The sequence below is a fragment of the Felis catus genome, chromosome F1 (genome assembly GCF_018350175.1).
Source record: "Felis catus isolate Fca126 chromosome F1, F.catus_Fca126_mat1.0, whole genome shotgun sequence".
In the NCBI taxonomy this organism is placed as follows: domain Eukaryota; kingdom Metazoa; phylum Chordata; class Mammalia; order Carnivora; family Felidae; genus Felis; species Felis catus.
In genome coordinates, this window is record NC_058384.1 from 33452561 (window position 1) to 33524649 (window position 72089).

General features: G+C 46.0%; 1 long non-coding RNA gene across 1 annotated transcript; it reads left to right on the forward strand.

The window, feature by feature from the left end:
* Positions 1-18152: 18152 nt before the first annotated feature.
* On the forward strand, positions 18153-49690 carry LOC109495663. The gene is made up of 4 exons (XR_006591822.1): positions 18153-20558; positions 23822-24042; positions 42244-42398; positions 49415-49690. It is a non-coding gene; the product is annotated as an uncharacterized LOC109495663 (long non-coding RNA).
* The last annotated feature ends 22399 nt before the right edge of the window (positions 49691-72089 follow it).

Here is a 72089-nt window from a genome sequence, read left to right on the forward strand (position 1 = left end):
CTTCCCCAACCCCCTTCCTTGGTCATTTTCAGCAGCGAACATTTAGAATGAGCTCTGGTTTTACTTTTCATCAAACCAAAAGTGACAGCAAAAACAGACATTTTTTTTTTCCAGAAAAGGAATTAATCTCCTAAACAGGGTGGTTTTACCCTTTTCTTTAAATACTTCTAAACTCATGAGAGAGAAGCACAGCGCACATTATCCATCAGAATGAAGCATCATCCAGCGCTGCTGAGTTTCATTGACTTTAAGATTGCCCTCTGAGCTATAGGCTTTTTTTTTTTTTTTCTTTCCCAGAGCACAGTTAGCAGGGATATTTTTCTTTAAATGGCCCCATTTCATTTGCATTTTTAAGCTTTCACTGCAGAGAGTAGAAGCAGTTGTAAATGGTTTCAAGGAGGTGGCTGGGATTTCTCCAAACTCAGAGCCGCCTGCCTGTAGCTTCTGAAATTGAGTGTCAGTTTCCCTCAGAGTAGAGAGATATTACTTCATATTTGTGCACGCGGTTCGCTGCTCTGCTCTTGGCTTGATGGTCTCATTTAGCCGCGGGCATTCTCCAGCAATGATTCGTTCTCCCCAATAAAATTAAATATCACCTTTCTCCTGCCCAGCCCACCCCTTTTTTTTTAATAAGACATTTTCTTGTTTAGACTGAAGCAAGACAAGGTGAGAACCTATGAGTTCTTCTCTGATTCCTTTTATTGCTTTTCTTTCTTTTCTTTCTGTTTTTTTTTTTTTTTTTTTTTTTTTTTTTTTGTGACAAGGAGAGAACAACAGAAAGGTAAAAGAGGAGGAAAATCTGCCATCGGAGATCTGACTGAAAAGCGATCCCAAGATCAAAGATCAATTTGACTTGTTTAAGATTTAATAGGAAAACCTTGGAGTGAGTATGGAATTCTCATGAGGGACAAAGGGACCCGCATTATCTCCGTGGTGATTCTTGAGTTCACACCATTTATCCAAATAACCCTTAGGTGCCAAAGTTTGTAGTGAAGCCCACAGGGCCACTGTGACCATGGGGTCCGCACACCTCCCAAGACATGTCAGGAGGAGCCTGGACTGAGTCCAGAAAGGGATGGGCAAGCAGCTCTTTGTAAGATGAGGAAACATCAGGGGAAGGGGCTCTGCTGCTTAAAAAGAGAAGGCAGCTTTTGATGACTCTGTAGCTATTGTCAGAGGCGTAAGCCACGATGCTTTGATCGATGGGATCCTTGAACCAAACAAGTTGAAACATACATGTGTTCTCAAATCTGGTGTAATATGCAGACAGCCTTCACCATGCTGGCGAGCTGCGTGCCTGGGGTTTACAAGTTGGGTGTTTAAAAACCGGAATACAATTTACTTGAAAATTGTCCTTTAATAGGGTGGTCAGGTTTCTTGGCCAGCTCACTGAAGTCCATTTAAGGCATACCGTTGTGGCCGAAATGTATTGCTAAGGGTCTTACTGGGATGGAGACAGGAATCGATGCGGTGGGGGAAGAGGAAGTACAAGCGATTTCACTCTTTTTTCCTGGACCTTGAGCCAAGTTCTGTTGAAATTTTGAAATAGACCCAGCATGTTTTTGGCGCGTGCTCTTATGACTTCTTCCTCCCCTGGTTGACAGGTCCCTGTGTTGCCCCGAGGGTGACTAAATGCAATGTGCTTAGGAATGGTATTGAAGAGGCTTCCTGCTTTGGATGATGGGTACGTGCCCAGCTAAGACTCTTCCTACTGAGATTCTGTGATCAGTTGGACAGAGTGGAGACAAAAGAGGCTCGGAAATTCAGTCTGATTTGCTTCTGCGTGATTCGGGATCAGGGTTATTCTTAGGTATTTCTGAGCTGTCCTGGTGGCATCTCTGCCAAAGTGACTTGAGAGCCCAGGGGTCCAGCTCAGTGACCACGAAGTTGCTCCCAAGAATAATCAGAAAATCCTGCGGTTTCTCATTAGAGGCTTCACATCTCGAATATCTGTTTTCTCAAGTGACTTCCAGTCACCTGCTTCTCCCCGCCCTTTATTATTGCTCTGTGTTTCCTCTCACCAGCCCTGCTCTTACCAAAAATTTATGTCTGTCCTCTGGAATTTCCACAATCAAGAAATTCATTCATAATCTCTGACTTCTCACCGACCACTCCCTCCACCTTCTTGCTTGAACCTGCCTCTCCCTTCTCAAGGGGAGCTGCACATTCTCCCACACCTCAGGGTCAGCAGGTGTCAGTGGCTCTGCTCCTTACTATGACTCCCCCGCATGACTCATGGAAACATTTCTGCCCCTTTAAGCCTCGTGCTCTTTGGCATTTCCTGCCCTCTCCTAGAGGTCACCAATGAAATGCCTACAAGTATCTGCCAGTACCCCAAGTGAGTGCCTATGGGGACTATAGTGAGCTAGAGACAGCAAGATAGTTGAAAAGGGCACAGGTTTTCCTTGGTTCTGGAGGTCACCGTGGAGGAAGATCAGCCCCACGTTGCTAGATAGTCATAGTTTTTAGGAGCAGCCTTCCAAAGAATCCAGATTGTTTTTTTTTTCCTTTTTACGTTTATTTATTTATTTTGAGAGAGAAAGAGAAAGTGCATGAGCAGGGGAGAGGCAGAGAAACAGAGAGAGAGGGAGAGAGAATCCCGAGCAGGCTCTGCACTGTCAGCACAGAGCCGGGCGCGAGGCTTGAACTCACGAAGGATGAGGTCATGTCCTGAGCTGAAGTCAAGAACTGGACGCTTAACAAACTGAGCCACCCAGGTGCCTCAAGAATCCAGACTTCTATATGCACTCTCCTGATTTTTAAGCGGTCAGAGGTAATTCATCATAAAACGAATAAGCAAAAAACCCTGTACCAGCCAAATAAAACCTGGCTGTTGGTCTGGTTTGGCCCATAAGCCTCTGATTCGTGATGTCCATGGTGTATTTCTTGGTCCTCCGTAACAATCTCTTAGTCATCCAACCTTTCACTAAAGATACCAGCACACGACTCACAGCCTTTTCCTGCACCTGAACCCCTTGCCTCATCTTGGCTTAGCTCAGTGGTCATGAGGAGGCCCCAACACGACTCCGACTTCCCCTGGGTCTTCTCGTGGACAGTGCCCTTCGCTTCCACTCCGCTTGAGCCTCACACATACATAGTCTCACCCTAGACCTTGTCATCTTCTAGGCCGTATCCTAACTTCTGACTATAATTTTTTGATCTTTCTACTTCTACTCCATCATTCACGCTATTTGTATCTTTTAAACTAGGGACTCTCAGATCCTTGGTCTCCCTGTACATACCTTTTTCTCTATATAAGCCCACCCCTCATTCCCTCTCCAGCTGCCTGTTACTTCAGCCTCCGTGTAGCCAATATCACTGCTCCACTGGCTTTCTTTCCTACTTGGCTGGCGAAACCTTAACCTTGGTTCTTTTTTTTTTTATTTTTTTTTTCAACGTTTTTATTTATTTTTGGGACAGAGAGAGAGACAGAGCATGAACGGGGGAGGGACAGAGAGAGAGGGAGACACAGAATCGGAAGCAGGCTCCAGGCTCTGAGCCATCAGCCCAGAGCCTGACGCGGGGCTCGAACTCACGGACCGCGAGATCGTGACCTGGCTGAAGTCGGACGCTTAACCGACTGCGCCACCCAGGCGCCCCCCTAACCTTGGTTCTAATGAACTGCCAGCCTTCTTTACCAGTTTCGCTGAATGTTGGAGAGAAACCCACACAGATCTGCAGATGAATTTCACTGCCGCTTCATGGTTCTCAGGCTCTCCTGGATCTCCACTGCTGCCCCGTAATCGTTCCATGGTCCCTTGGTCGGTCTCTGTCTGGCTCTCTACACCAGACTTTTTGTGCCTTCTTCACTCTTCTCCTCTCCTCCAATGTTTGACTTTCACAAGTTAAGCATATGGCATTGCTTACTACTTCACAGGGAAAGTAGAAGCCAACCGTGGGAACATTCCCTCTCCGCCATTGCACTTACTGCTACCGAACCTACAAATTAGCGACACTACCTCCGTGCCTCCTTCCTTGACTGCTGTTGTAATGGAAGAAGAGCATCCCCATTTGGGCTGATCCCTTCCCTTATCCTCTGGAGCTCTTCTCTTCCAGTCCTTAGTAGCTTGGCTTGGTAAATTCTCCCTCTCTGCTCCCTGAGCAGTCACCCTGTCCCTTTCCCTTTTGGCCTCTTCCTATCTGCCCTTGAACATGTGCACATCTTCCGTCCTGAAGATCCAACTGCTGTCAGGCCCCGTGGCCCTGTTCAGCGACTGCTTTCTGCTTGAACAGACCGATGTATCTGCTTTTCCTCCCCTTCTACGCTACCCACTGCAGTCTGGTTTCTGCCCTCATTACTCTACTGAAACTACTCTCAGCAAGGTCATCGATGACTATTTTATGGCTGAATCGGAGGGAACCTTTGAAGCCATTATCCTTCTGACCTCCCTGTAGTAGCTGCCACTGTTGGTCCTTCTCTGCAGGTGGAAAACTCATTTCCTGGGCCTCCAGGACCAGATGCAGCAGCTGAATTCCCTCCCCTCCCTCTTTAGGCGCCTTTATAGGCTGCCCTTCCTCTGCTTATTCTTAAATATCAGAGTGGGTTCTGTCCCAGGTCCTCTTCTGGTCTTATTCACCTGTGGTCCAGAGGTTACTCAGCATTCCGTGACTCACCTGGGGAAACTGAGCTAGAACAGGAGGGGTAGGGTGCAGATTTTGTGCTGGGGAAATGAGGTTGGCCAGGCATGATGGTGCCAAAGATGAAAAGCAAGGAAGTTTTGACTTGCTGAACTTGCCAACAGGTGAACAAGCATGACGTCAAGAATGTCAATAGTGAGTATTTTAGAAGTTTGAACCTTCCTTTGTGTTGTAAAGTATTTGCCTGGTCTTTGTCCTGGGTTCCTGGGATGGAGATTCTAAGCCCTTGGCATTTCCGGAATGATGGGAGTGTCTTTTTTATTCATGGTGGGCCTTTGGGACCACACTTGAATTTATGCTAATGAAGTGACTCATAGTGAGCCGCTAGGTAGTTTCAGCATGGGAGAGGGCCATGCTGGAAAGAACAATCATATAATTAGAGTACTGGGGCTTTGAGCTACATGATAGTGGTCCGGTCTTCGTGAATAGAGGGAATTGAATTTAACCACATAGCCAATGATTCAATTAATGATGCTTACCTTATGAAACCCCAATGAAAGCTCTCATTCTGAGACTCGGCTGAGCTTCTGGGTTAGTGAAGACATCAATGTGCCAGGAGGGTGGTGCATCTCAATTGTACTGGGAGAGACACAAAAACTTCCCATTCAGGACCCTCCCAGGCTCTGTTACATGGATTTTCATTTGGCTTGCGTGGGGATGTATATCCTTAATGAAAAAGTCTCATAAGAAGGACAGCACTTTCCTGCATTCTGAATTAGTGAGTTTGAGGGAGCCACGGGAACCCCTCAAGTTTAGCCAGCGGGGCAGAAGTGCAGGTGGCCTGGGGACCCCTGAACTTGTGGTTGTTGCCTGAAGTGAGGGCAATCTTGCTGGAGACTGTGCCTTTGACTCGTAAAGTTTGAACTAGCCCTGGGGAGTTAGTGACAGAATGGCCCTGCACTGTTGCAGCTCCCCAGGAGAAAGTGTGTGGACACAGTGAGGGAGTAAGTGCCTGTCACTAGAAGAGATCTGGTTATAGAACACAGAGGAATAGAGAGGACTGTGCAATCACAGGACATTGGAGGCAGAACTGACTTTATTTAGAAACAGTGTCTCTAGCTTTTTGGATAGGATAGCCATAAGGAGTTTTTATGAAGGCAGAAAGATTGGTCACTTTAGGCCTGGTCATACTTTCTTTTAACATTTTAACAGCATTTGTGCTTCTGAGTTCTTGAATCTGCCCCTCAAAATTCTAGAATACTGTATATTTCCAGGTTAAAAAATATGACTTTTTCTTTTGTCCCCTAGAAAAAGCAGAGAGCAGCCCTTGGGGATAATAATGATGCCATTTATGCTGTGCTCTCTTGTAGTTAAAATTGTGTCAGCCATTTTGACCCCTGATGGGATTTATGGTAGCTTAGATCTCTGTTGGAGAAATGAGTTTCGGGCAGTAGACAGGAGGAAAAAGGTTTCAGGCTAGGAGCATATTATTTTAGTGAAATGGGGAGAAAATTCACTTGAACTTTTTTTTTTTTTTTTTTTTTTGTGCTATAAAATCTGACTGTTCATATTCTACTATCCCTGTCTGCACCCTGATTTCACGGGGCTCCCTTGCATGGGATGCTGGCTGGTTCTGTCCTTATCAATAATATGAGCTCCCATGATGTGCTGACCTCCACTATGAGACTGGTCACTGGGCCAGCTCCTTACAGACCCTCTGTTCCTTCTTCCAACCTTTGCAAATCAGAAGTGTTCCCATTTTACAGACGAGGAAAATTGCATCCTAAACAGGGTGAGTCACTTGGTCAATGGCACCTTCTTAGAATGCTGCAGAGTAGAGCCTGGGTCTCCCTAGTGCCACTATAGAGTGCCCCTTTATGGGTGGAGAAGGCACTGAACCTAGAGCAGGAGGAAAATAATAATTAAGACCTGTTCTTATGCCTCCCAGGAGCTTGGAGTCAAATTAGAGAAACTGACCTTTATTTTCTGATCAAGGCACTGTTTTGGCACAGGAGTTGGCCGAATCGGGACTACTGTTAAATACATGGCCTACTGTTAAAGCTAAAAAAAGATTGCCAAGGAAGGTCCCCAGCAGTAGCTTAGTTTAGCAACAGCTTACTTTTACTTCTTTAGCCTGTAATGACCATTGCATATAGTTGAATTTGAGCCTTCTTGTCTTTCCTTTGTAACCAAGTCAAACCCCACTCTTACTACCTCCACGGCGTTGGAAGACAACACCGGTTTTAAAATTTCCAGATCGGGGGAAAAGAAAGTAACATTTATTCAGAGAACTTCAAACACTTAAAAAAAAATTTTTTTTTTTGGATACTTTTAGAGATCAAGATGCAGAAACCCCCTGTTCAGCTTCCCAAAGGTCTCATAGCTTTTAAGAATGAGCTCATGATTCACCCTGACTCTAAGGAAATATTGGTCACCCCTCTCAAGGTTCTCCATTTTGTATTGCCGGAATAGTAATCAAACCATGCTGGTGACACTTTTAACTTTTGCAAGTGTCTTCTGCTGTTATGTCCTTAGTAAATCTAAAAGCCCCAGCTATGAGGCAGGGAACAGGGTCCTATTTGATTGAGGAAAGTGAAGTGTAGGTACAATGTTTAGTGACTGAACTCCTAAGAGGAGAGATAGAAGGCGAACACAAGTTTTCCTCCCCCAACAACTTTTAAGTGGACCCCCTTTTCAATCAAAAATGAAAAAAAAAAAAAAAAAGAAAGAAAGGCCGCCTGGGGGGCTCTGTCAGTTAGGCGTCCAACTTTGACTCAGGTCATGATCACACAGTTCGTGAGTTCGAGCCCCGCGTCGGACTCTCTGCTGTCAGCACAGTCTGCTCCGGATCCTCCACTGCTCCCCTCCCCCCCGCCCCCCGTCCCTCTCTGCCTCAAAAATAAAATAAAATAAAATAATAAATAAATAATTTAAAAAATGAAAAAGGGCTGCCTTTGTGGTTCAGTCCGTTAAGCCTCCGACTTCAGCTCAGGTCATCATCTCACTGTTCGTGGGTTCAAGCCCCGCACCGGGCTCTGTGCTGACAGTTCAGAGCCTGGAACCTGCTTCAGATCGTGTGTCTCCCTCTCTCTCTGCCCCTCCCCCACTCGTACTCTCTCTCTCTCTCTCTCTCTCTCTTTTCCCCATAAATATTTAAAAAATATTTTTTAAAAATGAAAAAAAAATGAACATCAAAACCTACAGGAGCCAATCACGCACTGGGCATCGTTGAGCGAGATCCCCTGAAGTTGAGCGTTATTGTTCTTGTTTTACTGATGAGAATTGAGGCTCCGAGAGGTTGTGTAACGGCCCTGGGGTCACACAGTAAGTGGCAAGTCTGCTCTTTTCATGCCAGTGCACTGTCCTCTGGGCCTAACCTTTCTCTTAGAGGAACTTTCAGTTGAACTCAAGTTAGGAAAATTCATCTTAAAAAAAAAAAAATTAAACCCTCTCTTAGCCTCGTACACCTCTCTCTCCACCTTCTCACGTCTCACCTGCCCTTTCATGGGCAAGCCTTGAAGCAGATGAATCTATTTGGGCAGTCTCTTCCTTCCCAATACCCCCCACCCCCAACTCCCCCATCTTGCTACCACCATGCTTCTCTTTTGGCATCGGCAATGGTTCTTGGCGAAACTTCTAACGACCACCTCATTGCTATTCAACAACTGGCTTCTTGTATGTGTTTCTTTGGCTTCTTTCCAACCTTTGACACCAGCCCCCTGTTTCTGGAAATTCTGTCCACCCTCCCTCCCCCCCCCCCCCCCCGCCTTGGTTTCTGGACCAATGATTCCCACTAGTCTCGTTTTCTCCCATCTCCCTGACTGCACCTTCACTTTGCGGGTTCTCTTCTTTAGCTTTTAAGTGTCTGTGTTTCCCCAGAGCTCTGCTCCCGGCGTTCCACAGTATTGACTTGTCTGACCAACAGCTATTACATGTTCATCATCTGTCAGGTCCTGTGCTACGTGCTGGGGATTGAGACAAGGGAGCAGTGACCGAATGGTCCGATGTGTGAGAAGCCCATCATGCTCTGCTCCTGCCCCACTTGCCGTCCAGCCCCTCCCCCCCCCCCCCATCTGCTCTGTACAACTGTAGTAGTTCTCAGAACTCGATGAGCTCTCTCTTGCCTCTGGTCTTTTACGAGGCTGGCTTCCTCAGCTAGGAAAGCTTTCTGCATTTGTTCCTGTGTTTGCTTAGCTCTTTCTCATCTGTCAGGATATGGTTTGGGCATATCTCTTGTGAGAAGTCTTTTCAGACTTGTCCGAGGGGCCAGGATCTGCCTCTGTGCTCAAGTTCATCACAGAACGTACAAGCAGAATAACTGCCCTTGTCTTATTATTCTGCCCACTCCTTGATAATAGGAGCCAGGCCTTAGGTTCCTTCGTATTCCCAGCACCAAAGACGGTCCTAGATCTGTAGCTCTTTGTCATATTCCCAGCACCGATGTAGCTCTTTGTGGGATGAATGAATCAAGCTTGCCATGACTGGTCCCTCCTCCCTTCCAGCCAGGACTCCTGTACCCTATACCTACCCCCCTCCCCTGCATTGTTCATCGTATGCCTCATTGTCCTCCTTGACTGAACATGAGAGTCAGCTGTGGAGAAAAGAAATGATAAGCCTAGACCCTGCCCCATTTCACTTGAATTAGATTATCTAGCGGTGGGACTCAGACATCTGTATTATGTAACCCTCCCACCCTGCCAGGTGATTCTGGTGAGCGGGAAATAATCACGTGTAGGACACATCTCTGTATCTCAATGCCTAGCACGATGCTCTGTACATAGTGGGTATTTGATAATAAAGATATTTAGAATAATCTAGTGGAGCCCAAAAGCCTCGCTTTTGCATATTCAAATTCAAGGCAGCCATTTCCCTTCTCCAAGCACCCACACACAAAAAGCTGCTGAGATTTTCCAGGAAACTTAGCTCTGGAAGAATTTGGCTCCCAAAAGGGTATCGCCTAGTGTTTAGTCCCCTTTTTACAAAATAAATAAAGTTTTCAGAGCCTAAATTGGCTGTTGATTTATGTAACTAAGTGACACATGTTTTTGTTTTAACCTCCACAAAACAGTAGTCAAGTAGGTGGGGTTTGGGTGAGAAAAGAGTATATGGAAATTCCTGGCTTTCATTACATAAGAATTTATGATTTGCCGTGGTTTCTGGTAAATGCTGGCAAAAGTTTATTTGGCCTCAGGCCCTATAAAGGCACCCTGCTGTTTCCTTTCTGATGCTGCCGGCCTTTGGCAAGAGAACAGGATGTAGCCAAGTCCGTCAGGGATGGGGTAGGGCAGTGGAGAGTGGGGACAGAGGAGGGGTGACAGCACCCAGCCCTCTTTGCTCCGTCTCCTCAGGTCACATCTGCCCTTAACTCTTTGAAAGCAATTTGAAGTCTCAGTGATCTCTACTGCGTCATGAGTCAGATCTCTGAAGGCAGCTAATTAGGGGTCCTTCCCTCACTGCCTGTTGCCATTCCGGCCCCCAAGTTCATAGGACAGAGCTGGGATTGGGGGGGGCTTAATCACCGTGGCTGACTGAATGCGACGCCTGCCACCTTCGCCAGGCACTCCGTAGGAAAAGTTCACAGGCACAGACTTTTTAAAGCTTCACGGGAATGCTGCGGGGGAGTCGTTATACCCATTTTACAGACAACAACACTGAGGCTCAGAGAAGTTCAGTGACAATGTCTGCCTACTAAGCGGCCGGACGGCGCTATCATCCCCATCTCCTGACTTTCCAGCGAGGACTCCTTCCACCACCACCGAGGTGACCTATGTGGGCTGGGGCAAGGCAGCAGGGCCCAGGCAGGCTGGGAAACCGTTCCTGGAGTGGCCTGATGCAGAGGCGTGGGAGCAGAGGTGCCGAGGGGCCGAGGTCTCGAGCCGGGCTGAAGAGGTAGGAAGAGCCTGGCGCTGATCTCGGGCAAAGAAGTGGGAGCAGGGCTGCCCGGCTCCGGCTGCCTCGTCCTCCTTCCATTCCGGGACCTGGCAGAGAAGTCTGGAAGCTTCTTCCCTCTATTTGGAGCTTGGGGAAAACTCAGAGTAAACAGGCACATAAAACCTACCTGAACTTGTTATTATAACCCCATAAAAGGTTAGGAAACAGTTGACGGATGGGAAGAGAGAAATCAAGCGACCGCACGGTACAGTCGGCTTGTTTACCACGGCCTTCTTATTTATTGGCTGTGTGTCTTCCATTTGTCAGGCTATAACGATAGCAGCTTTTATGAGTAAGCAATTTTTTAATGAACTTGTTCCAAGTGTGTATTCTGTTCTTGGAACTCTCCGTGCTCTGAAGCAGCGTTATAATTAATGCCTCCAGTGGAATCGCCAGGCTCTATCCGGCTTTTATGTAGGCAGTCGCTCTTGGTTTCCCTCTTCCTCTGGTAGCTTCCAATGAAGAAGATGAAGGGGTGGAGAAAATGTAATAATGACAGCTTTTCGTAAAGAGCGTTTGTTCCGTGCTAGGTATTGTTCTAGCTATTATGCAGCCATCTGTTTATTTTATCCGAATATTGCTGGGTCTAAGGCGTTTTTGTAGCCCCCATTTTGCAGATGAGGAAAGTGGCTCAGAGGCGTTGAACAAAGTGTCTAAAGTTACTCAGGTCGTGCGTGGTCGAGACAATACGTGAACACCGGTCTGTCTGACCGCACGGCCTGTGCTCCAGACCCCACTGCTGTACGGGGTGGGCTGCTTATAGCAAGACATGCCAAAGTGGGGCAGGGGCGGGAGGAGGACTTGAGGACACTGATGAATGCTCTGGAGTCATTTGCCGTGTTGGCCCATGCAAGAGGTGTTGCAATTCAGTGCTGATGGCTCTGTAATTACGGATAATTTTCCGGTCTTTTGCTTTCATAAAGGGCAATACAAGAGTTTAGAGAGCTCCCGAAACTTGTTGCTGCCCATAACAATGTGACCTTCTGTCTTGGCTTAGGGCTGCGCCATTTTCCCAAAGCTAAAAAAATGTATCATAAACTGGCCTCTTCTCCGTGACACGGTCCGTTACCATCTTATTCAGAACCCTGGTCCTGCCCAGCTGGACTGAGGCTATGACCAGTCCCCTTCCCCTCCATCCTGTGCATTGTTCTTCCGTCATGTCCACCTTCGGCTTGAGCAGTGGGGGCCGTGGAAGACCGGCCCCGGGGGAGGCTCGGCTTCGATTTCTCACTCTGTGAGTTTGGGCCCATCGTCTAACCTCTCTGGGTGTCTGTTTCCTCATCAGTAAAATGGAAATAGTAGTAAGAAGAATGCCTATCTCGTAGGGTTGCTGGGAGGATGAAATGAAATGATGCATGCCAATGACTGGCTCATACAGTTTTTGGGGGGTTATTCTCTCAGCTCCTATGTAAACCCTGCAGTTAAGCGTTGGGAACCACTCTCAAACTGTTCCTAGTATCTTGCTTTGTTTCAGCAAATGGGCATGGAGTTTAAGGAGCCAGGCGGTCTCAGGGCCCTGTTTGTTCTTAATGCATTGTTATTTCCAATATCTCTTCATGGGGTGGAAAGATACAATGAGCAAATTCTGCCTTGGAGGAAGCCCCCCCCCCCCCCCCCCCCCCCCCCCCGCCCCCCCCCCCCCCCCCCCCCCCCCCCCCCGTCTCCCACTTCTCATATCGCCCCCCTGTGGCATGGGCCCCCCTCTCTTGTACCTGCTATCCTCTCGCTGACCCTGGGCTCCCCAAAGCTCCACCCTGGGACCCCCAGGCTCCTGGGCCCTTACCTCTTGATTAAGACAGAACCAGGCGCTTTGCAGAAAAGGGGAAATTTGCTTGGCTTGACCCAGGAGTGGATTTGTTTCCCTCCAATTAGTTGAAAAATCGAACTTGATCTATGAAGAAGGCAGATTTACAGCCTGAGCTGATACATGACTGCCCTAGCTTTCTTGTAATAAAAGATGAAATCACTCCAGTGGGAGGCTTAGGTGGACGTCGGGCTGGCTTTCTGATGACTGTTCCCTCTGATTTTCAGAGGCTGAGTGAAGCCGGCCAGGAAGATCGAATAGCCCTTCATAGGAGATGAGAGATAATCTGGGGACCCGAGGGGAAGAGGATTGGAGTGTGTGTTTTTCTTTGCTTTGCATCCCACCCCCTTTTCCAGAGACTTGATGGCGCTTCTCTAGATGCAGACATGGAACCGATCTGACCTCGGACAGAAGTCTGCGTGGACTGTGAGTCCTCAGGCCAGATGGCTGCCAGTGTGGCCTTAACCCCGGACGAAGGCTGTTTCTCTCCCCTTTCTCCGTCTTTCTTTCGCTGTTGCTTTTCTTTTCTTGTTTCCCCACTTTCTTTCCGCTGTCTTCTGCTGTCTATCTCTCGCTGTCTATTTACGTATCCTCCTCTTGCCCTTCCTCTCCCTTTTTCTTTTTTTTTTAATTTTTTTTTTCAACGTTTATTTATTTTTGGGACAGAGAGAGACAGAGCATGAACGGGGGAGGGGCAGAGAGAGAGGGAGACACAGAATCGGAAACAGGCTCCAGGCTCTGAGCCATCAGCCCAGAGCCCGACGCGGGGCTTGAACTCCCGACCGCGAGATCGTGACCTGGCTGAAGTCGGACGCTTAACCGACTGCGCTACCCAGGCGCCCCTCTCCCTTTTTCTTCCTCTCTTTCTCTTCCCTCCTCCTCCTCACCGCCACCGCATCTCATTTTCTGCCTTATTTGCTTCCCTCCTTCCCGTGGCTTGATTTCTGACACTCCTCTTTACGTCCTTTTCTCCGGGTGATTCTGGTTTCTAATACGGAGTAAGAGCGTTTGATAACGTTGGCCTGACCCTGCCTGACATCGGGTAAGTGATTCTCCTCCGGCAGCTTTTGATGTGGTCTGTGTGTGACTGATGAAAGCTGCCCAATTTGCTCTTCAAAGCTGTTTATAGTGAGCTTGGATGTGTCTCCTCGGCATGTCACTCTCTCTCCCCAGAAACAAGCCCAAATTAGAAGACGAAACCGTGGCGCTCCCCATTTGTTCATCATTCTCACAGATCCCTTCACGCACACAAGGGAGGGCCCACAGATACACAAACCCACTATCAAAAAAGTGTTGCTATTCCTGGTGTCCTCATATTAGAGGTTTTTATCCACAAAGACGGTTCCTTGGGCAAACTTTAATTTGCATACAACCACTTTCAGGGCACCTGGGTGTCTCAGTTGGTTGAGCGTTCGACTCTTGATTTTTGGTTCAGGTCACGATTCCCAGGGTCGTGGGATTGAGCCCCGCATGGAGCTTGAGAGTCTCTCTCCCTCTCCCTCTGCCCCTCCTCCCCCAAATAATAAAATAAAAATACAAATAACGAAACGAATACAACCATTTTCAGCCCCAAGGAGGACACTTTGACTTGGGCACCCGGTGATAAAATAAGAAGAAAAATGCTATAAAAATGCTTTTTTAAATACCAGAATCTAAACCCATTAGGCTACTAAGATGGGTCATGTTCCTGCACCAGCAACCTTCCACATTCAGCGGCTTGAAGGAAGAGGGATGGACAAAATACCCTGGAGAAGATCTTTCTTACTCTCAGTAGATTCCCCAGTTCTGCGAATCGGATACGTTAGGTATGATAAATACAGCACGCTGGGAAGATTGCTGAGTTTCGTGCCAGAATACCTGAGTTTAAACGCAGATTTGGACAATCATGAGTTAAATGATCTTCAGTAAACTTAATTTTTTTTTCAGTTTTTTTTTTAAAACAGCTTTACTGAGGAGTAATTTACATACCATAAAAGCCAGCTCTTGTAAGCGTACAGTTCAATGATTTTTAGTAAATTTATTAGAGTTGTGCAACCATCACGACAATGCAACTGTATAACATTTTAAACAAATCTTTAAGCTCTGCCCATTTTCTTTCTTCATCTCCAAATTGGACTTAGGTGGTGGATGGACTGCGAAACTGAGCACAATCCTTCAGTGCGTTGCAACGTGACTTTGTTGGTTCTCCCATCAAGAGTGGAATTGATTTATTCAAGCCCTTGAATCTGGGGCTGGCCTTGTGACTCATTTTATTTATTTATTTTTTATTTATTTATTTAAAAAAATTTTTTTTCAACGTTTATTTATTTTGGGGACAGAGAGAGACAGAGCATGAACGGGGGAGGGGCAGAGAGAGAGGGAGACACAGAATCGGAAGCAGGCTCCAGGCTCCGAGCCATCAGCCCAGAGCCTGACGCGGGGCTCGAACTCCCGGACCGCGAGATCGTGACCTGGCTGAAGTCGGACGCTTAACCGACTGCGCCACCCAGGCGCCCCTTGTGACTCATTTTAACCAACAAATGTGGTCAACGTGACCGCGTGGCAGTTCTGAGCCTAGACCTCTAAGGCGCTCGTAAGCTTCAGCTTACTCTCTTGGAAACCTGCCACCTCCATCATGAGTATTAAGGTTAGGCTACCTGCTGGAAAGTGAAAATTCATGTGGGGAGAGGCCCCAATTATTCTCGCCACCCCAGCTTAGGTCATCTTAGATCAGCTCCCCCCCCCCCCCCCCAGCTGCCCTCCAGCTGACCACAGGTGCTCTCCTGAGATATCTGGGCGGAACCCAGCCTAGATCAGCAGAATTGGCTAACCAACATGGAGACCCACAAAAAATAAGAGGTTACTATTTTAAACGACTAAACTTGAGGGTGGTTTGCATGACATCATTACTGTGGCAATAAATAACTGATACAGGGTAGTCACGAGAATCAATTTTTTAAAAGCCGTGAAAACCTCTAACACCCTGCCTATCACATAGTGAGCTCTCACTAAATAAAAAAAAAATCAATTTAACAAGCATTTACAGAGGACTTCATATATGAAAAGCACTATGCTTGAGGTTGTAAGCGATGCAGAACTGAAAAAAGACCTGATGTAATCCCTTAACAGTCAGTTCCAGTGGGAAAAATAATAGATGCTTACACAAACAATTATAATATAAGACAAGCTGTCACTCTATTACAACATTTATGTCCAAGTGATTTCTCCATTGTCTGCAATTAACCATGCTTTTCTTTTCTTGGTATTTTATTTTGTCTAAAAATGTGTTCAAGGGATACGGTTTATTGAAAAACCCCCAAACCAGCACACTGACCAAAATTAAGTCTTATTAATGTGTTCAAATACAGTGTTTGCATTTATAGGAAACAATCTATATGGAAGCTTGGTCATATGACATGCCTCATATAGCCAAAGAAACAAAAAGGCAGATATGAAATCAGAGCCAGGGTAGGGAGGGGAGAAAGGGTGGTTGGGAAAGTCTTAATTTCTAGAATGATCAGTAGCTTTATTTTTTTTTTTAATTTTTTTTCAACGTTTTTTATTTATTTTTGGGACAGAGAGAGACAGAGCATGAACGGGGAAGGGGCAGAGAGAGAGGGAGACACAGAAACGGAAACAGGCTCCAGGCTCCGAGCCATCAGCCCAGAGCCCGACGCGGGGCTCGAACTCACGGACTGCGAGATCGTGACCTGGCTGAAGTCGGACGCTTAACCGACTGCGCCACCCAGGCGCCCCTGATCAGTAGCTTTAAATCTAAGGATGCTTAAGGAGTGCAGCACAGCCTTGGCAGCTTGTTTTTCTGCTCACCTCCAAAATATTCTAGAGGTTTGGGAGGCTGGGATTAGAGTATGGAATGGGGGGAGGAAGAGGTGTGGTTTGGCAGACAGGACCTTTGGTACCCAGGAGTTTGGTTAAGCTCCAGCAGATTCCCTGAATTCATACTAAGGAGAAGCCCCTCTGGGTAGCCTCACAGTGCAGTGAGAAGAGCCTCGACTTGGGAGCCAGGGGTCCTACTTTCCCTGATCTTAGTTCTAGCTTTGGCACTAAAGAACACTTGTTGTGTGACCATGGGTTCTTTCCCTTCCTGGGGGTTGCCCTAGGTGATTTCTAAGGTCCCTTCTAGTTCAAAGCCTACAGGATATCAGAGCAAACTGAGGCAGATGCAATGCCCTTCTGACAACACAAGTGGATCCTTGGAAAATGGAGCTGCTCAGGAAACCCAAACAGAGGTCAACAGGTGAACCCTGCAGATCTGGGAGCCCGCCCCCACTTCCCCCCCTGAATGTGTAGGGCTCTGACCGTCCTCAAGCACTCCAGCGGTCCTAGATGCTCCTCAGCCTGTGACCTGACTGCTGGGCCAGCTTCCAAACCCCCGACCTGGCCTGTTGAAGTCCTCCTCCCTTTCCTCCTAGAACAAGGGCGTCAAAGTGGCATCTTAAAATCTACTTGAGCTCTAATAAAGGGCTGTTTTTTTATTTAAAAAAAATTTTTTTTTCAACAATTATTTATTTTTTGGGACAGAGAGAGACAGAGCATGAATGGGGGAGGGGCAGAGAGAGAAGGAGACACAGAATCGGAAACAGGCTCCAGGTTCTGAGCCATCAGCCCAGAGCCTGACTCGGGGCTCGAACTCACGGACCGCGAGATCGTGACCTGGCTGAAGTCGGACGCTTAACCGACTGCGCCACCCAGGCGCCCCATAAAGGCTGTTTAAATAAGGGTAAATATTCCTGGCAGTCAGGTGGGAGTGAGAAAGTGACCTTTTTCCAAACAATGGAAATTGAAACAATTCAAAGAATAAAGAGCTTTGCCACAAGAAACTGCCTGAAACTGGGGTCAAATCAACACTCTCCGTGCCGGTTAGGGTCTCTTTCAGCACGAGGACTGTAAACCATCTCAGGGATAACTGGATGATTTCGGGGACATCTTTGGGGGGGACACACTCCTTGTCACCCCCTGAAGCATGCCTGGGACACGATCAGGGACAAAGAGCAGAACCCCCTGCCGAGATCTGAATCACCAGGAGTGACCTCCCTCTCTTGCTGTGAAGAATGAATTTCTGACTGCAAGTTTGCAAATCATACCCACTGTAGGTAACACTGATGTCCCATCAGTTGACTTCCCACCACCAGGGGCCCTCTCAGGGGCAGGGGGCTCCTGTCTTCCTAGAGCAGAGCGAGTGGGCATGAGTGCCCGACAACCGCTACGAGGCTGGGCCAGTAGAGGCAAGACCTAGGCATCCCATGTGACATGTGATTACATCCGCTTCCTTTCTCACCTCAGAAAAGAAAACAGAGTACAGACCGCATCACTCAAGTCATTGCCCTTCTCTTATTGTCCCACAGAGTCATTGTCTAGTTTGTGCATTCCCCCCTCCTTTTCCGAGCACTGTTCGCTCTCACCTCCAGGATCACTGGATCACTGACGTCTTGCCCCTCACTCACCACAAATCACCCAAACTCAGTGGCGTAAGACAACTGTTTCATTCTGCTCCTGGACTCTGCGGGCCAGGGGTTCAAACAGGAGATGGAAAGGGTTGCTTATCTCTGCTTCACAATGTCTGGAGCCTCGGCTGGGAAGAATCAAGGGCAGGGGGCAATTCAAGGCATGGCACTGGGGTCATCAGGAGGCCCGCCCATTCACACATCTGGCAAGCTGTGGGCTGGGACCTCAGTGGGTTGTCAGCCAGAACACCCACACGTGGCCACTCCACACGCTTGAGCTGCCTCACGGCATGGCGGCCTCAGTCTTTTGCATGGCTCGGAGTTCAGGGCTCTCAGTGCAAGTGTCCCAGGGAAAAAAGAAACTGCAAGACCTTTTGCCATGTGGCTTTAGAAGTCATGGAGCATCTCTTCTGCCACACTCAGTTGATTGCAAGCGAGTCAGAAACCTGCCCAGGTTCAAGGGGAAGGGACATCCCAGGGAAGATTGTGTGTGTTTCTGAGACACGTTTAAAACCCTCCAGAGTAGCCTATGTAGCCAAGTCCAAACTAGGCTTCATGTGAGTCTCCATCAGCTTCCCTGTAAGGAGCTCCTTTATCTTCAATTCTTGGACCCTGAGGTACTTTGGAGGTGATCATGGGGAAGTTACTTAAGCGCTTCTTGGTTCCTTGGCCATGGTTGAATTTGAAAGCGGCAGAACTTGCGTGGGAAGCCCTCTTTCCCTTTGCTCTTTCTCCAACCCGTGACCCTCCCCCATTGTCTGACCACTGCACCCAGCCTCTGCTTTGACAGCTGTCTTGCGGGTCCCCGGGAGTGGTCTGGCACCCTCTTGTATGTCCTTGCAGAATGACTTGCATGCTGATGATGTGTGCCTGGCTCAGCACAGACATCTCCCTTCAATACCTCCGTACCAAGCCCTTGCCTTACCACGCTTTCTGCCTGAAGTTGTTCCCTGCCCCCCACCCCCCATGGGGAGAAAGACTCATGAGCATGTTCCAGAAGGCATCAATTGGCCTGCCCTGCCTAGCACAAGGCACTTGCTCAGTCAATGATTGGTGAATAAGTTAACCCTGGCTTGCATGTGCTCTAGATGACTCCCGGGGTCTGATTCCAGCCTGAGTCACCAGAGGATTCGTGGGGACTAGAGCAAAGGAGAGCCTTGCATGTTGCCAGAAGGGAGGTAGTTCGATATATGTGGGGTGCCGCTGTGCCCGTGTGTTTCGGGGGGACTGGGAGTGGGTGGTGATGGTCCTGTGGCACGGTATTGCAGGCTGGAGCCAGGACTTGACACGTTGGCATTACCTGGCTCCTGCACATCCGCCCTTTATGATCCCCAGTACTTGGAAACTTTTCTGGACACACTGAGAAGACTCTCCAAGAGCCAGGCTACCTGTCAAGTTTCCAGGGCCTCCGACCCCTGCTGCCTCTTCTTTTCCTCCCCAGAGTGTGTGGATAAAGCACCAGAATCTCTCTGGGGAAGCCTGACCTCACTTGAAAAAGGACCTGTTTGAGAGAGGTGTATGTGTTGGTGGGGCCGGGAGGTGCCTAGACTTGTAGGGACCTGTATCGATGAGAGAAATGACAAAAATAATCTTCTACTCAGTCAATCCAGCTAAAGATGCTGCAGTCCCAGGGAAATGTTTAGGAAGGATCTGCTTTTGTGTTTCTCATTTATGAAAAGCAACAACAACAAACAAACAAAGGAAAAGACTCCCAGGCTTCCTGCGGTGAGGGAGCTATGGGTTGGGGCCCGACCCCCCGGGAGAAAGGGCTGCAGACTGACTGAAGGAGTCCTCATTGTGGGGGAAGCGAGCTTGCTTCTTTTTCTTTCTTTTCCATTCCCTGTGCAGACTCACAGCCCTGTGCGCTTAATTCTCCATGCCTGTGCATCAGCATTGCAGTAGACTTTTCCATATGCTCCTTCCAATCTGAACAACAGCATGGATTGTTATTTCCAACCTACAGAGGAAAGAACCGAGGCTCAGAGAAGTGAACTAAGTTGCCCAGAACGTATTGCCGATAAGTGGATGAACCCGATTATTTATTTATTTAATGAACATACTAAGTTATGCATTGAGCTACGGAGAGAACAAAGATGAATAAAATGTGTTGGTTCTGGCCAAGAAGAAATTCAGCGTAGGAACGGAAGATGGCAATTATACAACAATATGGTAAGTGCAATGACAGCCGTACATGGGGCATGAGGCTAAGTACCAAGAGGGGCATCTAATGCAGCTGGGATGCGCAGGGTGGACTTCCTGGAGGAGGTGGTGTTTGAACTGCGGACAATAAGCGGGAGGTAGTTCCGTGAAGAGAGGCCGTGGGGTGGGGCAGAGCATTCCAGAAAGCGGAGGCAGCACAATCGAGGCGTGGAACTGCAAAACAGCAAGGCAGGTGGAACTATTAACGAGTTCCATGTTGCACTAAGGTTGGTCCAACTGGGCTTTATCTAACTTCGAAATGCAAGCCCTCTTCCGCTGCGCTGGACCTCCTTAACTGGTTCATTTTGGAGGTCGTGGCTTGTATGGTACTTCCTGGGGGCTTTGGGTGCCCAGTTTTTACTTTTAAAAGTCCCTTGTGTAATTAACAGAGTGTGGGAGGCGTTTCCTGGCACTTCTCCACTGTGACTTCTCAGCAGGGCTTCGGGAGTACCAGGAGGTGGCCATGCCAAAGGCTTTTGACTGAGGGAAAGTCAACCCACCGCCCAGGGTGCCATGACTGCCCCACGACATCTCGGAAGAAGTAGGCCAAAGATCATCAGGAAACAGTGGCTTCTGGGTTCACTGCCGCAAAGCAAGCTATGGTGAGTCAGAAGGAAGCAAAACTTACCTGCACCAACAAACAGGTCTGGCGGGCAGCAGATAAAGATATTACCTCAGAGAAAGACCAGAGCTGAAAATGGGCAAGGCCTAACTGTGCCAAAGATCCGCTGTGTCCTTTCTTTTTTCTTTTTCTTTTTCTTTTCTTTTTTTTTTTTTTGGTAACCATGGTAGGGGCAGTGTGGGTGGTGTGGGGGAAGCGTCTGATACGTGCATTTACATTTCCAGCCCCTAAATAAACACAACCTGTTCTTACGGTTGCCCCCAAACTGTTCTCACCCTGTGGCTTTTTGATACACTTCCTCATGGGCTCACTGGGGAGGATGTGAGGATACAGACTCTTGGGGTTCCGTCAGGAAATCCCTTATCCCACAACCCAGGCCTCATGCAAACAGGTGGAGCTTCTGCTCTGCTGTGTGAAGTTCGTAGGAAGGACAGTTGTGGCCTGTCAAGTTAAGGTGACATTTATAAGAAGCCCTTTCTGGTATGGGACCTGGAGTCAGAGCACGGGGCGCCGGGAGCAACCTTTGTCATTTTATGCGTCAGGAAACTGAGTGGAAGCTGAGTCTTACTTTGCCAAAAGTCAGTCTGACATTAGACATAGAACCTGGGTAAAGTCCAGTCTCTTGACTCAAAGCCTACTGCTCTCTGCACAATGGCTTGCCCCCCACCCCCATGTCGCTCTTCTGCCTGCTGTCACAAAGTCTAAAGTACTGTTTAGTTATCTTTTAAAAATTTTTTATTATTATTTAAAACATTTTTCATAATTAAATAATTTTCTTATAATATAATTCATTGTCAAATTGGTCTCCATACAACACCCAGTGCTCATCCCAACAGGGGCCCTCCTCAGTGCCCATCACCCACTTTCCCCTCCCTCCCGCCCCCCATCAGCCTTCAGTTTGTTCTCTGTAATTCAAGAGTCTATTATGGTTTTCCTCCTTCCCTCTCTATAACTCCCCCCAACCCCTCTTTCCTTCCCCCGTGGTTCTCTGTTAAGTTTCTCAGGATCCACATTTGAGTGAAAACATATGGCATCTGTCTTTCTCTGCCTGACTTATTTCACTCAGCATAATACCTTCCAGTTCCATCCACATTGCTGCAAATGTTGCCAGATTTCATTCTTTCTCATTGCCAAGTAGTGTTCCATTGTATATATAAACCACATCTTCTTTATCCACTCGTCAGTTGATGGACATTTAGGCTCTTTCCATAATTTGGCTATTGTTGAAAGAGCTGCTATAAACATTGGGGTACAAGTGCCCCTAGGCATCAGCACTCCTGTATCCCTTGGGTAAATTCCTAGCAGTGCTATTGCTGGGTCATAGGGTAGCTCTATTTTTAATTTTTTGAGGCACCTCCACACTGTTTTCCAGAGTGGCTGCACCAATTTGCATTCCCACCAACAGTGCAAGAGGGTTCCCGTTTCTCCACATCCTCTCCAGCATCTAGAGTCTCCTGATTTGTTCATTTTAGCCACTCTGACCGGCATGATAGTTATCTTTTTTTTAAAAAAAATGTTTGTTTATTTATTTATTTATTTATTTATTTTTTAATTTTTTTCAATGTTTTTTATTTATTTTTGGGACAGAGAGAGACAGAGCATGAATGGGGGAGGGGCAGAGAGAGAGGGAGACACAGAATCGGAAGCAGGCTCCAGGCTCCGAGCCATCAGCCCAGAGCCCGATGCGGGGCTCGAACTCACGGACCGTGAGATCGTGACCTGGCTGAAGTCGGACGCTTAACCGACTGCGCCACCCAGGCGCCCCTGTTTATTTATTTTTGAGAGAGAGACAGAGTGTGAGTGGGGGAGGGGCAGAGAGAGAGGGAGACACAGAATCCATAGCAGGCTCCAGGCTCCTAGCTGTCAGCGCAGAGCCTGTCGCGGGGCTTGAACTCATGAACCATGAGATCATGACCTGACCTGAGGTCAGATGCTTAACTGACTGAGCCACTGGGGCGCCCCTTAGTTATCTTCTAAATGAGCATTGCTGTTTATTTACCTTTTATTTACTGAAGGAAGCCACTTGAAAGGCCATCTTTTATTGCTATTTGTAGGTTCAGTGCCCATCACGCGCCAAAAGTGTCCCTGTAGTGTTTCTACCCTGGAATGCACAAACAGAGACCCCCGTGGGAGCTGAGATTTGGTGGATCATTTCGATTTAAATGGGACCTCACATTTAACAGGTCTTCTTGTCCATTATCTTGCCTGGCCCTGTTCAAATACAGCTATATTTTCTGGGTTACTTCGGCATTCATAATTCTTGACAGGAAAATCCTCCCATCAAATCACTGCTTTATTTCTTTGTTTCAGGAGATTATCTAGCGTGTCTAATAGAGCAACAAGTCATGTCCCGTGGCTCCAGGTCTGCTATTCCATAGCATACCGAAATCAACCACAAGATCGTGCCTCCCACCTCACCCAAGTCAAGGGGAGTCAAGAGGGCCCCTCTCTGCCCTCTGTGGAGGTGGAATCTATGACCAAATGCATGTGTACTTTCTTGATTTCTCCAGGGCTCTCCAGAGAGGTAGCATTCCTGGATGATGGGGGTTCAGAGAAAATTGAGATTAACTTTCCATGAAGCAACACAAGCTCAAATCTAAGAAAGAATTGTCCAGCTGGGAGTCGCTGGAATATTGATGGAATATCACTTCTTGCTATTTAATTCATTCATCTGGGATAGAAAAGGCATCTCTTGGGGATGATTTAGGTCAGTGATGTCCAAGTATTTTTAGTATGGAGGCACATTTTCATCTAAAAACATTTATAGACCTGCAGATAAAGGTACTCGCATTTGAGAAATGCATTGATAGAACAAATGCTTAATGGCAGGGGCCATCACCTTTAAAGTAATTTGAATGCTGGTAATCACAACCTTTTTAATATACTATCCCAAAGTTGAGTTACTGCTTACCGTCTGCAACTCTCTGTGCCTGTCTTCACCACTGGACCAGAAATACCTACCACAGGGGCAGAATTGGTTTGACTTGTCCACCATCTGTTGTATATTTCAGCACCCAGCACAGTTCCCAGCACAAAGTAGGCACCTTCTGTATATTTGTAGACTGAATCAGTAAATACAATAGAAGTGTCAGAGTATATGTACATGAGTCATACTATTTAGCCAGTCCGTAGGTACTGATTCATGCAAATATGGCGCCCCCAACTATGGGAGCCCACAGACCGGAAACTGTGGATTCAGATTTACATCTTTGCATCCAGTATTTTGTTCCCTTTTCCCCACAGGGAGTTTATGTTCAGTAGACCACAACCACCTGGACAAATGATAACTACAGGTGGGAGCCTGTGCTAGTTGACCTCCCGAAGTCCCTTCCAAAATGGTAGGTCCATGAAGGGGACAGAGTGCACCGTTCAGAAAGGCTGGAACTTCCCAACACCCACGGAGAGAGGGACATTGATGACAGCTTCTTTCAAGAGCCAGTTTCTTACATTTGTAGGAGCAAAAGGTAAGCTAATCTCTGTGAGCCTCCAGGTAGTCTGGTTGTTATTTCAACCCCAAACAGGCTTGCAAACGTTCTTTGCCCATTTCCTCTGTCAACCGATTTGTGTGGAGTGTTGATAACTGAAGTGACACCCAGTAAACACTCTTTGTCTTATAAGATGTTGACTGGAGTGGAGACATGTAGGGAAATGTAGGAGTTGAAAGAAAGAGTGCTGGGTTAAAAAAAAATGTGTGTGCATACATCTTCATAGAGTGTGTGCATTACTATTTAAATGCTGACATCTCTCTTCCTTCTTTAGAAAACAGCCTTTTGTCTTGATTCTCCCTGCACCTTTCCATCCTCTCCAAACAAAGAGAGAGTGATGTTCCAGGTGTGAACACATCAGGGAGGTTTCCTGCTTGGGATTCAGAAATTCACAGCCCTGAGGAAATGAGTAAAAGAGAGGACAGAGCAAGAGAGATGAAAAACAGAATCTTCACCACCTGCTATTTAGTGATTAGCTCCCAGATAAGGAAGGCGAAGACACATTCCAGAAGCTCAGGACTTGCCCAGACGGAAACTCAGAGTAAAGAGGGGCTCGGAGGGAAATGAAGCCAGAAGTGGGAGGGGACAGCTGAGCCACTGAAACACTGTCTATCAATTCTGTCTCAAAGCCTCCCCTTTTCACGCAGCCCTTATAAACTTCAGTCCCTCCCTTCACCCTCTCTCTCATTCACCCCACCTTACCTGCTTTGGTTTATGGGAAGGAATCTTGTCCAGATGGACTCTTTCGCTAACTAACTGTGTGACCCGGGGCAAATCACTTCTTAGATTTTGGTCCAGTGGCTGCTATCTCTTGACTTGCAATAGCTTAATTGAAAGCAGAAGAAGAGAGGTCACAATAACACCCAGCCAACTAAACAGAAGATCCCCCACGATGCCACAAAGCTGGCAGGGGGAGCCCTGGTGAGTGTGCAGGTAGGCCGCCTACGTTCTAGTTCTTACCTGTGTGCACACCAGGCTGCTGGACGAACCCCACGAGGAGAAGCAAGTGCTTATTCATGCCCCTCCTGAGGACCAGGCTGCCCAGTTGAGGTGTTTTCCGTCTCAGTAGACAGGGGTGAAAGCAATTTCTGCACAGCCTACCCTTCTGCAGGGGGCACCTGTGGCCACCGACCTGACCCCAGGTTTGGAGCCCCGGGGGCAGGGTGCTGTGTACCTGTCTGGGGTGCATAGCCTCTTCCCTCATTAGCCTTTTCTGCTCCCTTTGTTGTTATAACCGACAGCGTCTTGTCCTTGACAACAGCCATGTGTTCAATTTTTCCGACACGGTGAGGTCAGCACATCGGCTTTTAGCCCCTAGAGCAGGTAAGAGCCACCGAGCCTTGACAGATACAAGAGCAAGTTACTAATTCACCCGGATTTTCTTTTTGTTTTTGTTTTTTAATTTTTATTTATTTTTGAGACAGAGACAGAGCATGAACGGGGGGAGGGTCAGAGAGAGAGGGAGACACAGAATCTAAGCAGGCTCCAAGCTGTCAGCACAGGGCCCGATGCGGGGCTCGAACTCACAAACTGTGAGATCATGACCTGAGCCAAAGTCAGACGCTTAACCAACTGAGCCACCCAGGCGCCCCCACCTGGATTTTCATTTTGCACGGCTCCCATAAAAAAGAAATGTGGAGCCATGGACAATTATGCTATAGGAGAAAATAAATACGCTGGCGATTAAACACTGGAAATCACTAGCTTCAAAATTTCTCCAAAAATACAGTCCCAGATGTCACGCAAGCTCCAATCAAACACGGGCTATAAAAATCAAACCGTAGACATCGCCTTATGAAGTGTTCGCAGATGTAACAGGAGTAGAAATTCTCATAGCTCAGAAAAGCAAGATTTATGCTTTTTTCCTGTTTTTTTTTTTTTTGAGGAGGGGGATGGGGAATTTTGCATCCGACTGTTCATTTCAATATGTAATTTGCCTCAAAGAGTTTCTGACTTAATTTATTTTCTCACCAACCTAAACCAATTCAAAAAAAACGTTTACTGAAACCCGAACAATCTACTTTTGGTTGACGAGTGCTAATAGGTGCAATGTTACCCCCGTCAACTTATAAGATCACCTACTGAGCTTGGAGCTAAACAGGAAAAAGTAAATTGAACTGGAATTTGAATCTTTTTCCTTCTTAGGTCTCTGCCATAGTTGGACAAGCACAGTGCTTAGTGAGAGATGATTTGCATTGTGGGAATTTCTTTATTAAAAAACAGATTTTTCTTTTTTTTTTCAAGTCGGAAGATGTTCACATATTTAAAATTTTTTTTAATGTTTATTTTTGAGAGAGAGACACACACAGAGCACGAGTGGGGGAGAGGCAGAGAGAGAGGGAGACACAGCATCGGAAGCAGGCTCCGGGCTCTGAGCTGTCAGCACAGAGTCTGATGTGGGGCTCGAACCCACAGACCGCGAGATCATGACCTGAGCCGAAGTCGGATGCTTTACGGCTGAGCCACCCAGGCGCCCCTGGAAGCTGTTCACATCTTAATGTTGGAGGCACCTCTAAAGCAAAGGGGATATATGTGTATGAAAAAAAAAATAAGCGCTGTGGAAAAAGTCTCTTTTTTTCAAGACTTCTTTACTAGATCTTGGGCTAAATACGTCTTTCCAGTGAAAACTGACAAGTATAATCATTTCTGGACTCTTTTATCTTTCCCAAGAAGAGACCAGCCTCTCTTCCATCTTGGATTCCACGGATAGGTAGATTCCCTTGAGCAACTTGTCAACATCGTGAGAGATTTTGTGGGAGCGTCTAATAGGAGGAGATGGGAGGGTGTGAGTGAGCGTACGTGGGCATGCACACTCCCAGCGTGGCCGCGTGCAGTGCCAATGATGACGTATCACCGCTGCGTGAAAATTCCACGCCAGCTCTTTGAATAAGTCGGACAATTTGCTCCAAACACGTGGCCCAACGTCGTCTTCTTTCTCCTCTTGACTTGTGGTTAACTAAGAGAATGTGGCCCTTAGCGTATCCCAGACTTCACCAGCCGGTATCAAAGATCATCTTCTTCCTCCCTCCGCGTGCAGGCTGCTTCTAGTTTTCTGTAAAGGACAGCCAGAGCTCAACTGATCTCTTGTCATTTAGTCGCTCCCTTACACAGTAGGGAACAACCAAGCACCAGCTCCGTACACGAGGCAGCCTTGCAGGTGCCGAAGAACAGGACAGCACCTAGGACAGGTGCCTAAGAGAACAGGACAGAGAAGGACAGGTCACGATAATGACCGTGGAGATGGAAAGCCAGAAACGCGTAGGTGTGGGCGCGATGGGGACAGGGACGTCGGCAAAGTGTTGTCTGAGAAGGGGCTGTGTGAAGACGGGCAGGTGGTGCAAGGCGGGGATGCTGTGTGCGGACGAAGCAGGGAAGGTATAGCACTTCACTCGGGGGGGCAAGCTGAGCGTTGAACTTGTTTAAGTGAGCTGTCCCCTCACTACATTCTCACGGAGGGGATTTTCTCGCCCCAGTTGTAAATACCAAGTGGGCAAGTGGGAAGACACTCTTTGGTAGGGGTGGATATGAAGTTCTGTGATACTTTATCAAAGGAAACGGAAGTGTCGCTTTCCTTACACTGGAGGGCTTTGCAGGGGAGGTTGAAAAACTATAGCGCTGTAACCCCACCTTTGCCCGTCATAGATTGGGTACCTTTGGGGAAGTCCCTTCCCCTCTCTCCGGTTACTTCCGGAAATGATGTTGTATTGGGTGATATTAAATTCCCTTCCAGGGAAGACAGTCTCTGAGTCCTTTGAGAACACAAGCTAGACTTGCATTTCCCTGCTTGAGAATATCCTATGAATATGGACTCACTCACTAAGATGTTCAAAGCCAAGCCCTCATTAAAAATAAGCATATGAACTGGAGTTACACCTGACTGACTCCTCCTGGAGTCCAAAGGAGCCGTGTTCAGGCACCTGGCATCTTTTAATCTTGATTTGATCTGTGTTATGGCATAGTTAGTAGGGAGCCCCCTTCAACAGGCAACCAATAGAGAGAGCTCTATGGAGAGGTCAGATCTCCCAAGGCACACTGAGATGTGGCATCCTGTCCCTATGCAACTGTGTGCAAAAGGGCAGGTCTGATGGCAGAGAGAGGCCAGATAGGGGTCCCAGGGCCTTAGCCTTTAATAATAGATGATCCCTTCTAGTACAGGTCTTTGGTTCAAGGCAGCCTTTTACCGTGATCCCTTGACTTACTGGCTGAAAGTAGCCTTCTTTAAATCCTGCTCTAATGAGCAGAGAATCCCATGGCTATCTTTCCTCTGTTGGGGCTGCTGGATGGGGTTTTATAGGTTCAGGGTGGACAACATCTCAAGGCCCAGCAATGGTAGAGGATGAAGTAATATTATTTTGAGCATCCTTACTATATGGAAGAAGGTATCTAGAGAGACACATAGGGTATTAGATGTAGTCTTTGACCTCAAAGAACCTCCTCCATGTAGACCCATAGGTAGATACCTAACACTCACACGGGGCAGAGAGAAGAGAGTGATGGATATAATGATGCGGGGGGGGGGGGGGGGGTGGTGGCCAAGCTGACACTTTGACTCAGTCCTTACCACACTTGGAATAATTATGACTTTAAAGGTCAGAGAAAGGGGCAAGGAAGGGTATTCCCATCCAGGGGAACAGAATGAGTAAAAGCTAGGCACGGCATAGAACTCCCAGGAAGACCATCAATTTATCTGGACTTTGAGGGGAGAGACCCCCAGAAGTTTAAATTTAAACTCCAAGAACTTGACACAAAGGAAGCCAGAGCTCTGCCCTGTTTGGCATGCAGCTACTTTTGGTCCTGGTGTTTCCAGTCCCCGTTCCAGGAGTACAGCACCCTCCTGTCCTCCTCTCCGTCCTGCCTCCCTTCCCCCACCGCACACACAACAAACCTACCAGGAGGATAAGGCTGTGGTTTTCAGTAGCTACACTTGCATCATCTATAGTCAGGGAAATATTTTAAAATTCCATCCATTTTGACATCCTGATGATTTGCCGCAGAGTTGGAAATCAACTGTAATCTCAGAATTCTTCCTTGTTTCCTTGCTGTGATTTCTAAATGGCATTTCTGCCTCACCTTCCTCTATCCAGATAAGCTTTATCTGTCTTTGGAAACTTTGGAAAGCTTTACAAGTCTTTGAACACAAGTCTTTGGAAACTTCCTTTTTCCTCCCTGATTTCAGTCTCCAGATCTTCTACAAAGACAGTCACCTGCCTGTAATCCTCATCTTCCAGATGCCTCTGAGAAACAAAACCACACGCTTCCCGTAGCCACACATTGGTCTGGTCATTCACACATCACCGTGGCTTTCTCTCACCCTAATCCTCCCTTGTCATTCCCATCGATAATTTTACAACGCCAAATGTGCCAGCCAACTGACTCATACTTACTCTTGATAAGTATTTGATGATCACGCAGAATCGTACCAGCTAGTTTTTTTCTGGCCTCTTTAGCTTATAGTCCTTGTACTCCTAACCTTAACAGTGGCAATGTTGCTAGTTAAGCAAGCTAGTCTTTTATTATCATGGTCTTGGTCACATAGAAACAATGATGGTAGCAGTTGATCATGCAGTGATCGTGCACTGCTTTTATAGAAGACTGTCACCTCCCCAACGCTCAAGGCAACCTTTGAAACAAGTGATCCCATTTTTACCAATGAGGAAATTGAGGCCTAGGGAGATTGAGGGACTTGTTTAAGGTCACTCTGTTAAGAGATAGGAAGGGTTCAGGGGCGCCTGGGTGGCTCAGTTGGTTAGGCGTCCAACTTCAGCTCAGGTCACGATCTCGCGGTCCGTGAGTTCGAGCCCCGCGTCGGGCTCTGGGCTGATGGCTCGGAGCCTGGAGCCTGCTTCCGATTCTGTGTCTCCCTCTCTCTCTGCCCCTCCCCCATTCATGCTCTGTCTCTCTCTGTCTCAAAAATAAATAAACGTTAAAAAAAAATTAAAAAAAAAAAGAGATAGGAAGGGTTCAAACTCAGGATGGTTGAATAGATTTGGTGGTTCTTGGACTATAAAACAGGCTCAGAATTCTGTCCTGGACCTCCTATACTTCCTGGAGACCTGGCAGACCAGAGGTTCTCAAACACCAGTGGGTTTTAGCATTACCGGGAGGCTTGTATAAAATGCAGACTCTCCCCCTCCCCTGTATACATTCTGATTCGGATATGATGGGGCCCTAGAATTTGCCTCCTTCCTACGGACTCCTGATGGCTTCGATGTGGGAGCACGTGCAGAGAAATTGCTGAGCAAAGTGAAGAAGCTGGAGTCTAGTAGCCTAAAATATGCCCTCTTTTGCATTTACCCTTCATTGTATGCAAATTTAAGTTCATTCAGGGAAAGACAGTTTGTATTCTGCTTTCGTTCTTATAAAATATCATTTTAATCTTATGTTAAATGGCTGCATTTGTGGAATACCATTGCATCCCAAAGAGAATTTCATTTCTGATCATTTCAGATAAGTCTCTTATTTTAATGCTCCTTTTCCTTCTTTTAATATGACATCATAATCCTCTTTGCATCTAGATTTTGTGTTATATTGGTGTTTTTTCATGGAATATTGCCAGGGCTGACATAAATGATGGAGTTGTCAGAATTGTATTCTAAATGAGAATAAAATTCAAATAAGGACCCAAATGGAAAATATGCCTATAAATATTTGAAAAGATTTCTCTCCCTCTCTCTCTCTCTCTCTCTTTGTAGTTTTTTTTTTTCCTTTAAGCAAAGGGAAATGTTGATTTACATAGGTGTCTTAGGGGATACATTTTTTGTTATATGTACCATCTTAAGAAATATTCAGCTAAATTCTGCTTGTCACAACTCCAATAGAGGTCAGAACACTGGATAAAAAAAATAAGTCCAGTTTGATTTCCTTATGTAAATGTTTTATCTAGGTATGTCCATTATGCCAAACTTAATGGTTCTAAAAACCACTCCAGACCCGTCTAATTTAATTTAATTCTCCCGATCAAAAAATACAAACCCAACTATTTGAAAGACAGAGATTAGCTCAATTTTACCACTAAAGGAAAGGAGAAAGGCATTAAAGCGATGAAATCTCAGCCAGAGCTTCAATATTGGTCTCATCTTCCCTAAGTCTGATCTTGTGTATAGTACATAGAGTGAGATTTGGTATGAAAATACGCATTTGTAAGGCCCAAGAAAAGTGGAACAAATCATCCATATTCATCTCTTCTTTGGTGGGAATTTCCCTCTCCTTGGGGTCAGTGCATAGGGTTGAGCTTAGTTCTCTCAAGATTTCAGATCATTGTCCCATCGCCATATTTTCTCATGAACTATAGCTTTGGCCTCTTGCGCAAGATGCCATATTTTACAAGAATATCTTCTTTCCATGGAGCAAAATGTAAACTCTGTCTTTGCATATTCAACCCTGTCTTGAAAAACACCTAAAACCCCCCCCCTGGGGTTTGGCCAAGGCATTCCAAGCTCCTGCACAGCCTAATGGGAAAGGTCCTCTGGTCATCACAATCTTGCTTATACCCATACTCGATTTTCATCCCTACCTGGGCTTTTAAACCATCTGGTAGATCTACGTAGCATACCTTCTGCCCATCCCTCCCACTTGCTGGCTTCATTGGTGATGAGCTTGTGTAGGACCTTCTGTATTTGCATCTCTTCTGGGAGCAGAGTTCTTCCAGCCCTAGGCAGGAAACGGGGCAGAGGTCAATGAAGGCTCTTAGCGTATGGGTACCTGGCTAAGCTGTGGGAGCAGCGGAGGACGGGCTCTCCCCCTTGTGAAAACGATGATGCTCTAGTGAGAGGTAAGGGGTCTAACAATAGAAACAGCTCCTATTCTTTGAACACTTGCTCTGTGCCACATCACTGGCGCTAGATCAGGTCACAGATGCCGTTAAGTTGCATCCTCACAAAAGCCGGAGGAGTTACGTGCTGTTATTCCCATTTTGCAGATGAGGAAATTTGGGCTGTCAGTGCTCTGGCCCCCAGTGAAGACGTGTCAGTGTTGGCATTTGATCCCTGGTCTTTCTGGTGTCAGAGCCTCTTCACCTTGTATGCTACACTGGCTGAAAATATAAATAATAGTCGATGACTGCAGCCCAGGAAAGATCAACAGAAGAAGACATTCATCTCCAGGGTCAGAGGGATTAAACCAGAAGCTGGAAGGCTTTATCCATTCCGGTGTGGCAGTGCCTCTCCTTTTAATGACTTCCCCCTTACAGGCGGAATTCTCCGGAAGAATGCTGTTGACAGCCTTCAATGCATCATAAATAACATCCCAGGTGCTCCAACTACCAGCTTCAGTCACACTCCTCTAGAGAGCTTTGCAAAAGCCTTCGGTGTTAACCCCCTTTCTACCGGCGCTCCTTCCCATTCCCCGCCCCTCCCTCATTTTGAGCTCACTCTCGTTTGCCCATATTTGATGATTGCTTTGAAGTGCTCTTAAATATTTTTGGTAAGCAATTTTTTGCTCAGATGAGTGTCACCTCCACAGAGCCAGGATCCATTGCTTCTGGGTAGTTAGTATCTAACAATTCTGCAAACATTTTTTTTTCTTTGTTTTTCAGTGGGATAGAGAGATCACTTAAACTGCAGGTTCCTGAAAGGCTGGGTTGTGTGGGTTTTGTTTGCTTGTTTGTCTTCTCCTTGGTCCCTGGCTGAACAAGGCTCAGCACAGGTGCTCATAGAAGTTCGATGAGCTAAACCAAATATGGAGGCAATTGTCTTAATCTCTGTGTTGAGGGAATCTAGATTAATATATCTATAAATGACCCTCACATAAGTTACATTTTGGTGAAGAAAGGCAAGTGTGGAGATCAATTAATATAAGTTTACACATTGGGTGCCTGGGTGGCTCAGCCAATTGAGCCCTTGTTGGGCTGTGTGCTCACAGCGTGGAGCTTGCTTGGTGTTCTCTATCTCATCTCTCTCTGCCCCTTCCCCACTCTCACCCACAAGACCTCATCTCTCTGTCTCTCAAAATAAACAATAGATAAACATTAAAAAAGAGATAAATTTACATATAACATAGTGCAGAACAAGATAAAGTATCGTAAGAGGGATAACAAGTACCAGGGCACTTCAGAGATTGGAGAGACTTTCTCCACTTATCTAAATGGGGGTATGAGAGAGCTTTAGTTGGTCACCAAACTAATCACAACTCTTACGCCTGGCACTGGGGAGGTGCCGGGTTGTTGTTCTTGATAGTGGTGATGGATGTAAGGCATGGAGAAATCTCCTACTTTATACTCTCCTGGCATAAAGAAATATTTTTATAATAAATTCATTCTTCTTGCAATTGTAATGAAAAAGAAAGGACTTCTTGATGAAGGCAGCATGGGACCAAGTTTGGAAAACTCTATGGATGGGCTGAGGGGTGGGAAAAGAATTCCAGGCTGAGGAGACACATCACAAGGAAAACCACAGAGGCAGGCACACATTGAAAAGATTCAGGGAGCCAGTCTAAGAAGACTTGGCTCGAGTGCTGGACCTGGGCAGGGACATAGTGGTAGACAAAGCCAGAAAGGAAAGTTAGGGCCATGATGTGAGGGTCAAAGACGCCAGCACTGAAATCATCTGGCCATGAAAGCTCTGGGGCCTTCTGAGCTAAGGCAAGATCATGCCCAAGTTTTAGAGGAGTCATCCTGGATCTTGCTCAGGACTTGGATGTGTGCTAAAGGAACCCTTCATGACCCTCACAGCCCTGTCAAGGGCTGACATCTGCTGCATATGCCAGCCCATCCAGTCCCACAGCCCCAGTGTGACGGCTGGTGGGTCTTCCAAGAGCTATTACCAGAAGAGAAGGGAGATGATAGGCATCTTCAGACCATCCCTAAAATCACCCATAGCTTCTCCTCTCCTTTGCTCATCATGGGAAGTCAAGGTGGACGGTTCCAGAGGTTATTCTTTACTTCAATAAAATAAAGCTTTCTTAAATATTTATATTCTTGCCCTTCTCCTCCCTATTCCTTTCCATTCTATTTATGTCTCACATATAAACACATACACACACGCTTAACATATTCATTCACTCACTCTTCCCCCTATTACCTTGGTTCTATTGGGAGCAATGAGGACAAAAACGCAACTAATTCCTATGAAATATACATCTACCGCTTTAGTCAATAGCAGGTTTTTTTTTTTTTTTTATCTGTCAGCCTTCTCCATCAGCCATTTCCTGTGGTTTGAATCATTTTCTTCTCATTTCCATCTGTTCCATGCTATCCAGTATGAAGGCCCAACGTGCCCTCTTCTTGCTTTTAAAAAAATATTTTTTGACTCTGAAATGAAAATTCATTACCTGTTCCTTGAGCCTAAGTCCTTCAATAATGCATTTCTTTTAGTGTTCAAAATATTTCCAAGTATTTGTTTGAGCAATCTGTCCAATAGAGACTTTTTAAGCAAAGAAAACCTAATGGCAAAAAGAGGTCTCTCCATGAATATCATTCTATTGTTGGGCAAGACTCTGAAGGTCTTCGTGATGGTAAATTTTATACGTCAATTTGGCTAAACCATGGTACACAGATATTTGCTCAGACATATCTGGATGTTGCCATGAAGGTATTTTCTAGAAGAGATCAGCATTTCTTCTTCTTTTTAAAAATGTTATTTATTTTTGAGAGAGAGAGAGAGAGAGAGAGAGAGAGAGAGAGAGAGAGAGAGAGAATCTGAAGCGGGCTCTGCACTGACGGCAGAGAGCCTAACATGGGGCTCAAACTCATGAATTGTGATATCATGACCCGAGTTGAAGTCGGGTGCTTAACAGACTGAGCCACCCAAGCGCACTGAGGAGAGCAACATTAGTCAGTAGACTTTGAGTAAAGCAGATCATACTCCATAATGTGGAGTATTTGTGGGCCTTATCTCATCAGTTGAATATCTTAAGAAAAAGGCTGACTTCTCCTGAGGAACAGAGAATTCTCCAAGCAGTGGCAGATGGCCTTTGGACTCAAAGTACAACACAGCTCTTCCCTGGATCTCCAGCCGCAGACCTACCCTGTGGAATTTGTACTTGGGAGCCTCCACAAGTTGATGAGCCAATTCCTTACCATAAATGCATCTCTGTCTCTCTCTCTCTGTGTTTCATATATATATATATATGAATATATGTATATATACATTATATATACACACATTATATATATGTGTGTGTATATATATATATATATATATATATATATATATATCTCCTATTGGCTGTGTTTCTCTGGAGAACCCTGACTGTTACAGTCTTCATGTCCATAGTCATCCAGCAAGATCACCATTTCTTCTTCCACCCCGGAAATACTTACAGGCTATCCACAAAGTGCCAATAAGACAGATCTTTAAATTGACAATACCCTCTCTACCTCCCCCATCTGTTTCCCTGCTTGAAAAACTATATACACGAGAACCCCAGCTATCACCCCACTTTCACTTTGTTTCCTATCTTTTTCTTTGCTCTTGCAGTCGGTGGAGGGAAGCACTTTGGCCTCCATGACTGAGAAAACAGACATGGCAGCTTGGAAGTCACCTGTCTTCTAGTTGAAAACTTCACCATTTCTATGATCTTACCTGTATGGGTCCTAGTTAACAGCACTTTACTCATCTTCATTTCTCCCTGCAAATTCTCTCCAAATTCACTATTTGACTTTATTGGGACCTTCACTTTGATCTCAGCGAGGAAACAGATGGGATTACATGGTGTCTCCAGGATGAAGTCAAGTAAGTCAGGCATTGCCAAGATTTCCACAGAAATCTGTTCCTGGGTAGAGGTATGTCGACCTTAACCATAGCAGTCATTCGCATTTATCCTGCAAATGAGACATGAGAGGCTATATTGACAATCCCCCAATACTCATCCCCCCAATTTTAATAAGCAGCGGAACCTCTGAGTTTCATCTGGGTACGTGGACACTAGGAATAAAAATGAGATCTTCCAGCCCCGCTTTGCATGGAGATATGGCCAGATGACTAAGTTCTGGCCAACGGACTAGGAGAGGGAGGGTTATGTAGAACTTTCAAGAAATATCCTTTTTTTTTTTTTTTAAAGTTTACTTACTTTGAGAGAGAGAGAGAGAGAGAGCGAGCAGGGGAGGGGCAGAGAGAGAGAGAGGGAGAGAAAGAATCCCAAGCAGGCTCCACACTGTCTGTGGGGTTTGAACAACATGGGGTTTGAACTCATGAACCATGAGGTCGTGACCTGAGCCAAAATCCAGAATTGGGATGCTCAGCCGACTGAGCCACCCAGGCATCCCCTAAGAGGCTTAAATGAGGCATAGTGCATTCCCCTTCTGCCTAACGGCTGGACTTTGAACAAAGTCCCTGGACCTTGCAAAGCCATCTTGAAGTGTGTGGTGTTAAGTATGTGTTACAGAAAGGTAGGGCAACCTGAGGAAAGGAGCCTGGATTCCGGATGGGTTGTGGAACCATCGTACCAGTGGCAAATTGCTTGCATCTGAATCACTTTTTTTCTCGTTTGCATCTTGTGTAAGGCACTTGGGGTTTCAGGGTGTCACTTGTAGCCGAATCCAATATAATTGGCCCGGCGGGTTCAAATATTCCCATTTAAAGGAGGAGGAAACTGAGGCGCCAAGAGGTTCGAGAACTTGCGGAACACTGCACGGGGAGCAAATTGTTAACTGGTGGATCCTGGTACTCGCTCATTCCAAAGCCTACCGCGGAATCTCTTCCTGCTAGCGAATGCGGGCCGCTAAAGTGAACTTCTGATCTTCTCTCCCGGTCTGCTGATTCTTCTAAGCACGCCTAGTCTGGTTGAGCTGCCACTGTCTGTAAAGAGGTTCAGAGGTGCCTCACTGTCCTGAGAGACGTTTGAAAAAAAACCTCTGTACTCCTGAGCATTCAGGGAGCCTGGAGCGATTTATCCCCTAGCTTTTTGATATGTTTGCCAGGTAGCGCCTTCTTAAAATGCAGAGTAGTGTGGGTATCTTGCACATCCTGTCAGACCACTAAGCCTGCCTGTCCAAACAAATCTACTCTGCTGTGACTTTATTCCCCTGGCATGTCCATACACAGGCTTCTCCCAGTGGGGCTTGGGGCCCAAGCATGTTTGAGAAATTGAATGGCAGCAGTTTTTCCTGCCAAGACCACAGCACACGTCCCTGGAAACAAGGAAAGGGACAGACCTACTGTGAACGCCTGGCTTCTGTGTGGATCTTCTGCCAGAGGATTCCAGAAACTTCCTTTAGATACAGAGACCCTCAAAGTCCTTCAGATGCTCAACAACAGTCTTTGCCACAGTTGAAAACACAATGCCAACAGAGAAAAAAAACGTGTCTGCTTTTTTGCTTGTGTGAACTTACAGGGGTCCCATATACTGGCTTTGATCTAGTTTACTGTGTGACCTTGAAGAGAGACAACATGTTGTGTTGAAAAGCACAGGTTGAGATTGTGAAAGCCTTTCTGGTAGTTTTAACTGCCACACTATCTAGTTCAGTCTTGGACAAGTCACTTAACCTCTCTGAGCCTCTCAGTTCCAAGATGGGAGTTCATTCATTCATTCACCTCCCCGGGCGTGCATGAATGCATCCATCCATCCATCCATTCATCCATCCATCCATCCAATTCAGTGTTTTTTAAATGTGCACTTTTCTGGGTTCTGGGCATACCAATAGGAATCAGACATGGCTTTCCCACCCAAAGAGTTGATCTCCTACCTGACAGTGTGATCATAAATGTCAAATAGTTAATAAATACAATGGTACCTGAGAAAGCATAAAACTGTACATGACGTAAGTTATTTTTAAGTCACAACTTTGGTATTGCCCCTCCTCCAGGGTGGGAACCCCAAAGTATGCCAAAAGGAGTCAATGGAAAGGTGGGCATAAAATTAATGAACTGGCTACCGGGGCCACCAGCAAGAGGCAGATCATAGATGGGTATTCAAATGGTGAATGTGGAACCATCCTAGGAAAAATATGGACTGAGAAACACCTTGAAACTCTCCCTCCTCAGGGCCCTTGCCTGAGCTCGGTATCTAATGGGAGCCACAGGTCACAGACTTCTATCCTTATGATTGGAAGATGCCTCTGTCAACCAGGAGAGAAATTTCATATTTTATTGAAAGCATTTTGCAGTGAGAAATCCCCCCCCTTTTTTTTCCAGTGCCAGCATAATTTAACTATGATTTAATAGCTTCTTTCATTTACTTGTTAAATTATGCCTCTCCATCACCTTCCCTTTGGGTTTTCCCGCCTTTTGGTCCTACAACCTCCCATTATTTATTAATGCCCCATAATACATGATCGAGGCAGGCAGAAAGCAGCCATTTCACAATGATTTAGGAGGCTCCTGGCAGCGAAACAACAAGAACAGAAGCATATGTTCTGGGAGTCTCCCCTCTACTTGCCTTTTTGGAACAGAGTTGGTTAGTTGTTAGCCATCAACTATGTGGGTCCTCCCCTCTCCTCCCCTGCCCACCCCCCTGGCCGTTTTCCTGTCCTGAGCAAATTCAAAATACTTGGCTCAAAATGACTGGTGAGTCACAGCTCATGTTTTTTCCAAGTGCCAACTGCTAGAATGAGCATGCTTCTCCACGTTAGGCTTAACCTGAAAAGACACTAAAAGGTAATTTGGCTTTCCCTCCAAGGGAGGAGTCCTGGGTGGGATGAGGAAATTCCAGATAATTTGAATCCTTAGGGACTCGGTTCTTGCAAGGAAGGTTGAAACAAACCAGGGAGGTGGTCCTTGCATCCCCCACCATCTTTTTCCGGGAATAACTTGGACGGTGTCTCCTCAGGGAATGGCTCTCACAGGGAATGGAGTTGGGACAAGCATTTTCCAAGCGCAGGTGGGGAAACTGGGGTGTTTTAGCGCTCACTCAAGAATATAGGTTGGGTCATATCTGAACCTGATCACCGTTCTGCTTCCCTCGGGCATTTGTGAATTTGTGAGAGGCACATTCATTCACTTCCCCGTCTAAGTTTCTTTTGCCCCGTCTCTTCTTTTGTGCTTTGGACTGGACTAGCACTGATTCTGTGATTCAGTGGATGACATATGGAGGTTCTACAAGCCAGGGAGATGGTCACACTAGGTGCCAGCGGCAGAATGACACCTGGAGAAGTGCCATGACGCATCCAACATCATACAGTTGAAAAATAACAGAGCCAGAGTTACAGCCAAGTTTTCTATAGGATGGTAAACTTTTATTGAGCTAGACTAGTGTTTACTCTTTTGGAGATAATATATATTCAAGCTTTTAGCACCATGCCTGGTATTTAATGCAGGTTTGCCTTCCTTTCCTACAGACCGTCAAAACTGAATGTAGTGCTTAATAGGAGGGGCAGTGTTGTATGTGGACAGATCCTTGGAGTGAGAGAGCTGTGACCATTGGCCAACCTTGGATGATTTGCATTGACTCTGTGGGCTTCAGTCTTCTTCTCCGTAAAATTTAGGAGGTGGGGTTGGATAGTCTTTGAGATACTTTCTCGTTGCAACTTTGTTCTTGCAACTGCCTTATTGGGACTGTGAGTTCATTAGAGCCTAGAGAGAGATTCTAGAGTCTAGGGAATGAGCTGCCCATAGTGCAAGAAGCTCAAAGCACTTGGGGCTTCCTGATGGTTACATTGCGTGACAGTGAATCAAAGCAGGGGGATTTCTTCTACTTCTTGGTTGTCCAGACTCTTACTTCTCTCCAGGTCCTAGATGCCACTTGGCGTATACTGCATTGTGTCCCCACTGGTTCCCTTTCCAGCTTTTGGAGAAGCCTGATTACACTAAAGGCTGGGCATGCTTGTGACTCCTCCTTCATCCTTGAGTACACTCACCCTCCAGATGGCAGGAAGAGCCTCGGAGTCTGGGGAATTGCCCCCTGGAGACATGTTCTGACTTTCCCCTGGGGCCCAGGCAGCCATTCCCCAACTGGTAGTCTAGAATTAAAGCCCGAGGACAGGAGAAGAGAGCTGAGCTAAGATAACAACGGGAATAGCAATCCTGGTCCCTCTGTCCCTCCACGATATTACCTTCTGCTCCCTGCCCTGCCTTGCAGAGGGTGGCAGATGAAGTCAGTCTGCCTAGGGACTGGAGCTTGGCTTTCTTTAGCTCACCCTACGTTCTAGTCTTTGCAGCAAGCCCGACTTTGTGGTGACCTCCGCAATCCCAACATTTGCATTTCGGCAGTGCCCCAGGTTTGCAATGACACGCTCCATTCCTCCAGAAGTTTTCATTCCCGTGGCGCCAAGGCTGGGAAACTTCAGAGGCCCAGGCTGTTCTGTAGCTAATGTCAACGTGGAATCTGCCTAAGCCTTGACTAATGTATTCTTTGCATTATTAAACACAGATTAAATATATATGGATATTTAAATGTAATGTGTTATTTTCCTAAATCTCGCTCTACTCGATGTTCCTTTGACTTACGCCTTTTCATCGCTCATAATTGTCTCAGGGATCATGAATTACAGGCAGGAAGGAGCTGGAGCTCCCTCAGCACCAAAGACTTTGCCGTCCCATTACATTTGCCCAAGAGATGCAGCCTAGAAAATTCTTGCTGGGGTTCTGCACATGGGAATGTATTTTTTTTTTTTCCTTCCTAGACAGAGCTTATTCCTCACCAATGATTCAAAAGCTAAGGCGGCCAGAGCCTGACGGACGTGTGGGGTTTGTTTTTGTGGTGCCAGAGAGGGTTGTCCGGGGCAAGTCACCGAATAACAAATTCAGACAGAGTCAGAGTCTGTGGTTTCAGGCTGGTGGCACCTCCATCCACTTTCCATGAGCTGTAGAGCCTGTTACTTGTCCTCTATGGGTTCTCAGAGGGCCCCAGAGGATTCTGAGTGTTTTTCTTCTTTAATAACCTAGTTTATTAGGTTCCTGCTCGATACCCCAGTCCTAAACTGTCCACGAAAGTGTGTCTGAAGCAGAGCCTGTCTAAATCACCCCATGCCTACACGATCCAGGTCCCCTTCTGGAAGGGCCTGGATGAGGGGATTGGTCTTGATTATCCGCACGGTCTTTGCCTGCTCTAACAGCCCGCGGTGCTCCGTGCTTCTGGGGGACCAGAAGGGGAAACAGAGATACTGTTCTCAGTCTCCAGTTTAGAGATGTGGCCATTTTTTCCTGCTCTCCCTAAGTCATGCTCCCCTCTGGGTCTTGGCTAAAGATTTTCTATCCGATGCCAATCAGCCAACTGATCAGAAGATTTTGCCAACGTGCCCTGTGTTTCTCTGTATGAGAGGATTAGGGTATACGCCTTTGGTGTTCTGGAGTTGGTTCATAGTAACCAGCACGAGCTGATTGTAGGCATTTCCTCCGGACTCCTCATGCTGGTACCTTAAAATCAACCACTGTGGGAGTATTTATACCATAGACATTGGCAAAAGCTAGAAAATAGGGCTTTCTCCCCCCCCTCTGGAGAACTGGTTATTAAAATTGTAATCTTACCACTACAACAAGCTCCCTGAGGGCACTGACCAGTACCCACAGCTCTCTTTATATATTACTAAACACATATTGAAGTTTACTGAACGCTTTGTAAAGACGAGCAACAGAAGCCATGGCAAGCCACAGATCTTCCAGTTTGACTGTAAATGAGCTATAATCTCCGTTAAGTACCACAGTCTGCTAACCTTGCCTCCTTCCTATAGTATTCGATTATTTCCTGTATTTTCTCACTTGGGAGACATGTTGGATCCCACCATCCATGTTTCTCTGAAGTGGATTCTCCCTCCCCTGGGTATGCTAAACAGACCTCCCTGAATCAAGAATTGCCTTCTACCTGCCTCTGGACCTAGGACAATTATTGATAATATCCTTCTTCCAATAGGAGAGTTACCAGAGCAAGGTGACCTAGGCTTGTCTCAGAGGGATAAAAAGGAGATGATGGAATTATTGGGGAGGGAGAGGGATACTTGGCTGGAATGACTCCAGCAGACAGGTCACTTGCCGGCTGGACCGACAAAAACCCCAAAGAAGGAAGGGAAAAGGTGATGTTCAATGTTTGCAAGGTCCAAGCTTCACTTGGTTTGTCAAACAGTTAGAGGCGCAGGATGCTCATGTTTCTTGTGCCAAGGGAGGACCTTGGTTATCCTCCCTAAAGGCCTCGTCTGGAGCCTGAAACCGAGCAGGCATTCAACAAACATTTATTCGATTAGTGAATAATTTCATGGGCCATCCATGGTTCTCAAGGCTTAGAAAATGAATATAGCCTGTGGTGGGGACAGGGAGGGTGGCAGGGGAATTCATTCTTTCCTGAACCCTGCTTCAGTCCTCTTGCCCTAGTCAGGGTGGTGACCGGGACCCTCAGAGGAGAGGAGGTGATATGCAAGATGTGAGGGCGCAAGAGGAGAGAAAATCCTGGGCAGAAGAGACGCTGGGCCTTCGCGAGCGTTGCACCTTCTGACTCCAAGGGGCCTTTCAACAAAAGTGTCTACAGCTCAGGTAAGCAGGGAGTTAAGGTTGGAGGAGAATGGAATTTTCCTTGTGGTCGTACAGACTTGTTTTAACCGCAGGAATGAATACAAGATTCAACTTGTTTCCTCAGCTATTGTCTGGAACTCTCTTTCCCTCCAGCCGCCGGCAGCTGGAGGTTTTAATGTGACACTTGTCTAAGTATTATGATTGCTCTTTGGCCTTCTCTTTATAGGCTTTTTGCTTCTCTCCTTGCAGGCCCTCACCCCCCTGGCCTCTAAATGCTTTCCAACGAGCAAGTGCTCCCCTTGCTGCCTACCAGCCAGGGGAGGACATCTGGGCTTGGTTTATTTACTTGTTAAAGACGCGCGTCTCCTCTCCTTCCTGGACCCCCACCCGGCAACTCCTCCTTGAAACCACAAACCACCACCTTCCCACTTCCCAAATCCCAAAGCACAACGTGGAGATGTGTGCAGGACGCTAAGCTCAGTTCCTGTGCTGCTTGAACCATCCTAACAAGTGTTTTTCAACAGCTTCATCAACACAGGGAAAAGATAGGCACGTTCGTGCTCAATTAATTAGCATTGCCTGGTCCAAGTGTGAAATGCCTTCCAAGCCCTCCTTAGATCTTATTCTACGGATCTTGCTTTAGATTTTCTAGTCCGTGTGTGCCTCCCTGTAAGAGTGCCTACCCAAACCCACACATCTTCATTCATTCACCTTCAATTGAAGGGGAGCTCAGAAAAGTGACCCCGAAACCGATCGACAAGATGGAAGTCCGGGAGATGGAGTATTTTTCAGACACTCTTCCTCGACTGCCCGATGATCTCGCTGTACCTACTTCGCTCAAGCAAGCTGGAAGCTTGGGGCCTGCCTTCTCCCTGCTGGTATGGCAGTGGAAAACCACTCCTGCAGACAATTCTGTTTTTCTATTTTGTTTTAAAGCAGCATTAGAGAGACTGAGACAGATTTCTTTCCAAAGCATCCCCCTTTCGGCGAGGTGCAAAAAGGTTACACAAAAAGCCAAACTTTGGTTTCAAATATGAGACACCTTTATTGTAATTATAATCATAGTGATTCAGTGTGTTTGGGATTTAATTATTTGGAATTAGAATGAAAAAAAAAAAGACATCCTGTAATTACCATTGAACTTATCTTGAGGCATAAATCTAATAATTAAATACTTTCAGATTTCATTCAGTGAGTAATTAAAATTTAAAAAATACTGTGGATCCTTTTCCACCTCTGCAAGGAAAGTTCTAAAATTATCAGCGGATTTCAGTGGAAAGGTCCGGATATTATTGTGTATAAAGCACAGTTCTTAAGAAAATTATCATTTTAGTTATTTATAGTCCTTTTCCCCGGTGATCAGGGTGTTTGAGCAGGTGAGAAATGACTGAGTGAGGAGTTAGATCTGAATGAAAAATACTTCCTTCAAGAAAGATAGCTCCCTGAGCAGGAGCTTCATTTTTATTGTCGGCAAGGAGAAGGAAACAGGTACTGTGCAATTTGTATGAGAACGGAGTTTTGTTCTCTGATCAGTTTTGGCAACAAATCGCGGTCCATATGCTTTCCCCTCCTGGAAGCCGAGCGCGGGAGCGAGCCTTGGCAGGAGCAGCTGGTGGTAAAATCCAAGGGAAAGGCTGGGTAGAGGGTGTGCTTTAGGGTAGACTCTTGCTTGGGAATAGGCCACAAATGGGACCACAGCAGACGCATCAGCTCTGGATGGGGAAGGGGAGGAGCTGGCTGATGTGGGGGAACCTTCTGCTTGAGCCGCACTGTCTCTTTAAGCTGAATTGCAAGCGCGCTGCCCAGCTCTCGGCTCCCCTCCCCCCAAGGGCACGCGAGGCATTGGCATTGTTAGCAGGAAGGGAATAGGGGCTCAGACCCCTCTCCTGGATCTGCTGCACGGCCCTCAGGCCTCTCACCCCAAGTGTTCAGACCCCTGGGGCATTCCATCGCCAGCGAGTCCCCTGTGAAATGCTGCTTTCCTGGGATGGCCACCACCTCAAACAAAGACCACCACAGCTGAGTGGTGCCAGTGACCTTGGACTTACAGAGGGAAATTGGGAATAGGTTCAGGAAGAGACTGGAGCTCAGGGGGAGTACCGACAACAGCAGCAGTAGTAACCGTAATGGTAACAGCGCACAGACACTTTACTCATGCTTCACCAATTTAACCTTTACACCCGCCCTGCAACGGAGGTACTGAGACCCAAGAGGTAGAGCAGTTAGTCACACGTTGTCAACAAGGAGGCCAGATTTGCTATCACCCATTGCAGAATACGGCAGGGTTCTCAAATGGGGTGCTCCCAGAAGCACCGTAGAGCTTCAAAAATTAAGACGTGTGGCTTTTCCTCCCAATATACCAGAGACTAGTTAACGACAGTACAACCGAGAAGGTGAAGTTTGATTTTTGGAGCCAGACGCCCTGGGTTTGTTTATTACCTGGTAAACCTTGGCAAATCGGTAAGCCTTACTGAATCTGAATTCCTCATCTGTGAAATGGGCATAATTGATGTACCTGCATCGTACGGTTATGGGAGAGAGATAATACATACAAATTGTTTAATATAGTGACTGGCATTCGGCCCATGCTCAGTAAATTCAAGCTACTAGTCATTGTTTTGTAAGAATTTTGTTGGGGCGCCTGGGTGGCGCAGTCGGTTAAGCATCCGACTTCAGCCAGGTCACGATCTCGCGGTCCGTGAGTTCGAGCCCTGCATCGGGCTCTGGGCTTGATGGCTCAGAGCCTGGAGCCTGTTTCCGATTCTGTGTCTCTCTCTCTGCCCCTCCCCCGTTCATGCTCTGTCTCTCTCTGTCCCAAAAATAAATAAACGTTGAAAAAAAAAAAAAGAATTTTGTTAAACCTTGAAAGATGATGGTATTTTAACTGAAGGGAACATTAGAGAACATTGCAGATGAAGGGAAAATAATCACGTTTAGACATGACGTTGTTTTATTCTGATCTTGTTTCACGTTTCTACTCCCTAAATGTCAGCATTACGTACGCTTCTGTCCTCAGTCCTCCTTTCTTCCCACCCTGGGTCTTTGGGCGTCTCATCCGTCCACACAATTTTCATGATCTCATTCATATGGCTAGACCCCTGAGCTTTATCTTGGATGCCAGTTTCTTTCTTAACGTCCATTCTCTTGCTTCTAGTTCCTATGGGATGGCTCTTCTTCCTGGCGTCTCCATCGCAGCATGTCCAACGTGGTTCTCTAAGTGTCTCTCTTTCCCTTAAAGGCTCCACCCTACTCCACCTCACCAAGAGCAAGTCCTCTTTGTCATGTCCATCTCCTGTCCCCCATCTAATCAGGTCACAATCCAGGTCAATTTCACTGGCTCCGGAATTAAGGCTGCTGTTTTCGATATGGGTGATTGCACTGTCCTCTTACCTGGCCAATGGATATCTTCTAAACTGTGCCGTACGCAATCACCAAGTTGACCTTTCTGAAGACAATTCTAATGCTGTCAGTCCATGCTCGGAAAAGCTTGATTTCTGAAAGTTTAAAACTAAGGAAAAAAACCCTCTTATTTTCATTTTATTTTGACTCCAGGGTTGTCACTAACTCTATTTTCAAAAAAATATCTCTGCGGAAGCTTGCTGTTTTGGTTCTCTGGACACAGCCTGACTTCCCTCCTTCATCCTTGGTTGCCAGCTTTACCTGGTGGATTTTACCCCTTCTTCAAGAGGCTTAATGCCCACCCTTCCATTTACTTTTCCAGATCATTCCGGATGACAAAACCTCTTTTTATTTCTCTGTACGGCTGAAGCATTCTGTGTCCCTTTTGTGATAGTGATGTTATCTTGTGTCATGGTTTTAATCAATTAATAGAAGCACCTGGAGGCCAGAGACCTGCTGTTATTCATTTTATGTGTGATCTCATTTAACCTGCAAAACAACCCCCTTAAGAAGGTTGGCATTTTTCATCCTCCAGATGAAGAAACTGAGGCTCAGAACTGTGAAGTCAACATTCCAAAGGTTCTAAATGTATGAAGTGATTAGATAGGAGAGTCATTTTGAACCCACATTCATTTAGCCCCAAAGGCGTCCCGCGATACTGCTGGGTTGGTGGGGAGGAGGAGGAAGTGGAAGGAGGGAGGGAGGGTTGGAGAGATATCGAGGAAGGCTTTAACTTAGAGGCAGATTTTGAGTTGGGCCTTGACCATTATGATTTCAGTAGGTGGGTGCAGGGGAAGGCATACTAGGCAGGGGCAACAGCGTGAACAAAGGCGTGGAAGTTGGCCTCCAACTGCTTGCTGGGTAAATGGACTAGAAAGCAGGTGTGGTCCACTTTCCTACCTTCATGAGGGACCTCCTTAGCAGTGGGGCTTTGTCCTCGGTGGGTTCTCTACTCCTAGGTGCTTTTGCAGACCTAGGGAGAGGGGAAGCTGTTCGGCGGAAAGTTCTGGTACTCATTGTGATTTTCAGGAAAATGAAGGTCCTTTCATCTAAGTCTTCAAGCTCGAGATTACAGGGAGACCTGCCTGCTAAGGAGAATCCCCTCCATGCCAGCTTGGGTGTCCCGCTTCCATCTGGCATCAGCCCAGGCTCAGCAGGAGACACTGGCTGCATGAGTCCATAGCTACCCCTCCAGGTGAGGCAAGAACAAAGAGATGGCTTCCCCTGAGCAGTGGGCAGTCGTCCATGGGTCTTTTGCAGTAGCCTCTTCAAGTTCTATCCTCTTAAGCCCTTCACTCCTTGATCCCCTTTGGCCGTAGCCTAAAGCAGTACAGCCGGAGTTGAGAACTCCACAGGGCTTGGACCCCAAATCATAAAATCTCTGCCCTCGCCTCAGTGATCCAACGGAGCAGGGGAAGTAAGCCAGAAAAATTAAACTGCTCCACCATGAAAAGCAAAAGATGAGTCATATGTTTCTTAACTGAATAGAAAGAGGCGGTAGGTTCTCTCTCCAGAAGGCTCTTTACTTAGTTTAAAAATCGCAACGAATTAGGACCTCCAGTACAACCCCAGTTAGAGATGTTGCCGCCAAGCGTTTGGATGCAGCCACAGAACATGCCCGTTATTTAAAGCCTGATGCCAACCCTGCAAGGAGTTGCATCCTTGTGTTTCAAGTGGCTGCCTTCACAGAATTCTTCCAGCAAAAGACACGAGCATACATTTCAGGCAAGCAATCAAGATGGATTAATAACCCCACTAGAGAATATTTATATAATATTAGGAGAGGCGAGGCCCATGACACTGCAAAACCACGGCGCTAAGCATGAAACCAAACCAAAGGCGGGCGCTTAAAAAAAAGAGAGAGAGAGAGAAAGACCGATCGATTTAACTACCAAAAGAAGGCAAAAGCTCTATGCATTAAAAACTCAATTAAAAAAAGAAAAAGCACTAAATTGAGAAAATTATCCGTGGCAGAGTGACATAGGGTTAACATACAGCTTTATCAACACTTATTAAGAAAAATACAAGCCCTTTAGTATAGAAAAAGGACATAAGGTGGCAAGTAACAAAAAAATGTCAAGCAGAAAATATATGAAAAATATTCAACCTTACTGGCTCTCAAAGGAATATGCATTAAAACAATTGTGGGACTTCAATCAGTCTATCAATTTGGTAAGGGATTTACAGTCTGATCCTGGCCAGGATTCTGAGCCTGTGGAGTAGAAGTCTGTGGATTGATACTAACTTCCTGCACACTTGGGCCATATGTATTTCAAGCCTTAAAAGCAACCACAGCCATTGGGCGGGCAATTGCATTTCTGGAAACCCACCCTCAGAAAATACCAGGAAAACATACAAATACGTGTGAACTAGAACGCTACAACATCATTGGCAAGTACAGGAAACTGGAGACAAACTACATGTTCAAAAATTATCACACGATATCATAATAGAACGTTGTACAGTCATTACAATGCTGATAGATACCGTTAGAGCACTGTCCATGTGGGAGGGTGATGACATTATACTGTGAAGTGAAAAAGCACATTGGAGAGTATTCGGTAGAGTTTTGTTTTTCTTTGAGGAATCGAATGGAGATATTTTTAAACTGGCTACATTCTGTATCTTCTTATTTTAAACTGTTCTGTATTTGCTAGTTTTTCTATAAGGAACATGGATTATTTGTGCTAAAAGACAGAGGAGAAACGATACATGTGGTAGGCAAAATAAAGAACCCTTCTTCAGAATGTCCATGTTCTGATTCCCCAAACTAGTGAATATGTGACGTTCCATGGCAAAAGAGACTTTGCTGCTACAGTTAAGGATCCTGAGATGGAAAGATTATTCTGGATTATCTGGGTGGGCCCAATGTAATTACTATGGTCTTTGTAAGAGCGAGGCAGGAAGGTCAGAATCGTTAAGATTTGAAGATGTTATGTAGCTGATTTTGAATATGGAGGAAGAGGTCATGGGCCAAGGGAATGCAGGAGGCTTCTAGAAATGACAAAAAGCAAGGACATAAATTCTCCCGTAGAACTTCTAGAAGGAATGCTGGGCTGCTGGCACTCTGACTTTAGCCCAGTGGGACTTCTGACTTCCAGAACTGTAAGAAAATAAATTTTTGTTGTATGGAGCCGCTAAGTGTGTGATAATTTGTTACAGCAGTAATAGGAAATTCACATAATCTGCAAAAGCCCTGCCCACAATCAGACCCTGCTGGCTGAAGTGTAGTAGGATGGGGTGTGGGAGGGCTTTTGGTTTAGGGACAATCTTCCCCAGGCCATCGCCAATAAAGTGGGCTAAAGTGTGTAAATGCAGGTAGCCTGAGACATCCTCCATAAGAATCCTTTCTCCTTAAACTTGGCTTCAAGAGTTTTTTTTAATTGTTTAATCCTTTACCTTCCCTTTAGACTCAGACAAGTCAGGGATCTGGGCTTGCTTGGCTCATCCCCTGGCATTAGCATCCCTGGCATATTAGCACCATGCTGAGGGGCTTGTCGGCTGCGATCACCAGCTCCCAAGTGGATGCATAAATGGATGAATTCCAAACACCACTGTCTACCCTCTGAAGCACATCTCCCGAATGACGCGGCAACTCACCTGATTTTCTTCCCTCTTTTTTTTTTTTTTTTTTGCAGGTGGTGTAGAATTTAAAGTCGACAGTGATCTTTCCTTCATGTTTGGATGGTTTTTCCTTCTGGATTTCAGAAGCCCATGACTGAGATTTCAGCCTTTGAACAAACACCCACCCAGCCACACTTCAAACCACAAGTAACCACCGTGGCACTGGAGTGGTAGTTTCATACCCAGTGTGTGGATCCTATCTCTGCAGGATTCTGGTTTTAAGAATGCCGTTGGCTGACTTCTACAGAGGAGAGTTCCAGGTTCTCGGAACGGGCTGGGACCATGACAAAAGTGACAGAAAGAGGTCTTCTACGCTTGATCGTCCCTCGAGTGAATAGACCAGCTTTTTTCACCAAAGTCTGGGATCCTTGGAGGCCTTTGGAGGGGAAGGGTAGGGTTGGTTGTGTGTGTTGTCTCTCCATAAAATGTCGCCAGTTCACTCTAGGGACCCCGGAGGCCATGTAGTGCTCCCACTGGTGTCCTGTAGCAGAGAAGTATCAAATGCCAACTCTCAGGCTCAGCATCACTGAATCACTCGGTTTAAGTCTTAAAGGGGGAAGAAAAGGAAGAACGATTTTTCAGGTATACTTCTTCCTTACTTACAGGAAGCAGACTGCTTCAGAAAGATACAAATTCCTTGCTGAGTCGGTAAGCATTGAGGCAGAATCTTAAGAAAACACCTACTGGGAATACTATAAAGAAGGTACCAGATCTGAGTGGAGCTAGAGTCTCTTCATGATGGTTCTGCCAGCCCTGAATCATGTGATTCAGTAATCCTTCCATATACGCTGGTTCATACAAGCTTGTAGTAAAATGCAGTCACATACAGTTAATGGAGGAAATAGGGTCTTGACCAGTGTGGTTGGAGATACAATTTAAGAGCTTAAAGAATAGGTAATAAAAGGGGGTAAAAAAGAAAGAGGAAGAAGGTTATTTCACAGAATAAACCCCACTGCGTGCTAAATCCATAGAAACCCTAAATCCGCGAGCGTGCAGATCGAGGAGTTCAGTCCAGAAGGTGACCAGAATAGCTCCGTTTCGGCTCTGAACTGCGACCTCTTCCAGACTGGGTTTGGCACTTCCGTTCTTGGTGCATTTTGCCCTCATTTATACAAAGCTGGTTATTTCTGCCTCCTCTGGTCTCACTCCCGTGCTCTCATATCCGGGAGCTGGCTGACCCTGTTAACCAGAGTCCAGGTGGGAGGTGCAGGGGACTGATATTTGCATGTCGGGTCTCTGTCACAGGGGGCTTTCCCATTCACTGTCTCGTGTAAAGAAAAGCCACTTGCCATACCTCAGGAGGGATTCAGGGATTCAAGAGCCTGAAGCTTGGTGTCGACTGCCTGCCTTTCAGCAGCTAAACCCATCGTTGTGGGAGGGCAGGGGCCGTATTTGGGAGTTGTACTGGACAGCACACCTGATCAAGGGTTTTTTGGTTTTTGTTACTTTAACAGTGAAATCTTGGCACTAGAGTATAGCGGATCCTGGCTGTGGTTTGCCTATGACTCTTCTAGATAAATTCAGCAGACCGAGGCTGCTATCTGACGTGGAAATAACAAGGGGACTAATGCCTGGAGTGCACAGGTTGTCAGAGGTAATCAGGTCTAATATTCCTCGGGTTTCCTCTTCCTCTGTGCTATTCGTCTGTTTTCATGCCTTCCCACGCAGCAGGCCCTGAAGGCGCTGAGCCTAGGCTCTAGGAGCTTTTCAGAGGCTTTCGGACTTAGGATGATGGCTAAGAGCTCCTCTTTCCCCTAGAGCCCCACACAAAACAAAATTGCGAAATCAAAATAAATCAATTTCTGCAAAACGTAGCACGTCGACCAACTCCAAACCAACTCAAGTCTTCGACGGTCACATGCCAATTTATTTCGTGTGGGATGTGGGTACATTTTCACACCTTTGATGGGATCTGGAATGTGACCGCAAAACCAAGCTTGCCTGGGGCCGAGGAGAGATTTACAGCGCTCTTCTCGGTAGCTTCTGGAAGGCTCCAGCCCCTTACGGAGCCAGCATGTTGCAGGGCCTTCAGCAGTTTCTCCTGGGCCTGCGCTCCGAACACTGGGTGGCAGCACAGAACTTCCTAAGCTTCCTCCAGACTCTGACTGCGAACCTGAGAATTCCACCTTAAGAGGGCCATGCACAGAACCATGCAAAAAGTGCAGTAATTCTTGGATGTGGCTAATCTCTATAATTCACCCGATTGCAGATACAAGTGACAGCTGCAATAGGGGTGATGTTCTCGCATTCGCTGTGTCACCAGGATGCTATTTCGAATCTTCCTGAGATTAGAAAAAGGATTACAATTGCCCCCAGGGCCTTGCCATGTAATTTTTATCAGTCTTGATCTGTGAGTTTCCCCCTGGCAGTGTGCATGGGCTTCCGTGTGTGTGTGTGTGTGTGTGTGTGTGATGAACTGGCCCATGATGAGATGAGATGTAAGGCTCCCGAGGACCACATGGTCCATTTTTTCTGTCACTGGACTCTCTTTCCAAGTTTGTCCCCAGCTCCAAGACTCTTTCCTTTGGTCTTCCTTGCATGCGGTGCAGCAGGACCAACTTCATGGGCATCCAACCTGTTCAGCTAAACGAGGCCCCAGCGCTCAGAAGTCTCCTGTCTTTGGCTAATCCTCTGTTATTGCTGTCTTAAAATTCTTAATAAACATCGGGGCGCCTGGGTGGCTCAGTCAGTTAAACATCCGACTTCGGCTCAGGTCATGATCTCACGGTTCATGGGTTCAAGCCCCACATCAGGTTCTGTGAGGACAGCCCAGAGCCCGGAGCCTGCTTCAGATTCTGTGTCTCCCTCTCTCTCTGCCCCTCCCCTGCAGGTGCTCTGTCTGTCTGTCTCTCTCAAAAATGAATAAACATTAAAAGAATTAAAAAAATTTTTTTTAAGAATCTTTGAACAAGGGCTCTTGCATTTTCACTCTGTAGTGGCCCCATATCCCAAGTAGCCAGTCCTTCCTTGCCTGTGGAGAAGTGTGGCCAGACGTAGATTTCGCTCGAAGGTCTGACTCCACTCTCTCAGCCTCATTTCAGGGACTGGCTTGACTTAGAATTGCGAATGCACAAGCATGGGCTTTTGGTCAGACATACTTGTGTGCTGGGTGGGACCCTGCCACCTACTGCCCCGGGTGACCTGGAGTACATCTGTTTTCCTCCTCATCTGCCGGAAAGGTACCATTATCCTTACCCCATAGCGTGTGTCGAGTATTGAAGGCTAGCACACATGCAGAATGGTCTGGCACTGTAGACATTCAACAAACATTGTTTGCCTCCCTGTCCCCATCACCGCTGAAAGTCTGCATTGATTCCTTCCGCATCACCTTCCTTGCCCCCGAGTAGCTGGCTCCAGTGAGAGCTTGGTTTCATCTTCAACGGAGCAAGCCGAAGGCGAGTGGTCAGTCCACAGCCCAACTCCCTGTGAGCTGAAAGCAATTTCTTGTTGTGTTCAGGTCTCTGTTCTGAGAAAGGGATGCGTGGCCAAACTGTGGTTACGATTTCTGCACCGCAGGAAAAGCTGGCTTTACAGAGTCACCTACTGTTCGGGGAGCCTCTAAAGTGACCTTCTGATGAAATGCCATCTTCAAGGAACGGCCTCTGTACTAATTAGCTTCATATGTTGTACTTTGATGGTGCCTTTTTCTCCAAGGATCTGTGGACACTTGGCCAGCAACCATGAATCACACTCTCCTGCCTCGATGTCAGATAACTGCATTGACACGTTCGTTTCCCCACCTGGATGGGGAGCTGAAAGGCCCTGGGGCTGGGCCTGCCTCTGCTCAGGACTTTTGTGAGGTCTTGAACAACTTTTTGGACTTCAGTTACCTCGGGTTAATAGTTTCTGTTTGATCTCAGGAATCCTGTGAAGATGAAATGGTCCCACAATGGAAACACACTTTAAAAAGTAGGAATAAGCTCACAATGCAAGGAATGGCAGTATTACATTTGGACGGTGAAGTTCAAGTTTAAAAGCCAATGCCATACCAAATAATATACTTTTGTAGGCATTGAAATGTCCTGCAGCTAATGCTGGGGTCAGATGTCCATGAGACAGATGGGAAATCCTTTAGAACACTGAGAAAATTAACTTTATAATACTGCTCTATGTGGAGTCCATTTGCCCACAGCTGAAAAATACTGTGCAGATACCGGAGGCTCAACGAGTTCTCTCTGGACCTTTCCAGAATTTCCCTGATCACCTTTTTGTCAGAGTGATTTCTTTTACAACTACCCACAGAGTCATGTGGCATTGAACCAGGTGAACCTTTTTTGCCATTTGCAACTTGAAGCGTAGCTCTTTGTTTATCTTGATGGTAAGCTCCCCGAGGGCAATATGGGGTAAAGTACGGATTTGGCCACTCACGACCCAGCACAGGGCTTTGTACCAGCAGGACGCCGATAGTGACTGTCAGCCCTGAGAAGACAGCTGAGTTAGTCTACCTCTTCCAACTTCTCAGGATCTACAAAATGCTTAGGAGGCGTGTAAGAGAAAAACCTTTGGGTAGCGCCTCTGTGTGGTCTGAGCTTACGTCTGCCGTCAGAGAATGTATTGCCTGCACCAGCCTGATGTTAATTTAGCCTTTGATCTGCAAAGTTATTAACAAATGCAGCCACTTCTGGGGATTTAATTCGTCCTGTAAGGGATTTTTGGTGACTTTCAGGGGAAAGTTTCTCAAAATGATAACAAAACTCTTTCAAAAACCCCCAAACGCTCTTCTCCTATTAAAAATCAGAAAGCTCTTTGATGGGCATATCGAGAGAATAAGGATGTAGATATGAAGCACCTGTGGTTTCTCACTGGTAAAACAAATGACAGATAAGATCTCGGACTGCTTTGCCATTAAAATTAATCACGCCAAGTATACCTGTACCGATTTCCCTTTCTATATGCTTCGACATCTGTGTAGTTCTTAAAGGTTTCCAGCCTGTCCTTCTCCACCAGCTTGCACAGCCCTTTCTATAGACATCATACAAGGAATGAACCTGGCATTGTAATTACTCATCATTAAGGATTGATGCTATCTCTCATTTAATGAAAGGAGATAACTATTTACGATATTGATTAAGAGCTGAACTTGGTGTGTGTCTGGTGAGTTACAGGAAGAGTAGGGACTAGACCTCAGGCCATCTGTCCCTGACTAATCAATCTGGTATAATAATTAAGGCCACAGTCCTACAGTCTTTTTTTGTTTGTTTTTTTTTGTTTGTAAAGTTGGTCTGAAAGGGGGCCTAGGATCCCAGGGCGTTAAATGGCCTCTGAGGCAAAAGGCCAATTTCGCCTAGCCCCAAATCATGAATTCCCTTCAGCATTACAACCCTCCAACTCTTCATTCAAATTGCCTCTCTTCCTTGCAGAAGGAGGGTGACCTTGACCTGTTCCACAGCTCTCAACTCTGCTATCAGAAATGGAGCTGAATATGTCATTGAAACCTTTCACTGGGGAGGGGGAGGAATAAGCAATCTCTATTTTAGGCTGAGGTTTTCTAAAAGCTATAAAGCTAATGATCCCTAGAAGCAGCTCGACTTCACTCTGAAGCTTTGAATAATCTACTTCTGGTGGTAAAAAGGAGCCACAGTAAGTCATGTAGTCCATCCCTCTGTCTCTGGGCTGGATTATGTATTAAAAGTTCCAGAAAGGTGGAGTCATAACAATCCTTATGCTTGATAGCCCTTTAGTGTTTACCAAGCATTTTATATACATCATTTCATTTACTGCTTTTCCCAAATACTTCAAATTAGTTATTACTGTCTCTGTTGTACCAAGCAAATTGAAGGTCAGAGAGGCTGTGACTAGCTGAAAGTCACGCTGCTTGTAAGTGCCAGCTCCTGGGGCAGGGACCTTGTCAAATGTCCTTTCTACAACATTACTACAACAAGCGATCTGGCGGATTTTGGTTTTCCCCAGGCAAGGAAATTTCTACTCCTTCCTTTTAGGTCCAACAGCTTTCATGGATGGCTACTGCCGATTTCTCCTGTACCTAAGCCCATGTCCTCTGGTCTCTTCTGATCTAATGCAAGTGGGGTTCCATCCTTTAAAGAATAATCTTAGACCGACCTGAAATTTGTAACAGCGATTCCTGTAGCCCATCTTCCCGAGGCTGAAGACGCCAGGCTTCTTTAGCACGTTCTTTCACTGGCTTGCGCGTCAACAAGGTCTGCCGTTGGACACGTCACTGAACTGACACATGTTTTCTCACCTGTAATTAAGGGATGATGTCACGTACATCACAGGGTTTTGTGAGGATTAACCCAGAAAATACACAGAAAGTGCACATATGAATTGCACAACAAATCAACATACTTAAATTATTTTTTCCCCTCTTTCTTACCTTTCCTTTATCTTCCTCTCTGGCTTTTTCATCATCCTTGGAGATCCCTGGAGAGAGGGTATCCTCCCCACTTATGGGCATAGATGGGTAGCCTGGTGCTTTGCTAAGAAAGGGAGACTCTACTTTCGATAAACCTCCCCTAACAAATCATGAAGATAATCCTAGAAATACTTGAGGAGCACCTCAGAGGTTAGTATCCCTCTGCTGACTCAACGCCTTTTATTCTTGTATTATCCATGTGCACCAATTATAGGCCGAAAACATAGCCAGGAGGTGCCACCTAACAGCATTTGATTTATTAGTTTTATTAAACATAGATGCCTTTAATGTGGACTTGTTTGTAGCCTGTGCTGGATTTCTAGCTACTTTATCGCATCTATTGGCCAATGTATGAATTATCTTCAAAGGACATGGCTTTTGCTTTTTATCACACTTTCTCTCCAACTACCAAGGAAGAGGTCACTTGGGAGACACATCCTTTCATGGCAAGAAAGTAGCCTCGTAGATCAAACGTGTGTTTGTTCTGGAATGGCGAAGCAGCCAGGCCAGGCCTGGAGGAGGGGCTGACATTGCTCAGAAATCCTCATCAATCACTCACCAAATGGGACCCACAGGTAAAGGCTTTGATGGGAGGGGAGTCTGGGTAATGGAAGTGGGTGGAAGGAGGGAGTACTATAGAGTGGGGAGCACATTTGCTCTGGGGCCGAAGAGGGTTTCAAACTCAAATATGTTGCAAACCTACTAGCTTGGAGGCAAATCAGTGAAGGTCCTGAGCCTCAAATACCTTATCTCTAAAATGGGATTAACACTAGCTCCCTCCCAGCATTCTTGTAAGCCCTGGTGAGACTCTTGACACATATGAATTGACTCCCCATACCCTTTGCTAATTACAACCTCACCTGAGGGTCTTAACCTTGAGAGTTGGTGTCGATGCAGGAGAGCTTGGTGGGAGGCCCAGGAACCTTTGTTTCCTTGTGGTTTGATGTTCAACACTTACATTCTTCCATCTTTCTCCATTACTTTTTAAGTTGCCTCAAAGCAGTGCCCCTATTGTAATTCATTTCTGACTTTCCCCCAGCACCTAGCACCCAGAACACATGGTCAGCAAATGTTATTGAAATAAAGTCAAGGGGCTCTTTTTTGCATCTCTGTGATGATTTTGTTTAGTTCTTGTCTGGCTCAGCAGACTCAGGAGGAAGATTCTGAGGGTGTTGGCTGCTGATATTCATTAGCTTTTGTGTTCCGGACAACAGCCTGGCGTTTGGGAAAGAACACTGGGTGGTGAATTAAGAGACCAAGGGTCCTGGCCTCACCTGAGTGAGCTTGAGCTCTGATTCCGTGTGACCTTGTAAAAGTTGTGTTGGAGAGGAAAACTTTTCCTCTACCCTTCCTGGTTCTTTGGCTCATCCAATAATCAAATGAACACAGGACTGGGGTGCCTGGGTGGCTCAGTTCGTTGAGGGTCTGACTCTTGATTTCGGTGCAGGTCATGACCCCAGGGTTGTGGGATCGAGCCCCATGCTCAGCGCTCAGCATGAAGCCTGCTTGAGATTCTCTCTCTCCCTTTGCCCTCTCCCCGACTTGCGCTCTCTTTCAAAAAAAAAAAAAAAAGTTTTAAATTAGCATAGGACCAATTAATATGAGAGAAACAAATTTACAAATTTACATAAGAATATACGGCCCACAGGAAGTCAGGCAATTCAGGTTATTATGCTAAGGATAGGGGATAAGTGTAGGGGTATAGGACTTCAGAGGGGAGGAAGACAATTCACAGGAAGTTAGGAAGAAGAAAAGCTTGGTAAAGGAGGGTTTGCCATGACAGGCAGAGACCATGGAACGCACAGGGGAATGTGATCTCCCCCAGCTTACCACACCTATCTTTGTATCTTTGTGGTATCTTTCAGATATAGCTCTCTTCTCTGGGAGCAGGTCCTCTTTCTACATTCTTTTAGGCAGTTAGGCAGGAGGTAAAAACCTCTTCCTGAGTCTTTTGGGACTTGATTAATTTCAGCTCAACGTAATCAACACGCCCAATGGCGTATTTTGGGGAGACATATTCTGAACCCTGTTAGTTACGTAACCTCCCGAGTCTTGGTGTCCTCATCCAAGAAATGGCGATGACCATAGTATTTACCCGATAAGGTTATTGTGCAGATTATATGAGTTACTATATTTAAAACCTTAGAACAGTGCCTGGCTCATAGTAAATGCTGTCTGTGTTTGTTGCTCTTACTACAACTGTAACTACGACTACTACTATTTCTAACCAGCTATGTCAGCTCCATGATGTTGAGAGGACTTGACTCTTCCAGCTCTAATATTCTGTGACTTTGATGAGTCCAGAGGGAATAAAAAGGACCAAACAAATGGGGGGGGGGCACAAGAAAAGCAAGACAAGGCAGAGCTTATGCGCAAGTGGCCTGCAGCTGAGCCTAACTTCTGTGGTTCTGGGCTCTGAATGTATGTGAGTTCTTGATGGTGCCATCCCCTAGGCCTTTGAGGGCAACACTTGTCCACATGCTTGCTTTTCACCCGGGTTGGATGCTGAAGCTAATAGATCGAGTCCTGTGACACACTTAGCAGATAAGCTCTTCTGGCTTACAGAAATGTAAACTCATAAATACTGGAAAAAAATTCCAACTCCTTGCAATCGGCAGTAAACCTCAAAGATGTGAGTCAAGGTGGGAGCTTCCATCCCAGGAATGTTCTAGAGAGTTGCAGATCTGGAGGCCGAGGCTTCAACGGGGGGCCTCAGAATTGCTCAGGTTTTGTTATTCCAAGCAGTTTTCTACCTTGAGGGGGGGAATGGGCCAGGAATAGAAGAGCGGGCTTAGCTGTCATTTTTTTGGCCCTTAGCTCGTTCTGTCATCAAAGACTTAATATTTTGGTAACTAGGACATGCAGGACCGGGTGATGGAAGCAGGTGGGGTTGACAAAGCTTCTTGCTTCAAGCAAAAACTGTCTTTAGGATGGATGGACCGTCAGAGGAATAGCAGAACTAGATACCTACTGTGGAGTTGTGGAATGCAGCCCCGGGAGAAACACCTACCAAGGAGAGAAGCATTTATAACTTTCGTGGGGCGGGGTAAGGACAGAGTAATTTATTGCTGACAAAAGAATGTTTTTCTTCCATCAGAAATAGAATTTATCGTCTGTATGATGTGTCGTATATCTAGACTGGAAAAGCCACATTTTGTTAGAGATGCTTCGCCTGGTACATCCACCCCAGACACCAGAACTATTTAAAAAATCAAAGGAAACATTCCTCTTTAAAATGAATGCAGGCTATTGTTGAAAATGTCTGCATGGACAAATTAAAATCTTTCATAATCTGACTACTGAAGATAGCCCATTAGCATTTTGTTATAATGCTATATATTCTCTGTAATCTTTCCACGGTTCAAAACGGTACATGCACATTTTAATTCTAAGTTTTCAATCTGACGATTAGGCGTAGGCATTTCCATGTGATGAGAAAGGTTCATAAAATGATTGCGATGAGGTTACCATGTACTGTTTGTTTCTATACCGGAATTTACTAAACCATAATAATGCTGGCAAACACTTCATGTCACTCCCCGTGTGCCAGATACGGTTCCAAGTGTTTTACATACACCAACTCATTTAATTCCCAAAACAACACTGTAAGACTTACGTTTAAGATCGCCCGGGTTACAGATGAAGACGACGAGAGGTTAAGTGACTGGTCTGAGGTCACTCAGTTGATGAGCGATGGGGCCATGATTGGAATGGAAGCAGTCAGCGTTCCAGGGGCTCTTACAGCTCCTCTATACTATTCAGCCACTCGACTACTGTTGGCTCTCATGTTACATGATAGCCCTTCTCCCCTGCCTCCTCCTTCTCTATCTTCTTCCCCTTCTTTATCCCTTTTCCCTCCTTCTCCTTCTTTTCTTCCTCCTTCTCCTTCCTCTACTTCTTCATCATCATCATCTCCTCCTTCTTTTTCGTCTTCTTTCTTCTCCTTCTCCTTCTTCGTCTCCTTCTCCTTCTCCTTCTCCTTCTCCTTCTCCTTCTCCTTCTCCTTCCCCCTCTTCCCCCTCCTCCTCCTCCCGATATCTCTCTCTCTCCTTCTCCTTCTTCCTAAAAATAAAACTGCTGTGAAGGAAGTGGCCTCTTTTCCTTACAAGCGAGACCTTGGGCTGCTGGACACGGGCAGGCTCTTGGCAGTCAGGCTGGATGCAGGGATAAAGGGGCTGCCCAGCCAGGGGGCTGCTGGGTATGTGGGAGACAGAATTTTGCAACCCCAGAGCCTGTCTGTGGCAGAGTCGAAATTAGAACACTGTTTTCTGGCTCTTTCCTACTCTATTTTTCTTTCTACTCCTTTCTGCAAAAAGACACACAAAATCCTTTCTTCGTAAGGAAGGATAACGAAATCTTTTTTAAAACCTGATGTCTCGAATGAGCCTTTGGTGGGTATATTAATTACGGCAGATTATTTTCTCCCTATGTCTGTACTTACGTCTTGGCCGAGCAAGTAACTGGCTTTTCTGAGCTTTGTTAAGTATTGGGAAGGAGTTTTGCACCCTTCTAGCCGCATCGGCAGACGAGACTGATATGCAATCAAGACCGAGCCAAGGGCAGGGGGCAGGCGTGGCTCAACCCTCGTGAAGACTTCTCCCCGCCGAGGCCTGCTTTCCTTCTGACCCTGCTTCCTTGCAAGAAGATCTAGACATCCACCTGTCTCTTGGGCTCTTGAATGCCCTGGGCTCGGCAAGGCATGTGGCAGACCAGGCTCTTTCTGGAGGCTGGCAGAGTAAAGTCTGCTCTTCAGACCCCACCTCCCGTATCTGAGCTCTGGGGACTACGTTCATCAGAAAGCAGTAGGAAGCCTGATCTTGACCATGAATCTAAGGTCCTGCAATCCAGGTTCACCAACAGCTTAATTTGTATTTGTATTTCCCTAAACCTGTAATGCCTAGTTCTCAATTGGTTTAGAAGCCACAGGAAGAGGTGTGTAATTAAAAGCCTTTTTCCTTGATCTTTATGTATTGGAGGCAAAAAGTATTAATGTGAGAGTCATCCCCCCACCTCCAGCCCCAAGCACTTAGGGAACACAGTCTGCCATTGGCATGTCTCCCATTCTCTACGGAGAAAATCTAGCTCGAGAGGCAAATTTCTGAAGCTCCCTGAGGTTCAGTTCTTGCACTTGGGTGATGCAGAACTCCAACAAGGTGCAGGGGCAGGCAGAAAAGAGGAGGAAGAATGGGCGCGTGGCATATCAAATGAGCAGAGATTCACTCACGGTGAGGATGAAAGAACAGGGATGGTTGGGTAGGAGGAACAGAAGGAAAACCAAGAACTCACACAAATGGCCAAGGGACTCTTCGGGGGAAGGATTCAGATCCGTGGGGGTATGTGAGTGGGTATTGAGAATCAGAGGACTGGGGAAAGATAGTCTGAAGAAGTGTTTACCGGGAACGATGAATTGAGTTCCTTTGACATTTTTGTTGAGAGAGACACTGGTAAATAGTAAAATTCTGTAAAAACTTGGGGAGATCAGGTTTCATTGAATGGGACTTTCTGTGTTGAGTGGCTGTGACGTGGCCTCGGCTGTGACCGGGTTACGTACGTCTCCCCAAATATTTAATTGGGCTCGGGAGATGTTATCAAATGGATATGGAAAAAAAAAATGCCTCGAAGTATCCTAAGCCCTGGGTCGTGTTGAGGTTGGGTATCTGTCTGTGTATGTGTTCAGGGGCTCAGGGAGATCTCAACCGGAGCCCGTGCTGTTTTATACTAAAGCTGGGCACCTGGGGACACCTCCCCCCTGCCCCCCCGCTGGTGCCTACCTGTTTGAGATACCAAGGATATGTGGAGAAAGACTGTGCCCTGGGGGAAAAAAGATGGAGGGGTAAGAGGCGGGTCAAAGACAAGTAGCAAGAAGGAGGGAAGGGGAAATGTGGACGTCTGTCCCTCAGGAGCCAGACCCGACAATAAACCCGAAGTCTGGCACGAGGGGGTGGCAATAAAAGACGGTAAAACAGAAACATGGGCCTTCACTGGGTGTCACCTTCGCCAGGCAGCACCAGGGAATTCTTGAACACCGCCATCAGCTGTGACAGCAGAGGTGATGGGAGGTCTGAGGCCTCTTCCCAGACACCTTGGTCTCGGGCCTCTGTGGCCTCAGCACCAACCATCACCGGAGGGGCTGAGAGAGTCAGGAGACACCATGTGGAGCCCGAGAGACGTTTGCGATCACACGGGGAAAAGGACACAGAAACGCTCTTCTACGAGAGCCCCAGAATAGGCTAGTGGAGTCTAGGAAACACAGCTTGCTTTTATTTTTATTCTCCCTCGCCACCTGGGTCAGAGACACCTGACATTATCTCAGTGGGTAGAAGGAAAGGAGAAACTTTCAAATAGGTGTCAGCTGCACCGGGCGAAGTTTTGAAGAAGTTGGGCAGGAGCCCCAGCCGGCAGTTACATCTGCGTTCCTGACATCGGGTCTGTAATAGTTGGATTCAAGGCCTCGGCAGATGGACCATTTGCCACGTGTCTGCTTTTCCTGGCTCCTGTTTTCCAACAGCCCTTGCTAACTTGGATCAGGCTATTAACGGATCTGACTCCTATGCAGCCGGCACTTTGCACACATATGCGTCCGCACGCACACAGTTTTCTGGTTATCCGTGCAAGGACACGGACGAGTAGCGGAACAAGGTCCTTGCTCTGGCCTCGCCTGGTTCCCTTCTGCCCGCCTCAAGCAGGCTTGGCTCGCACTGGAACTGCTGGTGAGGATCCTTGACGGACTCTCTCAGGGCCAGGCGGGCACTTAATAGTGCGTCCTGTGGCAGTTTGGGGAGCCAGACATAAATCGAAGATGCATACCCTGACCTACAGGAGCTGGATGTCACAGTGGGAGTTGCGGGGGCGGGGGGTGGGGTGGGGAGAGGAGAAGATGGTCCCTGAAAAGCTTTGGGTTCATCTCCAAAACCACAAGGCTGCACATCCCCATACAGATGGTGCATACTGGCTGTTTTGGGGGGGGGGGCTTCACTAGTGCGAAGTGCATGTTCCAAAGGGACGGTGGCACGTTTAGAGGAGACACTGAGACAGACAGGTACGCGTTAAATCTCCGCAGGGACTTCCGGAACAGGTGACCCCGCCATCAGGCTCCACAGCTCTCCTTGGTCACCTCGTTCGTGGTGGTATGAGGTCCTGTGACGTCTTGCCAGATGTGCACAATGAACGCGTGCCCCATTGGGACCGAGTAATTAGGGAGACTGTAATTATGGAGACCCTCCTTACAGGGTCCTAGGCAAGGACCCTATTGCCCTACGCTATCTTTTCCACAGGGAGGAACAACACGGGGTTGGAGAGAAAGGTCAACCGGTGCCAGCTGGTCTTGTGGGTCCTTTACATTATCGCGGGCAACGATTGCCCAATGGCAACTTGATTCGAGCGGGCAAGTGCAGCTCTCTCCAGTGTCTGCGGAAGGCAGTTGCAGGAGATGGGTTTCTTTGCGCTGCGGTGTTGGGATTCCGTTTCCACCCCGGAGGCTCGGATCAGAAGCGAAGCATTAAACTTCATCCTCAACTCTTTGCCCCACAGAGTGGTTACAAGATGGCTATGCCTTTAAAACCAGGAAAACCAGAACGCGGGATAAAGAAGGATTGTAAGAACTTTTTAGCTTAGGCTGCCTGAGATGTTCCCAATTCTGAAATACAGGAGGGTTCTTACTTTGGGTAGGTGTGGGGGAAGTGTATGTAGCCTCTTGGGTTTCTAAAAAAAAAAAAAAAGAGGGGCGCCTGGGTGGCGCAGTCGGTTAAGCGTCCGACTTCAGCCAGGTCACGATCTCGCGGTCGGGGAGTTCGAGCCCCGCGTCGGGCTCTGGGCTGATGGCTCAGAGCCTGGAGCCTGCTTCCGATTCTGGGTCTCCCTCTCTCTCTCTGCCCCTCCCCCGTTCATGCTCTGTCTCTCTCTGTCCCAAAAATAAATAAACATTGAAAAAAAAATTAAAAAAAAAAAAAAGAGAGAGAGAGAAAGAGAGAGAGTCTCAGAATTCCACTAGCAGACTTTCTATCAACATTTGGAGTTGTGAGAAAAAAATCAGACAAACATCAACCAAACGTTCCTAGAGAAGCAGAGGGGCTGAAAACGGAACTGCAAAGTGTTTTGGCAGTTTGGGATTTGGGAATATTGTTAGCACCCTCCCCCTCCAAACACCACCAGATAATTGACTGCCTGTGCCCGGCTGCTCTTTGTTTGCCTCTGAGACAAGTGATTTCGAAGCCTATTACGAGATATTTCTCTCGAAATGCTTCTTTTCCTTATTATTATTTGTGTGTGTGAAGTAGAAATCAGAGTCAAGTCCATGAGGAGGGTGATTTGGAGGGGGGTGGCGGGGGGCACTGGGTGGCTCCGTCGATTGAGCCTCCAACTTCGGCTCAGGTCACCGGTTTGTGAGTTCGAGCCCCACACCGGCCTCACTGCTGTCAGCTTGTCCGTACGGAGCCTGTTTTGGATCCTCTGTCCTCCTTTCTCTCTGTGCCTCCCCGGCTTGTGGTCTCTCTTCTCAAAAAATAAACAAAACTTAAAAAAATTTTGGAAAAAACAAAACAAAAAAAGAGAGCGACTTCGGTTTTAAATGTTTCCAGACAGCGACCCCCCCAGATCCACACTCCCCAGAAAGGGGCCACGGCTGTAATAGACAAGCCTCGCTTCCCGGCTTTAGTTCCAGGATCCCAAGAAGCTAAGGAGTCAGGAATTCAAGAGTTCGTCTTCTTAAATCATACACCCATCACCAGCTTTGCTGCTCAGATCAGCACGTGATCGATCCTCCCCCCACATCCCCCACGGGAGGCAAACTGGGAGCCTGTGGAAACTGTATTTACTTCAACGTCTACACTTAATGCAGTTTTGAGTCACTGAGCCTGATGGGCTTATTGTCTCCTTTATTCCAAGAAGTCCAGAGTCAGGCCAATCTAAGGCTGGGTGGAAGTGATCAATGCTGCTCCATTAGCTGGATAGATCGCACAAGGACAGGCTGATATTAAGTGCTCTAAAGCAGGAGGGAAACTCCCGGAAGGTCTGCCGGGGAAGATTTCTGGTTGTATTGGTAACAGACTCAGTGGATTCTGCGAATCGGGGTCCCCAGTGTCAGGAGCAAACACATGATGTGAGTCTTCTACCCTAAAATACACTGGTCTTCCACCGCTGCTAAGGGACAGTGTTGACTCACTTAGGCCATCTAGTGGTGGGACAGAGCCATGGTCGCTAGCATTCCTGCCTTGTGGGGCTGCGGGGCGGGGGGGGCGGTTGGTGGAGGCCGGTGTGGCCGGTGACAATTTATCTGAGTTAATGGTTTCATTTCCTCTCTTCCTCCCACTCTATTTTCTATCTTCTCCATTTTTCCTTTAGGAAACTGAGACCACCTGTCCCCAGCTCCTTTGCTGTCACCGGCTGCCTTTTTGGACCAGTAGAGATTTCTCTTTTCCATTTGGAAACCACACATTATTGCTATCTACACATTGTCACCAAAACCAATTTGTGCAAACTAACAGGCTTATCAGCGCTGCTGAAATGAGATTAAAACTGCTTCCAATGAAACAGATTAAAAGCCAGATGAATGAAGCCCTCTAATAAGACATTAAAATAATGACAAGAATGATTAACCAGTATGATATATTGAGCAGTTATGAGGAGTCGGGTGTCCAGGATCAGTAAACTAATAAAAAAGAATCTACCTTTAATTCCCTTTAGTCAGTGAGGTGTAATCATATCAGCATTGTGATGTTTTTAAGTTATTATTTATCTGTGAGAACAATATCACACCTTTCCTCCAAATTGCTCAAAGCTTGTGTGTGAGAGAGAGGGAGAGGGAGAGGGAGAGGGAGAGGGAGAGGGAGAGGGAGAGGGAGAGGGAGAGGGAGATTGCTTTGGGGAGGAGAGCTCTTTGCATTCCAGCTCTTTAAGAATAAAAAGGACTGCTTAATACCCTGCTTGCATTTACACACCGATTATGCAGACACTGTCATATTTGTTTCATCTCTGAGAGTGGCCTATTCATAGCTAGACTGTTTTACACTACATAATCAGTTCGTCAATTATTGCATTATCAAGTCCCATCAAGACAATCTGAACGTGACATTGCTACTGGATAATATCACAATGGGTTGGCTGCGGCTGCCACCTTGGAGTTTGGAGTTGAAGGGAGCCCTTCTGGCCATGCTTCAGCTGGGTTTTCTTCCTGCCTGGTTGGGTGTGCGTTCATGAGGGAAGGCATAGGAAGGAAAAGGCAGCCATTTATTGTTCATTGGGGGAAAAAAATTAAGTTTATTTATTTCAAGAGAGTGGGAGAGAGAGAATCCCAAGCAGGCTTTGCATTGTCAGTGCTGAGCTGGATGTGGCCAGAACCCACGAACTGTGAGACCATGACCTGAGCCGAAACCAAGAGTCATACGCTCAACCAACTGAACCACCCAGGCACCCTGAGAAGTTTTGGACACTACTAGGTGACAGTGCTATGCTCTGGGGATACAGGTGATTGAGAACTTGGCTCCGCCCTCAGGGAGCCCATAGTTTGGGGTGAGGGGTGCGGCAAGGAGGAGACAAGTAAACAATGGTGATGACAAGTAAATAAAGCCATGTGACAAGTGACTCTGATTCATACAGGACCCCATGGATCCCTGAAGGACAGAATAACTCTCTGGAGAAGCAAAAGAAGGGTTCCCAGAGGAAGAGCCCTTGGGGCAAGTGTGAAAGGGAGACTTGGTGTTTTCTACAGAGAGAAAGAGAATAGGGAAAACGTGAAATCTATGTACCAAGGGACACGAAAGTTGTGTTACAGGAAAAAATGCCTGGTGGCGATGGCAGCCTGGAAAGGCGCAGCAGGGGAGTCTGGGGACAGTCAAGAAAAAGCCTGTATTCCACATGGGGGGGCTGCACATTTTATCCTAAAAGTCGGAGCAGTCCACTGATACTTTGCAAGAGTAGCTAGAAGATCCGTCCCGTGTTTTGCAACCGTAAGTTTGGTGAGTGCGGAGAATGAGTTAAGAGCAGAAGAGAAATGAGTCAGGGAAATTCTGCTATAGCTATGCAACAGTGAGAAGACGCAGCCAGGACCAAAACAGGTATGCACTTGCATCTGAACGTAGCCACTAACTAGCCCTGTGATCTTGGGCAAAACCATCCCTGGAATCACAGTGGCCTCATCTGTAAATTGAAGATAACAATATCTACTTCCTGGGGGTTAGTGGAAAGATCTGAAATAATATAAAATGAGGCCCAGGTGGCTGGCACATGATAAGCGCATAACACATACCTTAGTGTTAAGTCTCCATTAAGACTGCTGGGGGTGTGCGAGGAGATGGGGAAGGATGGCGGGATGTATGGGTATATGTGTGCGTGTCTTACTGTTAGAAAAATTGATAAAATAATACTACATTATCACATTATGTTGAGGATCCAAGGGAATCTGCAATTTAAAAACACATGCTCAGATGGATATATTATTTCTGTCATTGATGTAATCGCACAGATGAGACATTTTTGCAATATTTTAGAGAGCTGGTCGATTGCAAGGAACACCCATGTTACCCATTTCACCAGGCAGCCGTGAGGACTCAACACTGGTTGTGAAATTCCTTGATTGCCAGAATGTCAGCTCCATGAGGACACGGATGTTCACTGGTACATCCCTAATGCCTAGGGCTCAAAAAATAAACATTTCTTTAATAAACGGATGAATTCTATGAATGATTGCAAAAAAACCGTGGAAACATTACTTTGATTACTAGCCAATAGGCTCAAAATATCCAGTTTCAGTCTTTCCCTCCATTCTCCTCACCTACTAAAATGTTACTCACGAATCCAACATTTAATCAAAATTATTGAGTCCCTGTACATATCCTTGGCCTCGACTTGCCACGTGTGTAGAATGAGGGGTGTGGTACATAGCGATGATTCATCCAGATGTGGCTTCCCCCTGAGCTGACATTACAGTCTCGTGAAGGTGGGCAGTTGAATCTCCTGAAGGCTGTCACATGTGTAGGTTCTTCCCCCCTTTTCCCCTGCACCCCAGTATCACTCCAGTTGAGGTGTGAATGTTGGATATCAAAGACACCAGGTAGAAGGCACTGTCATGGAATAAAGGAGGATGTGTCCTGGGCCCACATGCATTTGGTTTTGCCTCCTGATTCCATCACTTACTAGACACGAGAGTTTAGGCTAGCTCCTCAGCCTTGCTAAGCTGAAATTTCCTCATCGTTAAAAGGAGTCCTCTCAGTAGGAATTAGTAACATTAGGTATGCTAATCATTTCGTGCAGTTGACTCTTAGTATTATATTTTCCTTATGAAAAGATTGCCTCGTGGACAGAATTGATAGCTACGGAAAGACCCTTGTTTTCCAAAGGATGTGACGCTTTGATATCTACAGTTTGCGCCTCCTGTCTGCACAGGTGTCAGAGAAGAAAATTAACTCAACTTTATTCAGAAAGTGGAAGAATAAACTTGCGGACCTTCTAACAGCTCTTGAAAGTGCTTGTCTTTTCTGGTGGTTTGTTAACATGCAATCAAATCCAGATTCAGGAACCCACGCATTTGCGAGAGAGCAGTTAGAAATCGACAGGCAGGATACAACACAATGAAGAGAAAAATCTAAAACCAGTATGTGTAAAAAATGCAATCTCACTGTTTAAGATCTCATACGAAAAGGAGTTGAAAGTGGTAAGTCCATTATTTTCACATTCACTGCTGTATTTTACAATCATGTTTAAAAAACTGTAATTTCTGAATTTAATAGAAATTTTAAACGTGTCTTTTGGGTATCACTTTAAAGCTCCCAATCAAGATTTTCTCCTCACTTGAGCCAATCCCACATGTCCAATCTTACCTGTTTCCTTGCCCATCTACAGAAAAAGGAAAAGATTTGTAAAAATTTATCATACCGATGGATACCAATTTTTCTAATCAACATATTTGATTCAAAGACCATATTCAGAGATACTTAAAAACATTTCTATAGTCTACAAATGACTCTACTTGTAGGTGAAGGGGATTAAGAGCACACTTACCTTGATGAACACTGAGTGCATATTGTACACCTGAAACGAATAGAGCAGTGTGGGTTCTCACTACACTGGAATTGAAATTAAAGTTAAAAAAAACCATAAAAAATTCCTGTCTGCAAAAAATCTGCATGCTTACAGAATGTACATTTTATGAAGTGGGCACTTACTCGTGGCGTGAAGACCTACGCTCTCCATAAAAGTACATACGCTCCTGAGTTCCCTTGATGAAGAAAGGACTCTCTCTCTAGTTTCTACCATCTACTGTTTGGAAAAAGACTTGAGGATTATTTCTCTAGCCTGCTATCCAGATATAAGAATGAGAGGTGCGGGGCACCGGGGTGGATCAGTGGGTTGGGCATCCTACTTAGGCTCAGGTGATGATCTCACAGCTCTTGAGTTCGAGCCCCGCGTCGGGCTCTGTGCTGACAGCTCAGAGCCTGGAGCCTGCTTCCGATTCTGTGTCTCCTTCTCTCTCCACCCCTCCCTCCCCCCTCCTGCTCTGTCTCTCTGTTTCTCAAAATGAATAAACATTAAAAAAAATAAAAAAAAAAAGAACGAGAGGTGCACATATGATGAGTCTGAATTATATCATCTTTTTAGGTTCTTTCCAGCTTGAAAGGTATATGTTTCTGTGCGTTCAAGTTCTGAAATCTAGGATGAGTCTGCGGCTAGTGTCTCTTACTTTCTGGGCGGTCCCTAAATCAAGAATGTGGGAGTAGGAGCTCTGAGATTAAGGCTTTCTCTGCTATGTTGAGAAAGAAATTGTCTACCAACTAGTCCCTGGGAAGCAAGACTTGTCCCTGAGGTAAGTGTATAATCAAAGGGGAGAAAGGCAGGGGGCACCTGGATGGTTCAGTTGGTCAGACCTCGTCTTGGGTCATGATCTCCAGTTTGGTGAGTTCCAGCCCCAAGGGGCTCAGTTGGTTAAGCGTCCGACTTCAGCTCAGGTCATGATCTTGCAGTTCATGGGTTCAAGCCCCACACTGGGCTCTGTGCTGACCGCTCAAAGCCTGGAGCCTGCTTTGGATTCTGGGTCTCCCTCTCTCTCTGCCCCTCCCTCATGCTCTCTCTTTCTCAAAAATAAATAAACATTAAAGAATATTAAAAACAAAAGAAGGGTGAAAGGGAGTACAAAAGTAGCTAGGATTATATGACTTTTGCAAACATGTATTTATTATGCTGCAAATGTGTTTTTTTATGTGGATGACTATATGAATGAATCTTACTCAACAATTACCTTCAAAATTGGAAGCATTTCTAAAAAATAAGAGTAATGCACATCATGAATGTTCAAGTAAAATGAAGTTTCTTCATAATGATTATAAATGCAGTAGAAATAACAAGTAAATAGTTATTCTTGGTAGATCTTTACACATTTTAGTTTTGGTTGTATTACTCTCTAATACTATGACATGGAAATTTTTCTGAAGAATAGAATTTTGAATATGACTTACGGATCACGTTTTTCAGAGGATTGATTGCAATCTCCTTACATTTTATGGTTGACAAATTTAGAATCGTTGATAGCTTCAATTGACTTCGCTGTAGACTACTTCTCTGTAGTACTGTTTTTAGTTGAGAAAACACTTCAGGTATTGAGGTATCTGGTAAGCTCTAAGTAAATTCTTCTAGATGGAAGGTTTTTTGTTTTTTGTTTTTCTTTTTTTAAGTTTGATAAATGCTGCCAAATCATCCTTACAGGCGTCTCTGTAGGTTTACAGAGAGCATCGTCAACACAGTAAAGTGAGTAAACTTTTTGATCTTTGCTAATCTTTTAGGTCGAAGAAAAGGGATCTTAATGTAGTTTTACTTTGCATTTCTTCTATTATGAAGAACCTTAACTTCATTTCATATATTTAAGGGTAACATATTATCTCCATTTCTGTGATCATTCTGTTCATATCTTCTAATTCTTTTTAAAATCAGGTTGTTAGACTTTTTCTTAGCATAGAAAATATTCTTAATTCCATTTTCAATAGGCAAATACATAAATATTTTATGTCAGATATTTTCATATGTACTGTCTTTTTGCCTCCATTTCTTCAAACATTTTTTACAAAACCTATCAATAAATTATCTGCAACATTTGAGGGCTATCTACAGTTCCTTTCCAGTACAGACCGTAAGTCTACTAAAAAAACAAAAACAAAATAAAATCCAAAGGATCTCAATTAGAAGATTTTCCCCAGAGGTAAGGGTAGTTCCAAAGTATGACTATAGATTTTCAAAATTAAATATTTTATACTTTTCATGTCCTATCATTTAGTTTGTTTATTTTTCCTTTTGCTTTTGTGGGATTACATTTTGTCATCTTTCTGGTTTCGAGATTTTTTTTTTCCCCAATAATTACAATTTGCTACGCATTCCAAAAGCTGAAGTTTGGTGTTGCATCAGCTGAACATTTTGATTAAAGATTTGCACCTCTTTCAAACAAAACACAAGTCAATTTAGAGGACTGCTATACAATAAGGTTCAATGCCATTGTTGGATGGTTGGATCGATCTACAAAGAGTTCTTTAAAAATGAAAACATTTCTAACTTCTGATGATGACAGACAGCAAAGAGAAAAGCATGCCCTGCCATACTGAAGCATCTTTTAAGTAAATTCAACAGATCTTTGACACAAAAGGTTATAATTTAGCTGGCTTTGAATTCAGCTTCTATTTTGACCGTGTTTGGACACACTCATCTGTAATATGTGCGCGACAACCAATTCCAACTAGGGTTCTGCTGCACAGGTTTCTCGATTTAGTTAAAAAATTGCTTTTTATCATGATATTGGGCTCCACCAAAATTTACAACATATTATCACTATAACTGCAAGTAACTTTGTCTCTAAGGTTGAATGTTTTATCCACATTTATAATAGCATTGGCCATGATGGTAAGTTATTTTACCAAGGCAGAATGAACTTCTCAAAGTTTTACTTTGATTTCGTGAATGGGATTTGAAAGACAGTATTGAAATAAACTGATTCTCTATTTGAAGAATCTCATGACACTAATGTAAAACAGACATCATCTGTCAGTGACGTTCCCCAGGTAATGGAGCCAGGATTTTTAATAGCCATCATTCCACCTTCACACATAGACAAGCAAAACTTGGAATCAAGAGTGAAATTAATTTAGAAAAATACACATTTGATCCAAATGAAAAGTCATGCTTTCCAGTAAATGAACTTGCTACAGCTCTACTTGTGTTACCCTGACATTTTTTTTTTTTTTGAAGTAGATGTCGATGCTCCCTCAGGATATTTTCATCTTCAGGACACTTATGTCTTCTAATGATTCCAGGTAGATGACAAAAGCAAACCAAAATTCTGCGCA